The sequence below is a fragment of the Octopus sinensis genome, linkage group LG14 (assembly GCF_006345805.1).
Source record: "Octopus sinensis linkage group LG14, ASM634580v1, whole genome shotgun sequence".
Lineage (NCBI taxonomy): Eukaryota > Metazoa > Mollusca > Cephalopoda > Octopoda > Octopodidae > Octopus > Octopus sinensis.
In genome coordinates, this window is record NC_043010.1 from 17,340,817 (window position 1) to 17,397,380 (window position 56,564).

The following is a 56,564-nucleotide window of genomic DNA, read 5'->3' on the forward strand; positions in this document are numbered from 1 at the left end:
GAAAATATCCCTCTGCAAAATTTTGTCAAAAGATATGCCTTTTTCAGAAAATTATGAAGAAATAAATTTAGAGGCACTAAATTGCAGATTTGGCAACAAGTAATCGCTGTAGACTGGTAACCCTGATCGAGATGATAAATCGGCAAAGGCAGTCCATCCGTAACCACCCCAGATTTTCCCATATTCTTTCGTTTCTGCCTTGCACACTTTAGTCGTACAAATCGATCGCAGTACAAGGTTTGGTACTTATTCTATCGGAAGGTTTCTTGTTTTTTTCTGGGGTTTTTTTTTTTACCGAACCGATATATTACGCGGACGTAAGCACACTAGTGTTGACTGTTAAGCTGTGTTGGGGGGGGGGGTAATAACTAAGATACGCACGCGCGCACACACTCATATATCGTCCTTGTTTTAACATTCACTTTTTCCAGCTTGCATGGGTCAGACGGAATTCGCCGAGGCAGATTTTCGAGATTTGGATACCTTTTCTGTCACGAAGCATCACCTGTAATCAAGCGAGTTAATAGTTTTCCCGCTGGCTAGACATGGTTTTGCAGGATACTGGAAATGAACGACAACGCTTGTATGACAGTAGCACTCATTTACAACCAAAGCACAATGTCAAGTCAAGGCAACACGAACACACACATGTGTATTTATATGTGTGTATGTATGACAGTCTTCTTTCAGTTTTTGTCTACCAAATGTACTACCATGGCGTTGGTCGTGTTAAAGGGGAAGACATTTATCTAAGGGGCTATACTAACCGAACCCTAGACCATATGGTTGCAATTTGAATATATCTGTAGGGTTCAATAAAATGTATGCTCAAGGATTGTCAAGACACGAAATACTTACCCCCCCAAAAAAATTTGTTGTTATTCAAGATTATTTAGCTTACTTTCAGTTTCTCTACATCTTGACTCTGGTTCTACAAGTGTTTACCACTCAGCTGGCACACACAAATAACAAACTGCTTGTTCAAGTTTTTGATACTCAATAACAGTAATAACACAAACAGAGTTGATTTTAGACACAAGATACCAATTAAATGCTGAGTGGAAATTCATACAAATCATCCCAAACTATTTTTCACCCAACTATTTGTCTTCATATTCTCACTCATCCATTCCAGTAAATATACATTATGGAATTGTCAAATGAAATTACCAGAAGTTTCTTTATAAATTCTCAGACATTATTTGCATTTGACGGATATTTGTTCTCATCTTGTTTGTTGTTAACACAACATTTTGGCTGATATACCCTCCAGCCTTCATCATGTGTCTTGGGGAAATTTCGAACCTGGGTTCTCATTACTAAAGTATTTTTCAATGTTGTTGTTATTATTATTATTATTATTCAAGTCACTGCCTGGACTCAAACTTGGAATAACTCCTCATCTCTCAAATATAGAACTGTATTCTAACAGATATTTTTTTTTCTTTTTGAAAACAGCTTACTGACAAATATAGAAACAGATGAAAGAATAAGAAATGCACAGCAGAAAATCCTACTTACTCTTCTTAAAAAGTTCCCATATATTTGACATGTAAGAAAAGAATTTCAAGATGCTACAGAGCCTATGACATAATCCCATGTAATTCAGCTTTGATTGAAAATAATCCCTGACAATGATAACAGCCAAAGCATTTCAGAGTTCTGTTAAATACACTTTCTTAAAGGCTGCTGATACATTTGTGTCCTATTAAAGCAAGTCATGTAACAATCTCCTGCGTGTGGCTGTGGAACAAACTTCTTAACAATAACAGTGAAGCTTGCACCCATTTATTTGCCAAACTTACACAATCATCATCATGATCTTCATTTAAGATATGATTTTCTTGAGTGGCTGTGTGGTAAGTAGCTTGCTTACCAACCACATGGTTCTGGGTTCAGTCCCACTGCATGGCACCTTGGGCAAGTGTCTTCTACTATAGCCTCGGGCCGATCAAAGCCTTGTGAGTGGATTTGGTAGACGGAAACTGAAAGAAGCCCGTTGTATATATGTATATATATATGTGTGTGTATATGTTTGTGTGTCAGTGTTTGTCCTCCCAACATCGCTTGACAACTGATGCTGGTGTGATTACGTCCCCGCAACTTAGCGGTTCAGCAAAAGAGACCGATAGAATAAGTACTAGGCTTACAAAGAATAAGTCCTGGGGTCGATTTGCTCGATTAAAGGCGGTGCTCCAGCATGGCCAGTCAAATAACTGAATGGGTTGGAAGGTTTGACAGGAGCTGGCAAGCCTGGGGTTGCATCAAGCCCTGCTGTCTCCTTTGGCATGGTTTTTAGGGCTGGATGCCCTTACTAATGCCGACCACTACACAGAGGGGACTGGGTGCTTTTTACATGGCACCGACATCAGTAAGGTCAGCAGGTGCCTTGCAAGGAAAATTCCTCTCAACTGAGAGGGTGGGGAGTAGTATTGAGGGAGGTGGCTTTGTGCCGGGGTGAGTGAGGGGGAAGAGAAACAGGTGTCTTGCTGTAGAAGAGATACATGGTTGCCCCAGTTGGGAAAAGATAGGAGCAGTGGGGAAAGACAAAGAAAGGGATGGTGTAGATGTGTTGGGAGAAACACATTCAAGTTAGAGAGAGGGGCGAGTAAGTGAGTGGGTGATGAAGGACAGTGGGAGTTAGAGGGGAGGGGAATGCAGTGAATGAACATAGGTGGAAGGAAGGGGTGTGAGGGAAGCCATGTAGTCGAGGAGAGATTCATCAGGAACGGTTTGTGAGAGTGCAAAAGGACACATTATGAATTCCAGACATGGATGGGAATAGAATTTGGAGGAGCATCTAACAAAATAATGGAATTGGTTACATCTGTCTCAGTTGACTTTAATTTCATCCTTCATTCATAAAATAGTTACCAGTGAATCACCAGGGTCCTGAAGGTATTGCTCCAGCATGGCTACACTCCGAAGTCTATAATTAGTGAAATCATATGCTAATTTTTTCAATCAAAACTTAGTTACATAAAATCATTTCCTAGTTTCTCTGGCAGGTTTTCTAAATTCTTCTCAGAGCAAATGTTGAATATATGAGAACTGTAAAGCATTTGTAATTAATTTATTGAAAGCCCTTCATCATTAAGGGGGGCAAATATGATTATTTTGTGTTGCTCAGCTCCATAAGCATATTTGCCATTAAACTGTTTCCATAACAATAACACCAACAACAGAAATATTACCCTTTAAATTCCATTGCTAAAAGGTCTGTTAGAATTCGAAAAGAAGCTACTGGTACCTCATAATTATATGTATCTGTTGGTATGGGTATGGGAGAACTTAAAGACAGATAATTGAGTGGAAAAGTGTAAAATGGTGCAAGCCGAAGGAATATGAGGGAAAACAGCAATGAAGGAAATAAGGGGAAAAGTGGTGGGGCTTGAGATCAACTTGCTGAGCCCCACAAAGATGAATGATTGCAATAAATGGCAGGATGCTGTGTTGAAACTGAACCATCCACAAATTATGCCGGCAGACATAAAAAAACTAATATACATAGGCGTAGGAGTGGCTGTGTGGTAAGTAGCTTGCTTACCAACCACATAGTTCTGGGTTCAGTCCCAATGTGTGGCATCTTGGGCAAGTGTCTTCTAACATAGCCTCGGGCCGACCAAAGCCTTGTGAGTGGATTTGGTAGACGGAATCAGAAAGAAGCCCATCGTATATATGTATATATATATATATATATGTATGTGTGCGTATATATTTGTGTGTCTGTGTTTGTCCACCGATGCTGGTGTGATTACGTCCCCGTAACTTAGCGGTTCAGCTAACGAGACCGATAGAATAAGTACTAGGCTTACAAAGAATAAGTCCCGGGGTCGATTTGCTCGACTAAAGGCGGTGCTCCAACATGGCCGCAGTCAAATGATTGAAACAAGTAAAAGAATAAAAGAATACTATCCACAAGAGAATTATGAATGGGAAGTCACACATCTTGTATTCAAGTCGAAGCAACTATATCCAACTTCTTTAGTCAACACGTATCAATCATTTTCCATTATCAGTTCACAGCCTTACCTTGTTGGGGTTTTATTTTTAGAATCCAATACCATTTCTTTGCATTACATGTTATACAAACATGTAACATGGAGTATATAAGGTCATAAAATGTTGCCATGAGTCAAAGATGAGTCAGTGTAGTCATAGTAACCAGTATACTCAGTGTAAAAATGTAGACGTCAGAAGATCTGAGAAGTACTGAAATGAGTATTTAGAGAAATGTTGAGTTTCACAGATGTATGACAAGACATCATGTCGTCTCAAGTAACAGAAAAAAAACCCCATTCTCTCAACATTACACTCTGAATCTCCTTATTTCGTTTGGTATTACTTTTAAACATGGTTCTATAAGCGTGTTTTACATATATTTGTAGCAAAAGAAGGAATTCCAAACTTTTATTGTATAATGTCTAATATTTGAGTATACCATAACGTTTCTCTCTCTACACACACACACATACATATATATATTTATATATATACATACATGTCCTTGTTTATCACTGATCTGGGATATCATGGTACACTGTGAACTTTTGTTATGCTAGACAATCAGCCAGAAATTCTTCTTGGACCTTAAAAGTGGACGCCAACGGCCATCCACAAGTTGGGGTCTCGGAATGAAATGTGTTCTTTTGTTCATTCAGCAGGGATTCAACACAATGTTTTTTCTTTCTTTTTAGCCTAACATCCATGATATACGAAAAAAGATGTATATATATATAGACATACATATACATACAGAGCAATATGAAAGGACGAAATTATGTGAGAGAACAGTTCTGCTTACACAATGCAAATAGAGTAAGGTTCCTCATACAGCAAGTTGAAAAACTTTAATCAGCTGACATTATCTAAGCAATTAATAAACAAAATCTCTTAGGTCTGTTTAATCCATTAACTGCCAATTTTTTTTATTCATATTTTTTGGCTTTTCCAGGTGTCTTAGGAGTTAAAATAATATATAGTATTTAAATTTTCTTCATATGTGAATTATTTTGGAAATTATAAATTTTTCAAAAAGTTCCAAATGGAGATCGCTGGAAAAAAAAGCGTATTTATCGTTTTCTATTCAATTGCAATAAAAAATCGTTTTAGTTCTTTTGAAACTATAGTATCGAATGCGTATGAAATATCGATGAGTGATCTAGATGGTGGTGGGCGTTTTCAAAAAAGTCAATATTTTTGTAGTTTAAAAATTGCAAGTTATGACATAAAATGTCCTTTAGAATTAGCCAGAGCTAATAATGACAAGCTTTAACTACTAAATATTGTTAAACACACCTCTGCAAATGAAATGTTCATAAGCAATTCACTCTAAATACAACGAACAACCGGCAGTGAGTCTGTTTTTAGCAGATACCCAAATGGGGCTCATGGCAGGCAATGGATTAAGAACCTTGAAACATCTCAAGAGAGATAACTCTAATACGACTAATTTTAGTGAAGTTATCCTCCCCTGTTTTAGAGATTTGTTTTTTTTCTTTTCTTTTCGTAAATACATTATCTACATTGCACAATCAATTAACTGTTTTCTCGCCCCCCTCCTGTTTGCAGTGTACCAACGACTGTGCCACCTCATCTGTGAGCCCAATATGAGATCAATCCACTTCTATGTTATTCTCTTCTCTGGGACCTTCCACTGTCAGCACGTGGCACAAGCTGCCTCACCTCTTCCACATCAGGTGATGCTTTGACTGTAAACCAAGCTACTTTCTCAGCTCATTTATTTCTTGCTTTATCAATAAAAACCCATCCAACAGATCATAATCAACCCGTTTCTTCCCAGTCTCAGACCCTTCACATTCAATACTTACACTGTCGAAGATTTTTGCATGTCGCCAGCTCTTCCTCCAGATTTCCTTAATGTCTGTACCCTACTGACAATCCAACCACAGCAACACCAATTAGATCACCTAGGTAACAGAAATTACCTACCAACTTTATCATGACACTGGAGTAGTAATCCATGGGGTTTGCTTGATACGTGACTCTACAGCTAATTACTTCTGTACTAGGGCACTGGTTACCTGTTGGTCTGCCAGAGAGCTCTTTGCACCTTTTCTGCTTCTATCTAGTACGCATGATGGAGTTCTTAGCAATTTTCTTCTGATATACTCAGTGAAGGTATTTTCTGTGGCGAGCTGGCAGAAACGTTAGCACGCCGGCGAAATGCTTAGTGGTATTTCGTCTGCCACTACATTCTGAGTTCAAATTCCGCCGAGGTCAGCTTTGCCTTTCATCCTTTTGGGGTTGATAAATTAAATACCAGTTACGCACTGGGGTTGATGTAATCGACTTAATCCATTTGTCCCCCCTGTGTTTAGCCCCTTGTGGGTAGTAAAGTAATAGGTATTTTCCAGCTCCTTTATTTCTTAACTGGGGTATCTATTCTACAGCAAGACACCTATATCAGTCCCCTCTGTCTTAAATCTCTAGACTGGCACACAACCACACCCACTCAAAAATACTTCTCCCTCACTCTCAGCTGAGGTGTCTTGCAAAGTACTCAACGACCCTGTTTCTGCTGATGTCACCTAAAAAGCACTCAATACACTCTGGAAAGTAGTTGTCTTTTAGGAAGGGCATCCAGCTGTAGAAACTATGCCAAAGCAGACTATAGAACCGAGTGCCGATCCTGTTCAACCTTCCAACCCATGCCAGCTTGGAAAACTAACATTAAATGATGATGATGTTGATGATATATAGCACTGCTACTAATTAGTAATCTTATGTCTGCCATTTGGAACTTTAGGCCTTTTTACTTAAAACTATTTCCAAATGTTTCTGCCGGTCACTGCTTGTCTTCTTTTCTCTTTGAACATCAATATGCAACATAAACTACATACACCCATATACATCACTATCATTTAATGTCCACTTTAAACAATGATGATGATGATGATGCATATAACAAAACAGAGGATTAAAAAAGAAAGAAAAACTCATAACTGGAATGTTGGTTTAATAAATAGAAATGTTTTGAAAAAAAAAAATTCCAAAAAGCCAAAGGTTGCTGGTGAAATACATAACCAATACCTGACTGCATTTGTTATGAAAGACATGTAAAAAAATAATATTAAATACTTTGCTGTCATCTCAACTTCACAATTCATTAACTCAGAGATGTTGCTGGTAGAATATTGTTATTGTTGACAGGATTAACGAGGCTGGTATCAAATGCATAACAGGAAGTCGTTAATGATATCCGAAACTGTTTAATAAGTGGAGCCTCGTTAGACTGTAGGGTAATGATTTGAGTAATGATATAGGCAATGATACAAAGTAATGACAATGTAATGATAGAGGGAAATGATGAGGTAATGATTTAACTAACTGTCAGAGATACTCTGGCAGGAACAAGTGTATCTTTCAATTTAGGATTTACAAGAACATTGGAATGTTGTAGTATGTGTGAGGTCTTATCACAGTGAGGGTTCTCTTCTTTGTGTCTTCATTTGTGACTCAATAAATTTTTTTCATAAAAAATGTTTTATCACACATTTCACAAGATTATAGTCTATCCTTTGAATGAATCAATTTGTGTTCAATTAACGAACTGTTTCGAGAGAAGGTTTTACTACAGATTTCACATTCGTATAACTTGTCGCCGGTATGAACTCTTTTATGCTGAACTAAGATACTACTTTGGGAAAAAGCTTTGCCACAAATTTCACATTGATAAGGATTTTCTCCTGTATGCACTCTCATGTGCTGAACTAAGCTGCTATTAACTGAAAAGGCTTTACCACAAATTTCACACTGGAACGGTTTCTCCCCTGTGTGTATTCGTGTATGACGAGACAAAGCTACTTTTTCAGAGAACTTCTTCCCACAGTTGTCACATTGGTGCATTCTCTCTCCAGAGTGAATACGTTTGTGTCGAGATAAAGCAAAATTACGAGGAAACGTTTTGCCACAAATATCACAAGAGTATGGTTTATCGTTAGAGTGAATCCATTTATGTTCTGTTAAAGTACCATTTCGTGAGAAAGTTTTGCAACAAATTTCACACTTGTAACGTTTTTCACTCAAATGAATTTGTTTGTGAAGAATTAAAGAGTGATTCTGAGTATATATCTTACCACAGATTCCACATTTGTAAGGTTTCTCTCCAGAATGACTTTGATCATGCTCAACTAGTTTGCTTTTCTCAGAGAATATTTCACCACAAATCTTGCAATCATAGGATTTCTCCGATACATGTGACTGTGCATGAAGTGTTAATTCTGTATTTAAAGAAAAGGTTTTGCCACAGATGTTACACGAGTAGGTATTCTCTTGCGTATGAACGAGCATATGTTGTGTTAGAAAACTATTGGCAGAAAAGGACTTGCCACACACTTCACAGGGATAGAATTTTTTCTTGGCATGAATCCATTTATGTTCATTTAAGATGCCAACTCTTTCAAATGTCTTATCACAAATCCCACACCGATATGGTTTCTCACCAGAATGGATCCGTTTATGATGTATTAAACTACGATTCAAAGAGAATATTTTCCCACAAATATCACAAATATACGGGTTTTCCCCTGAGTGTAAACGTTTATGTTGAATTAGTATACTGTTTTGAGAAAATGATTTGCCACAAATATCACAATTGTAAGGACTCTCACCAGAATGGATTCTTTTATGCTGAACCAAGCTACTATTGACAGAAAACATTTTACCACAAATTTCACAATGGAATGGCTTTTCCCCAGTGTGGATTCGTTTGTGACGTGATAAATCTTTATTTTCAGCGAATGCTTTTCCACAAGTTTCACACTGGTGCGGTTTCTCTCCTGTGTGAATTCGTGTGTGTCGAGATAAATAACTATTTCGAGAGAAAGTTTTACCGCATATTTCACAAGTGTAAGGTCTGTCTTCAGTGTGGACCCATTTGTGTTCAATTAAGGCACTATTGCGAGAGAACGATTTACCACAAATTCCACATTTGTAGGGTTTTTCTCCGGTGTGGATACGTCTATGATGGACTAAAACACTGTTTTGTGTAAATGTCTTACCGCAGATTTCACAGTGGTATGGGTTTTCACCAGTATGAATTCGTTTGTGTTGAACTAGGCTGCTACTCACAGAAAAGGCTTTACCACAAACTTCACACTGATATGGTTTTTCCCCTGTGTGTATGCGTCCATGGCGAGATAAATCACTTTTAATAGAGAATCTTTTACCACAGATATCACAGTGGTGTGGTTTTTCACCAGTGTGTGTACGAGCATGTCTAGACAGGTAATTACGTTGTGAAAATATCTTACCACAACTTTCACAGCGGTAGGTCTTGTTGCCAGTATGGATAAGTCGATGATGAGATAAGCCACTGCTATGAGAGAAGGTTTTACCACAAAATTCACAACTGTATGGTTTATTCTTGGTATGAGTCCATTTATGCTCAATTAAGATATTCTTCCTAGAAAATGTTTTGCCACAAATTTCACAGTGAAATGGTTTCCCTTCTAATTTTACATTAGATAAAGTCCTGCTTTGAGAAGTCGGCAGACAAGTTATAGTGCAAAATGATTTCTCTGTGGCATCAACTTCCTTATCTTCTGTCAAATGGTTGTTTATTGTTGTTTCACAAGATTTCAAGTCACAGATAATCTCTGTTTCATTAGGAAAGTTATCACAAGGAAGAAATTTTGCCTCAATACTTTCTTCATCAGTATTCCTACATTTGTGCATTGACAGCTCATCATTTTCAGAAAAACCTTGTTTGCATATCTCACACTGAAGCAGTTTATACTCCATGTCTTCAAACATTGAAATTAAACCCAGTTAACTTGGTGCGATGAACAAACTGCAACCTTGGAAACTGAATGTCTCACAATCAAACCGATTGCAAAGTTGACAATCTTAGAAACAGGAACTTCCTGATTTGAATCATCTTCACAAAAATACAAAACCATTTTTTAGGTTAATAGCTTCACTTCCTAAGGTTTCCAAATAAGAAAACTTATTTTTTCTACTTGGGAAGGTGGAACTTCCTGAAAAAAGAAGACAAAAAAAGAAAGTGAAATGAGTGAGAATTTAATAAAATTTAAAAACTAAAATAAGAAAACTCATTGGTTAAAGATAAACTTGATGTTTAACAAAATACGAAAATTGCTTGACTGGGTTTTGTGAAAGATCACAAAGTCCCATATTAGAAGAAAATGGAGGAAATAGTAGTTAAGACATGTTTAGTTAGTAAATTATCTAGAAATGAGTAGCTAAAGATTTTTGTCTGAATCTGCAATGCCTAACAAACCAAATATGCTGGTTTTTGCTATGTTCCGTTTATCACTTTATTCACATGTTGATGTTAATAAATATTTTCTGTTTGGTTAAGGATTTTAACAGAATCACATCAACTTTATGATGATATTTTTCAACAAACCTGTGAGCCTGTGCTTTTGTTAGATTTATTATCAGTTTGGAGTAGCTTTGACAGACAAGACACACAATAAAGTTGAAACAGCACACTGTCTCAAAGATTCCTTACACCAGTGTTATGAAAATACACCATTTAAAGGGAGGAGGTGTTTTCTGATTAGGGAAAACAACAGGGATCAGTTATTCATGGCTGAATCTATTCGAATCTATTGGGAATAACATAATAATGAAATTATTGTATACAGTGCTCAGGTGCACCACAACTTGTCAAAAGTGCGTATAAAGCATATGCAGTAATGTACAAATGTCTGGAAAGCGAACAGTGTATGAGACAGATACATGCTTGCGTGTGTATGGAGGGTAGAAGATCAGGTATAGTGTTGGCGAATCTCAGGAAGCATGGAAGTTTTGAAGGATGCAGTGCTCCGACAACTAACAGCTGATGCCGGCAGTTTGTTCCATGCTTCAGCAACTCTTAGCATGAAAAAATGTTTCCGAAAGTCATGGGAGCTGTGCTGTTTTCTGACTTTGTAAACATGAATCAATGTTATTGAAATGTTTGAAAATTAAGTCTTTAAAACCAAAATTTTTAGAGATTAATTTTTCATAATTAATAATAAATAAGCTGGCAGAAAAGTTACTGCTTAGGGGAAAATGCTTCACAGCATTTCTTCTGACCTTACATTTGAGTTCAAATGCCATCAGAGTCAACTTTGCCTTTCATTCTTTCACAGTCAATGAAATAAGAACCAATTGAGCACTGGGGAGGTCAATGTAATCGACTTACATTAAAGGTATGCATATCTGTGGAGTATTCAGCCACTTGCTCATTAATTTCATGAGCAGGTGGTTCTGTTGATTGGATCAGCTGGAACTCTCGTCATTGCAACCAATGGAGTGTAAGTGTAACAAAAATTATAGCCAAGAATCTGGCTTTAAAGAATTATTTCAATAATTGTTCATTTCAGGAATTAGTTCTTCACTTTTGAGAGAGAGAGAGAGAGAGTGTGTGTGTGTGTGTTGGAGATGACCAAGATGAGGTATCAAAAAGACAATGGCTCACATCCTATCTTTGACAGAAAAACAATGTTCATGGCCCAGAGACTTAATTCTTCCTGGTGCAGTCCTCCGAGCAGTAAATATGGTTTGTGAGAATATATGTACAGCACTGCATATTTAATGAGTGTTCTGTTAGATTGCACTGGAAAGTTCAGCTTGTGCTAAAAACCCAGGGACTGTAGTAGGAACCCACCCAAAAGACGACAATGATGACTTACTTTCAGTTTTGACCATGAGCAAGCAGTTATTTAATCAACTGATTAATGTTTAAGTGGCTGAGTATTCCACAGGCCTTGTCAGTACAATACATAACGAAGCTGAACATTTAATTACAGATACAATCCATTCAAAAGGCTTCTATGCAGTTTCCCCCTAACCCAATTTCACTTCCAAGGTTTGAGTTGACCTGAAGTTAAGATAAAAGGTGTTTGCCAAAGATGCAATGCAGGGAGATGGCACTTGGAACTTTAAAGCTTACAAAAACAATGTTCCTAATGACTCAGTCATGTTGGCATCCATAAATAAATAAGCTGCCTTGGAAATGGTGTCAGTGAAATAGCAACCAAAACACAGGGGTGGCTATGTGGTAAGAAGTTTGTTTCCCTGTATTTTTGCTTTTTTGAACTCTGAACTTTTGGTTTTCTGTGATCTTTTTTCAAAAAAGAAACACAGCAAAGAAGATAAATAACACTGTGTTGGAGTGGGAGAGTGTCCCACCCAAACAGTGGATAAAAGACTTTGAAGAGAGGACGGTGGTGCTGTGAACGTACTCCAAGTCACTTGACACTATCGCCCTCTTTCAAAAGAGTGGAATTGAGAAAGAGTTGGCAGAATATTTGCCAACTATTAAATTCATCTCCAACGGTGTGGTTGCTGTTTGACACCCCTGAGGAGGCTTGCAAATTTGTGAGCCAGCCCTTGAAGGGCAAAGAGATCTTGTTTCTTCCCACGTATTATAGGAAGAAGTAGACAAGAGCTTGGGTCTATGGGTTGCCACCCGGGATAGAACCCAAGTGGATAGAGAAAAACTATCTGCCGGGGTCTGGGTGGCAGTGGAGCCAAGCTCCTCAATATGAAGATTTTTCCTGTGGCTGATTGGGTTAGGTCTAAAGCTGTTTTAACCCTGTGGACCCTATCAGCCAAGAATTTGGTTTTTCCAAATTTTTTGAAAATTGCCTGGTGCAGGTACCCAGTGAGTCTTGAGGGACGCCCCCCACCCCCAAGTGTCACCAGTGCCTGGAACTGGACCACTTCAAAAAGAACTGTCCCCAGGGCTACAGTAGGGTCCTGGAGCAGTTGGTTGTGGAAAAGCACCCCCTCTCCTCCTCTGGAAGGAGAGATGGAGGTAGGCGAGGAAGGAGAGACCTCCCCCAGAAAAATGGGGTAAAAAAGGAAGAAGGGGAGCAACAATGGTTGCTCACCAAAGGATCCAAAAGCTGTGGGAGGAAGCTATGTTCTTCCGGTTAAAGCGAAGGAACCAAACCCTCCCGTACCAAAGGCAAAAAAAAAAGAAAAAATGGAACGGGACAGTGCTGGCAGTTTACAGTGCACTACCAGCATATCCCAAAACCTCGTCGGTGGGAATTGTGCCACCGACAGAGAAAACTATGGCCCCTCCCAGTGAAAATTATGAGGAATTTGTGATCTTCTTTCTCAAGGGAGGGGCAGTAGAGAACTTTGTAAGAAGTTTTGAAGGTCGGGAACTGGCGGTTCCGACCTGCATTGATGGCCCACATTGGCCTCCGCAGGTGGCTGTGGGGGTCATGGAAGAGAGTAACTTTTATAAGATAATGCATGCCTTTTCTAAGGAGGAATTCAATTATCTTTTCTGGGTCCCCGACTTGCTACTGTGGGATTGCCTGCAGGCAGCGAGAGATTTGATCGGGGAGGTGGAGTGAGAGGTCTTGGCACCTTGATTAACTTGGAACTTTTTGACTACTGTAAGAGGTTTATTACCTCATTAGTGTTTAAATAAAAAAAAGAGAAAAAAAGAACAGTGTTCTTGAGGGGCATCGATTGGCAGGGGTCATTTGCTTCCTTCATCAATATCATTATTTTGTTCATCATTCATCTCATTTTTGTGTTGTTGTCCAGCCCGCAATTGCTTCTATCTTTGTAATGCCTTTATGGCAAATTTGATGAAATAAAGAAGCTTGTTTCCCAACCACAGGGTTCTAGGTTCACTTCCAATGTGCAGCACCTTGAGCAAGTGTCTTCTACAACAGCTCTGGGCCAACTGAAGCCTTGTGAGTGGATTTGGCAAATGGTTTTTTTCAGACAAATAGTCAGATTGAATTCCTGGCAGGTCCTCACAGTGCTCTGTCAATGCTGCATCATCTGCAAACAGTATTTCTCTGATGAGTATTTGACGAACCCTTGATTTCAAGTTCAGCTTTGACAGACTAAGTGGTTCTCTGTCTGATCTGGTGTTGGGGTAGACACCATCAGCTGATGTTCCAAATGCATGTTTCAATATGACTGTGAAGATGAAGCCAAATGGGGCAGGGTGCAAGCGCACCGCCCCACTTCACACTGCTGCCTATGATGAATGCTTCTAAAGAAGAGCCCCCTAACTGAATGATGCTTTTCATACCTGCATGAAACAACTGGACATGCTCCACCCCCACCATCAACAACTATCAGCTGGAGGTAGTCCATGAATTCACCTACCTCAGCTCTACCATCACTGATAGCCCCTTCTTGGAGCCTGAGATCAGCAGGTGAGCTGTATGAGCATCCTCCACATTTGCCAAGCTGATGAAGAGAGTCTGGGAAAACAGAAAACTGACCACAAACACCAAGATTGCTGTCTACAAGGTGTGCGTCCTCAACACACTACTTCATGGCAGTGAAGACATGGAGCCTCTACTCCAGACAGGAGCAGTGTTCCAATGTCTTCCACCTTCACTGCATCTTGGATATGAAGCGGACCGACTGAGTCAACCAGCAACAAAGTCCTCAACCATGCCAAGACAACTTGCTCCAATTGCACTGGCTCAGTCATGCATGTTGTATGCTGGATGGGAGGATTGCAAAAGACCTCCTGTATGGGAAATTGGCCACTGGCACAAGAGCATGAGGATGGCCTCATCTTTGTTTCAAGGACATATCCGAGAGATATGAAGTCAATAGATCTGGACGTCCTGAGATGGGAGGAGGTAACAAATGGTTGCCCACACTGGAGACCAGTACTATGCAAGGAGATGGAGCGAGGGAAAGAGAAAATGAAACTTGCCACTGAAGGAAAGGAAAACTGTGTTGTGCTGGTGGAGAGGTTCTTCCAATGCAGTCGCTGCATGTGAGACTGCCATTCCCATGTGGGCCTGTACAGCCACGGCAGACATTGCACCACCATCAGCAGCTGACACAAAATTCTCCAGGTACAGATCCACGGTTTTTCAAGACCAATGGATGGCTATCTATCCATATGTGTGTGTGTGCTTGTTCCCTACCATCATTGGACAACCAATGTTGGTTTGTTTGCTTCCATGTAATTTAATGGCCTCAGCCAAAGAGACTAAAGAAATAAACTCCAGGTTTAAAAGAAATTAGTACTGGGACAGATTCCTTCGATTAAAACTCAAGGTGGGGCCCCAGCATGGCCATGGTCTAATGGCTAAAAACAAGTAAAAGATAAAAGAACATGAAAAAACAGAAAGGGCTCCACATGGTCAGCTGGTTTGCTAGAAGTAGCAGCCAGCCAAATCGGCCTAAAATCCCACTCTACTGTCTTCCACACATCATTTAATTGTCATCCTAGATATACTATGAAAAAATATGGAGTGGTCATGGCTAGAACACCCTTGATCATGTGTCTGCATGATAAGAATTAATTCCGGAGTTAAACAACAAATTTTACATTTCAGAGGAAATATAAAAAAGAAGTTTTAGTCAAACACCCCCACCACTTCTTAAGTCAATTACTCCACTTTTATGATCTGAGATATCCATCAATTGGTTAACCTTATTGCCATCTAACTTGTCTTCTGAACTTAGGATCATAAGCTAACAAAACACTCACCAATGTTAAAGAGCTGCCACTGGTTACTGCGGCGAATTGTTCATAATGTACAATATCTTTCTTCATCCAGGTGGACTGAGAGTTAAATTGCTTCACCACAAATGTAACATATCACAGGATATGTTACACATGTTTGACCTTGGACCTGGTTATCAGTGCCTTGAACTAGTGTTTGGTCCTAAGTCAAACAGAAATATAATTGACAGTGTTACAGCAAAAGCCATTTCAGTTACCATCATCATTTAACGTCTGTTTTCCATGATATATATATATATGCCACGTAAAAAGCACTAAGTCCACTCCACTGAGTGGTTGGTGTCAGGAAGGGCATCCAGCTGTAAAACCTTGCTGAAACTGACCTCACCTGTGCTTGGGCCACATAAAATGCACTAAGTCCACTCTGCCAAATGGCTGGTGTTAGGAAGGGCATCCAACTGTAAAAATCCTGCCAAAACAGTTACAGAAGTCAGGTTTCTGCCTGGCCAGCTCCTGTCAAACCATCCCACCCATGCCAGCATGGTAGACAGAAGTTAAACAATGATGAAATAAAGTGTGGCTGTGTAGTAAGAAGTTTGCTTCCCAACCACATCATTCTGGGTTCAGTCCCACTGCATGGCACCTTAGGCAAGTGTCTTCTACTATAGCCTCAGGAAGATTCAAAGCCTTGTCAATGGATTTGGTAAACGGAAACTGAAAGTAGCCTGTCGTATGTGTGTGTGTCCCACCACCACTCGACAATCAATGTTGGTGTGTTTACATCCTCATACATTAGCAGTCCGGCAAAAGGGACTGATGTAATGAGTACCAGGCTTAACAAAAGATTAAGTCCTGAGGTCAACTCATTTGACCAAAAATCCAAGGCGGTGCCCCAGCATGGCCAGTCTAATGACTGAGGCAAGCAAAAGATAAAAAGATATATAAGGACTTTTGCACATTAACCAGGTCCCAGCTTGAAAACTTTCTTTTTGTGGCAAGGTCGTAACTTTTATTAGAATATGGCACATGTTTAAGACACATATATAAAACAAAACCACACTAAAAATACAAATCTAAAACTGGGAGAATGAAATGGAAGAAGAGGAACAAAGGAAGAAGAAAACACCCATCAATTCAACACCAATGTGTTTCAACTGGCTGCACGCCACAAGGTTCAGTGGAACCTACTGAAGCAAGCCAACACACTCATGACATTACCGTGGGTGATGGCGAAGCTAAGGCACCAGAACAGTCAAGCACCTTCATGGGCATCACCTGCCTCCTTGGTAAGGTGCACTAGCATAGCTGGAGGGGGGGCACTTTTAAAGGGGCACCACTTTGGGGTCTGCTGTAGGCAATGTGTTTTTTGTGGGGTCCAAGGGTGGCACACACTCTATCTATGCTAGTGGTAAGGTGAGCTGCCAACAATGACAAGAACTTTGCTGTCTGCAGCCCAGCCCCTCTAAATATCTCAAGCGCCACAGGCTGGAAGAAATATGGTTCACTGACTGGTCCTGATAATTAAGAATTTTGTTCCATTTGGCTATGGGAGCAGTGACCTCCCGTTTACCACAGTATCCAGGATGTGGGAGGGAACAAAGGAGTCACAGACGGTGGCATCCCAGATGAGGTACCTACATCTTACCTTAAGGACAAAGGGTAAGAACACCTGGTTTTTTTCCCCATTGCTTCTAGATAAACCCACCAGCTCTAGAACTGAGGGGATACTAACCCAAACCAGAGCCCACTTAATGATTAAGTTTATCTTGGTGTGACGAGCAGAATGACCAGCATTTAGGCAGCAAAGCAAACAGTGGAGTTGAGGGGCCTGCCACAGCGACATCTCAGGACCCCACAAACGTTGGCTCCATTCTGAGAGCAATGGAGATGAGGAACTTATCTAAACTAAGTAGACCACCAATATTGGCCACAGGCAGGGTATCAATTCAGCCCCCTATTTGCCAGATCCTTGACTCAGAAGGCAATACTATCTGTCGTACCATTGATAATAGCGGAGAGAAGTGACTAAACTGAATTAACCAGACTTAAAACAGGTGATTTCTATCCACGGTATAGCTGTCTAGTTATAAACAAAATTTCCTTCTAAGATAAAGAGTCATCTTAGAAAGGCTGCCATTTTAACATGAGTGATAAAGGAACGGAGACCTCAATGGATGGTTTTCATTTAATACAAAATGGGATTTTTTAAAACTCAGATATTTACACCTCATTCACTTGAAAATTCATCGTAGTAAAGTTAGGTTACTTTCATTTTTCTATTCACCTTATTGTGTTTGATTGATCGATCATTTCTATTTTGATTGTATAACATATTTCGCCTTCCATCCTTCTGAGATCGATGTAATAGGGAACCAGCTGTGCACTGGGACCGATGTCATCGACTAACCCCTTCTCCAAAACGTCAGGCCTTGAGCCTCAAGTAAAAAGCATTACACACGTGTGTGTGTGTGTGTGTGAGGGGGAGGAATGTTCCAGTGTGTCAACAAAATAAATTACCAGTTGGACAGTTTTAAATGAACAAAACAAGGAAATCGAGTGAGAAAATTATACGGAATAAAAAAACTTAATAACCGTTTGTAGTTTAGAGTGAAGAAAGCTGGTAGTTCTGAGGGGAGGGAAAAGTCGATTACATCGACCTCAGTACTTGACTGGTATTTTATTTTATCGACCCTTGAGAGTGTTAAAGGTAAAGTTCACCTTGGCCAGATTTGAACTCGTAATGCACAAAGCCGGAACAAATATGTAAGATAACTTTTCCGATTAGTCCATAATATTCCCAAGTTATCAGGAAGAGAGGAGGAAAAGTATGGATATATTATTTGGATGATGTTCGGTTGTGATCAGCAGCCACTGGCTGTTGACAGTTTGTGGTCGAACTAAACACAGCAACACCATCATTTTCTTGTTTGTGTTAGAAGTTGTCCACGAACATGGATGTCAACAGGTACCTGCCCCATCATTGGGGACAGGCTACACTAAGAAAGTCGAGGCAGTTAGGGTAATAACACACACACACACATATATATCTGTATATATATATATATATAAGAATACCTTTATATGTCAGAGCAAAATTAACAGGGACCATACATCAATTAATTAGTACCAATTATTTATATATATAGGAATATCATGTATATCGTGTGTCTGTGTTTATGCATGTAAGGCTGATATATATATATATAAGCTGTATCGTAGGCCAACAACACCGTTAATACAGACAACAGGGCGATTAAAGGGTCAACAGCAACATTCGACTTGGGACACACACACAACCACATTGTAAATAAACTCATCAACCGAAACGCACCTTCTGCTTTCTTCCAAGTAGTTTCTCTCTCTTCTTAAGCGACACACGTACAAATGTCCCCAGTAACACATCACTCGAGCAGCGTCGACCAACTTTCAGTTAGATTATTTGCTATTTATTATTTAACAAGTCTCCAACATTCTAGACTCTTAATTAAAGCACGTGTTATGGCGGACGCTGTTGTCAGCACTAACTAATCTATCATAGAGAGACGGTGTTGAAGGATAAATTACACACACCGACACACACGGATAATTAATCATCTCTCTATCTATTTATCTATCGATAAACATGTTTATGGTTATTATTACAGTCTTTTCCTGCTGACACCGAGCTAAGATTTTCCTAGATTCTAAATTGCAGATTAAAATAATATTGCTAAGCCATAAGTCAACGGTGACACCAATGATCAGAGACATTCCAAGCATGACCTGTTTGTCTTTTTATGATTATGTCAGACTGCATTATTCCCAAGACAGTGGCGTGGGCTTTGAAACGGGGCTGCTATTTCTAGCAGACTATGTCGATTGAAGGCACAGATACCCCCACCACGTCTCTTTGGCTCGTGGAGATTAGGGTTGTTGCTGTAGCTTAATAACATCGGGTCAGCCTTGATCCAACTAACAAATAATTAAAATATGTTCCAGCTGAGACCATCCTGTGTTTTTCTTTCTTTCTCAAATATAGTATTCACACTATCCATTGTCTTGCCTCTTTTCTTTTTTAATAATAATGGTCAATTATTATTTGAGGGAGATTTCACTGCTATCTAACGGCATTGTACAATGATTTTGCAGCAGTCGAAGGTCTGATATTTAAAGAAGGAGGCACCCGCACAAGACAGCCGAAGCCCACTCTGCACCGCTGTTGTTATCTTTAGGTTCAGTCACGGCACAGAAGTTACTTAATTATGGTGTGGTACAACTTTTACTTGATGTTATTTCCACCGAATTAACCCCTCTGCTTCCATACCTGCTTAACTATCCACTTTTCATCACTGGTCAGTGGACAGTTTTTTTAAAAAGGGAGATTTTTTTTCTCTCACGTGAATAAAGGGCAGTGCAGATAGTGACACGGGTTTTGTTTGTTTTTTATTTTTGGTGTGGAACCCACTTGCCAAGCTTAGGCAAGATTCCAAGTTCTTGCAAATGGCGATGAATTAACCTCTTCTGCTAACTCTTCAAGAGTTGCATATGGATTTCTTCCAGTAGCAGCTTTCTGTACATCATTATCAAAAGTGACCGGGCGACCAGAGCGGCGGACATCTTCCAAGTTAAAGTCCCCTTGTTGAAATTTATGGAACCATCGTTGACACTTCCGAATATTCAAAACACCTTCGCCATACAGTTCTTGCACATTTCTAGCATTGTTGCCTTTTTTATACTCGTAAAACATGATGTGGCTAATGTGCTCCTCCGTGAGCTCCATTTTCATGAGGGGCTATTAAAACCAACAAATGATTGGGTTAGGGTTAGCCAAAATCTATCTAACTAAAGCTTTCCTTGCTCTGTGGCATTTATGCCCCCGTGAAAAAAATCTTGTTCAAACGTGTTAGAGCATGTTTTAACAAGTACGGCCTGAAAAACAAAAATTACGGGATGATCTGATATTAAATATTTACGTATGAGTTGTGTGTCTTAAGGCCAGTTGTTTCGGGGGCCCAATTCTGATCTATGTATGTTATAGCTTGCTGTCAATAAATATATACCATAGGGGCCAGTACATTGATTTGTCTGGAGGAAGGGGCGGGCTATAATGTTATTTTATTCTTTATTATCCACGAAGGGACTAAAAGAGAGGACATTACAAGTGGGGTAAAAAAAAATCGAATGAAAATGAATGATTATAAAAATGAGAAAGATGAAATGATGGTTATTTGGGCTCCACGACCCAGGTAACATCACTGAACAATTTTTAAACGTACATAAATTTTCAAGTTTTTTTTTTTAAACTTTGCTTGGTGTTGCTAGTTTTTTTCTGTCTTTTCTTTGAGTGTTTTCAATTGTCTCTGATGTTTTGTGATCTTGTTTGAATGTTCGTTTTTAAACACCATCACTTACCTCAGTAGATGCTGAAGTCAACGGTCCTCCCTCGTCACGATATATCTTCCCTTGTCGAGACCATCTCCATCACCTCTTCTCCTTGTCCCCTGGGACTTCCTCTTCCATTCTCTCCTGTTGCACACTAACCTTCCTCTGCCTTTCTCCCTGTGCTTCAGGTGTAGGGCCTGGGGGCACGTTTTTCTTATGTGCCCCTTTTGTCAGCACCCGAAGCACTTTGGAATTCTGCCCTGTACGGCTACCTTCAGCTTCGTATCATCCGGAAGAATGATGAATTCAGGTATATTGTCCATGTCTGCTGGAGTGGCTTGACTCGTTGCTCTTACAGCCCTCCGCACCAGTTCAGGACACTTCTCTCGCGCGTCTCCGTAAATGTCACCTCCTCTTTTATATTCCTGTGCGAAACCTTCTATAAATATTTTAGTTGCAGAGTCGACCTTGGTATCACTCTACACCATGAACTGAGCCTCCACTGTATCATATCGCTTTCCACGTTTTACAAAAGCAATTTTATACATAATAGGCTTCAATGCCTTCTCTATATTTCAATGCACAATCGAAGTAGGGTGCATGCCAATTTGTTTATTTATTTATTTATTTACTGGGCATTCCTGTAGAATAGACTCGGAAATTATCGAGTGCAGGGAAAAAATTCTTTCGATCTGTATAATTTAAGAATCGTAGATGAATCTGCACACAGAAAGTACCCTCGCCTCACTCTATAATTTATAAATTTTGACTTTCGAATTTTTTTTTTTTAGCTTTAACATCATACGTATCATAAAGCCCCCCCCCCCACACACACACACATAACGAAGTGTGTCATGGAAGATAATAAATGCTGTTGTGAATTTTTAGCCTTAATAGGAGCTGAATTCGTGGATCGCTTCGTTAAACCTAGCACTGAACTGCATGTTAAAAATTGTAATCACCAATACAGGGTGTCTCCAAAAAAATCGACATTATTTGAAATGTGAATATCTGAGCAACTATATATCCTAGGCAAACGAAATTAAATAGGCTTCATGTTGAACAATAAAGGATTTATTTATCAAAATTCGAACAGGGAATTCAGAGGGATGTAGATTTTATAACCGATTTCACAAAGCTTTACAAATATTCTGTATGCGCACCGCCTGTGACATGAAACACGTCAAGTCGGTAGTCGAGCTTCTGCCAAACACGCTTGTTTTGAATAACATTCTCCAGTGCCTCAGTGATACTCTGCTTGAGTTCTTCTAGGCTTGTCATTTCATATAACCCCATAGAAAAAAACATCACAAGGTGTCAAGTCAGGTGAACGTGGTGGCCATTTCAACAGCCCATTGTCCTTATAACTGGCATGCCCTATCCATCTCCCTGGCAGATTCTCATGGAGATAAGCCTTCACAGAAAGCTTCTAGTGAGGTGGAGCCTCATGCTGTTGATAAGTGAAGTGTTCATGCTCATTTGCAATGAGCTCATCAAATAACCATTTATGAAGCATTTGCAGATAAACACTCATGAGAGAAGCTGCAGGAAGAAGAATATGAGTAAAGATATTTTTGCACCTCAACTTTAAAACTGTTTGACTTATACATGAGTTCATTGATCTGAAGTCTATGAAATTAATAACAGAAACAATAAAATTGAGATCCTGCAGCACAGATTTCTGTGTCCTTTTTTTCAATGGAAAGACAATAAAATCTAACCATGGTCAAAAGTCATTGTAAATCATTAAAGACGAACATTTCAGAACAAAATCAATAATACATACCTGAGATTTTTTTTGTAAGTATTTTTTCCCCAAAAATTTATTATCCAGAGATATGTCTGAGGTGGTCTTTGGTCACTGCTCATTGACTGAATTGGTGAGATTCTTTCGCTTGCATCCCCAAATTCTTGATGTTTCCAGTGTAAATTCACAATGAAAACCACAAAAGGAGAGAGAGGATTGGACAAGGGAAGAGGACAGTGGAAAACTAGGGGCTGGCTGAAGATGGGAAAGATGGAGAAAGAAAAGGGTTTTGTCTCTTTCTGTGAATGTACGGCCTCTCTGGGTTGTGGACATTGATTGATTGACTGGATAAAAAGAGTTACTTCGATGAGTTTTATAAAATGTTATTTTTACTTCCAGGAATCATATCCATTGCTATGACAACAAACCGTCACATGAATAACCTACTCAATCGGTTGCTCAGTCTACTAGAAATAGCAGCATAACCTCCCTCAAATCACACCCTAATGTTATATATAAAGATAGGATACATTAAAGCAGCCCTATACGTTCTTAATACAATGAAGGTGGCATTATCTTCGATCATTCAACACCGACTTGAACTCAGTGTCACATTTATATTAGCCCTACACCTTTGCCTCTTGTAACCCATCGAGAGCAATTTTATTGTTATCTTCATAAAAATTTATGCCCCACATTAGAGAAATGGGATACAACAAGACATTGGTTCAATTTCATATTTTTGAGAGTTTATCCAGAAAATCAGCTTCCATCTGGTTGTAGAGTGAGCGTTAATATTCTTTTAATGTAATAAGAAATTTTAATCAATTCAAATTGCAACTGAAATGAGGTGAAAAAACATTAATTAATGATTAATTATCAGGAAAGTGAGAGGAGACAATTTTAGAATTTTTAAATTGATTAAAATGAATTAGTTATTAAATATATGAGGAGTGAATCTGAAGCATGGTGTAAGGATAACTCTAGACATGCTTCTGCTTTGATAGACCTCATCAGCAACACTGTCTAACTGTTAAAGAAAAAATCTTACAAAGGTTTGAGATGTACAGAATTTTACAGAATAAACAATGATTTGTGCAGGAACTTGAAAGAACAACTGAAAAATAACTAAAATTGGTAATTATTTTGTGATGACCAGGAAGCATTAGAATATGCATTATATCTCTCCTTCCCTCTCTCTCTCACATATACAGCCATCCATTCATAAGTGCTAGTCCTTAACGGGTTAATTCATTCAACTAACAATTCTTCAAGGCGATGCCCCAGCATGGCTGCAATCTAATAACTGAAACACACACACACACACCTTATATGAAGGTATGTAGCCTGGTGGTTAGGCTGTTTGGCTCTTGGCTATAAAGAAACGGGTTCAATATCTGGATTCGGTGGCTTGTTGTGTCCTGGAATAAGATGCTTCATTTCATGTTGTTTTACTCTGCTCAGCTGGGGTAACCTTCTCTCCCTACCTCCAACTTTCACATCCACAATGATCTGTTGGGTGAAAGGTGGGAAGATCAAGACGGCATCCGTGTCTGTAGATACTTCAAATAGCGAAAGCATGAGGTAAGTGTCCAGGGTGAGGCTCACTTGTGATGGCTAATCTTTTCTTTTCCCCAAGTATTATTTTGTTCCATAGGGGTGAAGATATTTGGTGAAGAGCATAAAGTTAGAAACAATTATAGTTAGAATTAACCATAACAATTAAAGAATTAACATAACAATTAAAGTTAGAAACTATTATAGGGTGGGGATGAGCTGGCAGAATTGTAAGGATGTTGGTGGCTGTGTGAGAAGAAGTTTGCTCCCCAGCCATGTGGGTCCATGTTCAATCCCATTGTGTCGTCCACTTTTGCCTTGGGCCAAACAAAGTCTTGTGAGTGGATTTCGTTAATGGAAACTGAAAGCCCGTCGTCTACACATGCGTGTATATGTTTTTATGTCTGTGCTTGTTCCCCACCACCATTTGACAACCGGTGTTGGCGTGTTTACATCCACGTAACTTAACAGTTCAGCTCCATCCAATCCTTGCAAGAATGGGAAACCAATGTTAAATGTTGATGATGATGAAAAATGTCAAATTAAGAACGAGAAACTAAAATCTCCAACATTTAACAAAACTTTGGTAATCCCAATAAATTCAAGTTAGAGTTTGAATGAAAAGAAGAAAGAAAAAAAAAAAACTAAAAATATGAAACAGAACACTTTAATAAAATTGACGTTCATGGTTGTTTGATTGTATTTCAATAATAAAGATGACATCACATCAATCTGTACAATTCTTAATCTACAAAAAAATCTTTTTTTGTTATTTAAGTTCCTCTTTATCATTTAATTCCTGCCATTTTTATAGTTTCGTTTAAACAGTTGCTTTTTCACATATGTATCAATATATATATATATATATATATATTTAGTTTACTGTTCCATTGAGGTAGGATCAACGAAAAATATGTATTCCATCCAGTGAGAGATAAATATCACTTAATGTCCACAGTAATTAACCATGTGCTCTGAGCCTAGAGATTGCTTGGAGGCACAAGACATTATCAATCTGCCTAATTTCTGTGTCTTTATGGCAAGAAGCTATCACTAGCTCTTAATTCAAATACTGACTACAGTAAATAATATATTGGTATTTATATATTAATATTTCATATAATCAGTATTAGCAAAGGAGTAGGGGAGGTTCTGAAATTTGGATAAATATGTAAATGCTTTATAGAAGAGTATTTTTAACCATCAAGTATTCTGAAGCATTTTGAAACCTGCTTGAGACTACTCACCTCTGGTCCTATGATACAAACTTCTCTTTTAAGATCATCTCAATTAGAACCTGCCAAAAGTACGTTAACTTAGGTTTCAAACACCAGCTTAATAACGACAAATTTATTTTACTAAATTCATTTTTTCAAATTTAATGGACACAAATACCGTATTGCAAGGGTTAACTAGAAAACAGTAGAGGCTTTCTGCTTACATAGATGACCAGTTTCTCAAGGAGATTGACTAATTTCACTGAATCAACTTCAGCATATCACCACTTCTTATTTTATTAACTCTAAACTTATTGAAATATAATGAAATTAAGCAGCATTTGAACTCAGAACCTAGAGGGATGAAACCAAATACTGTTTCACCATCTTCACTGCCATTTAAACTCAAAATATTAAATACATGTTGCTGTTTATAAACTCAACCTTGGTACTCAGGTTAGATAAATTATTGAATATTGATCAATCACACCTCATTTACAGGTGTTCTTCAACATGGTGACTGATAAGGCTGATCATTTGTATGACAAGTATAGTCAGTCTGATGGGCTTTCTCAGTTTCTGGCAACCCCAAAGATGTGAGTTAAAGACTTCCTGGCTACAACTGTCTCCATACAGGTTTCCAAATATTTTCAGCCATTTAAAGTCTGTGGCAGCAACACTTTCCTGGAATTTACAGGAATACTTTGAAAGCTGAATGAATATTTAGAACAGATGTTAACCAGTGAAGATGTAGTATTTATTTTCCAATTAGGTTTAATTAAACCCCATGGACTGTGCTTGAAGTGCAACCTGCTCTAATATCTGAACACAAGTAAATAATAATCGGAACTCTAAAATACCAGGCAGTCCAGTGTCGAACCTCAGGGAAAGAAATCAATCCCTCTTATTTTGCAATGAAATATTATTTTGAACTATTTTTCAGAAAATGTAAGTAAATGATACTAGATAAAAACAAAAAATCTCTTTCATTAAAATAAATCATCTCTAAGAGAGAATGAGCTGAAATTTAGGTAAGGTTATGTTTTTTGTGTCTTCTTTTGTGGCGAGACAGATAGACAGCTAAGCAGAAGCTTTTACCACAGATATCACAGCAATGCGGTTTTATTTCAGCATGTAAATGGCTGTGGGTGGACAATGAACTGCGTTGGGTGAATTTCTTGCCACAGATGGTACAAACATGCATTTTCTCACCTGTATGAAGAAGTCTATGATTACGTAAGGTAGAACCCTGAGCAAATGTCTTACCACAGAATTCACAAGGATAGGGTCTTTCTCCTGTGTGGGACCGTTTGTGAATGGTTAAGTAACCATTTTGAGTGAATTTTTTGCCACAAATTTCACAGTGGAATGGTTTTTCCTTAGCATGTATTTGTTTGTGATTGAACAGGATACTGCGTTGAGTGAATGCTTTTCCACACGTTTCACAATGATAGAGTTTCTCACCTGTATGAATTCGTCTGTGGTTAGTGAGAGTGGCACTTTGAGCAAATGACTTGCCACAAATTTCACAGGGAAACGGTTTCTCACCTGTGTGAATTCGTCTGTGAGTATTTAACTGACTTTTGAGAGAGAACTTTTTATCACAGATTTCACATGGATACGGTTTTTCTCCAGTGTGAATTCGTTTGTGAACAGGTAAATAACATCTTTGGGTAAATTTTTTGCCACAAATGTCACAGCTGTAAGGTTTTTCCCCAGTATGGGTCCTTTTGTGATAATATAAGTTGATTTTTTTACCAAAAGCCTTACCACATATTTCGCAAGAGTATGGTTTTTCACCTGTGTGTATGCGATTGTGACTAGATAGTTGACTGTTATGAGGGAATTCTTTACCACAAATTTCACACTGAAATAATTTTTTTCCTGCATGAGTCTGTTTATGAGTAGAAAAGCTATTATAATGACAGAAACTTTCACCACAAATATCACAATTATAAGGTTTTTCTCCAGTGTGAAGTAGTTTGTGTCGTGCTAAATTTCCACGTTCGGAAAATTTTCGATTGCAAAAATCACAGTGATATGGCTTATCTCCAGTATGGGTCCGCTTGTGACTAGCTAAAATGCCATTTTGGGAGAACATTTTGCCACAGACTTCACATCGATAAGGCTTTTCCCCAGTGTGGGTTCGTTTATGGCTTACCAAATTCCAATTGTCAATGAATTTCCTTCCACAAACATCACAGGTAAACGGTCTCTCACCTGTGTGAGTTCGTTTATGAGTGGATAACGTACTATTGTGAGCAAATGATTTATCACAGAAGTCACATTTGTAAGGTTTCTCCCCAGTATGGGTCCGTATATGACGAGACAACTGAAATCTTTTGGGAAATCTTTTTCCACAAACTTCACAATGGTGTGTTTTCTCCATTGACAATTGTGTTTTAACATCAGAAAATAGAAAAATAAATTTAGATTTTGCTTTCTGGTTTAAGATGATAATCCCTACTTAATATCAAATTTTTAAGTGAAACTGCTTTTCCAAAATTTTTCAAATTTTAAAACATTTTCTGTAAAAGGCCACTTTGTGCAGATTCTAAGAATGGTAAATAACATTTTCATAACTGTCTTGGTAAAAAGAGACTACAATAATATTTTCAGTAGAAAAGTCTCATTCAACACAACAGTTGTTCTGGTAGAATATAGACCTTATAGAAATTGATTGTTGAGAAATAATTTGCAGGCATAATCTTCATGTATGAGACAAAAACAAGATCAGGATTAATTTGAAGGAGAAAAAATATAAACTTGTATTTTATCGCAAAGTCACAATTCGGATTAAAATTCTTCTCGGTTTCATCATCGTCTAACATCCAGCTTCCATGCTGGCACGGGGGTTTGCTTCAAGTAAAATATAATTCCAGTATAAATTCTTTTCAGTTCTTCAAGGAATTCTTCAACCCGGCAAGAAAACCTTAAAATAGAAAAACGTAAAAAGTGTTTCAAATTTAGACAGCTGATATTTCAAAGAATATGTAAAACTTGTGAAGAAATCTGAACATACCCATCACCTTGAACCAACCTCAGTAAGGGTTTCTTCATAAACAAAATGTTAGATGTTAAGTGTCATAAACAATATTGGTAATACTTGATGGAAGTTATCTATACACATTATTATTTTTTATTTTAGAAAGTTATTTAACCCTTGGTCAGCTCTGATGGAGTAAACATATGATCAGAAACATTCCAAGTGGCACTGGATTAACCATTAAGCAAAATAAGCACATGCTTCAGGTATGAAGGGAAGGGGTGGTGCCACAGAAATGGTAAATGGTCTACAGCACAAAAGAAATCACTTTAAACTTACTAAAATAATATTTGAAGTGGTTTATATAATCGGAAATATAATTTCAAAGTGTTTATGGTATCATAGTGAGGATCTGATCAAAAACTTTGCAATTAATAAAATAGGAGAAAACCTTTCGTATATAAATAAAGATGGTAAATAAATATTATTTTCCATCTTACAGTTAATTTTGTTTCATTTTGAAAAATAAAATTAATTTTATGTTTATTATTGTTTATATTTTGAATTACATACATACAGGGTCACTAAAATCTTTTAAGTGCCTAGGGTCTCTATGGATCTTAATCCAGCCCTGATTCCAACCATGACTGTCCTGTCATTTTTCAGATATAGTGTATCTGATATTACATTTACACACGCGCCCTTGTGGGCAATAAAGAAATATATAAATAAGAGGACATGTTAAACCTTGTAGTCCCCTAAAAAAGGACGGGGTGCTGATGATGTATGCCTTTTAATCATAAAGTCTACTCGATAAGGACTGACCGAGGGTTAAACAAGTACAAGTCTACGAAACAATATATTTAGGGAATCCTAAACGAACTGACGAGATACAAACAACAAATATCTGACACTAAAACACCATTAATTAATGTATTGCTCATTGCTAGTGATGTTATTAACGAATGACAGTTTATTAAAATATCTAACCCATTTATTAGTTAATTAAATTAATTCATTTATTTTCGAAGCGAAGGAGGCGGGGACAGGGCATTTAATAACGATGGGAAAAGCGATTTAAACGTTGCAAGGTCACTATGTCAAGTTATGGGAAGAGGAACAGAGGGAAAAGATATCAAATGGCTTATTTGTTTAGATCCAGCTTTTTTTTCAAAACGAAGTCCATCACAGAAACAAACTAATAAATGTAAATGGTCTTTGCTCATTTCTGATGAACGAACAATAAAAACATCCCATTAATTCGGCCCAACAACACGGCATACGCACATAGAGACCTATAGATATACTATTAAATTAGTATCTAATTCTCTCACCCTTATTAATTAATTATATATATATATATATATATATATATATATATATATATATATATATAAAATGTACATTATTATATAAACAATATATGTAAAATATATATATTATATATATATATATATATAAAACGTACATTATATAAACAATATATGTAAAATATATATATTTATGATTGATTGATTGATTCTAGTTTCAGCTCATGAGTTGTGGCCATGCTGGGGCACCGCCATTTGGTGTTGCTATATATATATATATATATTATATATATATAAAACGTACATTATATAAACAATATATGTAATATATATATAAATAATAAAAAGATCCTATATAAATATTAATAATATATAATATATATAATAATAATATAATATATAATAATAATATATAATAATATATAATAATAATAATAATAATATAATAATAATAATAATAATAATAAAATATAAATATATATAATTGAATACACACACACATATATATAAAGATGTATTCAACAGGCCGACATTATAACGACTGTTTTCTCTTTGCTATTAGCTTGCCTCAACATCAACAACCCGTAATAACAGAGCAAACATTTGTCAATAAATGTCCCACGAGGAAGTCTTCGAACAACAACGTAAAGGTTTATTTATTGCGATCCTAACCAAACAAAGTAACCGTAGACTTTCTATGAGGTCACCGTTCCTGCTAGAAATAGCAGCCAAACTTCCCTTAAGTCATTCTGTGCTGTCTTAAAATATTTAAGACTGCACTGAATAATGTCGTGTTAAAAATATGATACATTGAAAACAAAAATAGAAGGAAAGGGAAAAAAAAAGTGAATGGGAGTGTCATTAGCGAAATAGTTTTGATCAGAGATTTTGTTAACCAGGGCCGACCTGGGACCAAACAACAAAAACAACAGATATCTTTGTATTAAATTGAAAATTTTGAAATAATGGATCGAATAACATACTTTATTTTTTTTTAGAAAAAGAAAACGAAACAAAATATTATTAATACTTTCTTACCATTAAGAAGAACAGTTTTTTTTTCTGTAGACGACATTGAAGGCAAAAAAGTTGGGTCGGTGGCCCCCGAGAGAAATTGATTTCCCCGAAACCAGGGAAGTTCCAACACACGTGATAGTCAATGCCAAGCACCGACTAATCGCCAATACTAGTGGCACTAACACCACAGATTCCATATAAAAACAACCGTCCAGAATGTTGGACCTAAATCTAGACTTTTAAACCCCAACATTTTTTATTATTACTATTTCTTAGCAATGAATTATAATTTCAACGTCTCTTACAAGTGCCCGATGGCGCCACCACTACTTCTGGCTTCGGTGAACATAGTCACAGTTTCTCAGCCGCGTTAGATATTGTTTTGCTTCTTTTCTATTTTTTTTCTTTTGTGCTTCTTCGGTTTCCTAGAATTTCAAAACTTATACGACACTGTTTTTCAGCACAATCCGTACACACCATACAACTCATCTAATAATATTCCGTGCGATATACACCAATCCTATCTTTCCAAATTCTTCATTTCTTTCTTCGTCTTCTCCAAATTATGTACGTCACAACTTGCAACTTAACTAAGATTGCTTACGCACACACACACAGCACAAATATCTACACACATATTTAGAGCTTATGTATCACACACACACACATATATAACCTATGTATTAACCATACACACGTATTTGTAGGTAGATTAACACAGACACGCATACAAAAATACCGGATTAACCGAGATAAGGCAAGACTTCCATAGGAAGTTGTCGACAAAAGAACCTCTACATGGTCGAGCAATCTGCAAGAAATGGCAGCCAAATCCTATTGAACCGCATTCAAAACTATTGTGTGTGTGTATACACACACACACATATATATATATAATCATTACAGATATAGGGTGAAAGATAATTAATTTAATAAAATCAACAAATTTCACCTAGTAGTTTTTCGGTATGGAAAAGGACCATATTCGGTAAAAACTTATACAAAAAGTTTTTTTTATATATAATTATAACAATAAGGGTTTTGCAACAAGTTGCCTGACCACATACCGAAAATTTTAGAAATAGCAGCCAAAAGACTACTATTTCCTTTTTCTACAAAAATAAGTCTCCACAGACAACAATATTTGTAACTCACACATGGCAAAAAAAAGAAGAAAAATAATAAAATCAAACAGTCTTCAATTAATTATGGACTGCTATCATTGGCTGCTATTTCTAAAATTTTCGGTATGTGGTCAAGCAACTTGTTGCAAAAGCCTTATTGCTATATATATGTGTATATATATATATATATATATGTATATATAATAAAATATTAGAGAATAAATCCAAACTTACAGGGAAAAATCAGATTTAGGATTGAATCCAATTTTATAGTAAAATATTATATTATATTAAATTAGAGATAAAACCACTATTAGGCAAATCATACAATGAAAAACTTAAGCCAATACATAAGATTAATTAATTTATATTATTTTAAATATATATCAAAATTATTAAAAATTATACTAATTATACTATTATATTAAAAATATATACTATTATATTGAAAATTATACTAATTATACTAATGATCTTTTTTTAATAATTTTGATATATATTTAAAATAATATAAATTAATTAATCTTATGTATTGGCTTAAGTTTTTCATTGTATGATTTGCCTAATAGTGGTTTTATCTCTAATTTAATATAATATATGTATATATATATATATATATGTATATATATATACTAGCACTAGTGAATGCATATACAGCTGCGTACGTGCGCACATACACGCGAGTGCTGTCCAAATCTCTGACCAATCACATACAGCTAGCTGACATTCAATTGGCGTATCAAGTTTCGGGCATTTTGATTGGGTTTTGGATAGAACATTCACAAAAAGTCACTTCTATTGATTTTTTAATGGCTTTGCGGGGTGACTGGGGAAATGTAAAGATGTGCCCGACCACTCTTGGACGGTTTTGAATGACCATAGAAAGTGCGAGCCCTCTAACTGAAAAATTGTGGATTTGTATAAAGGACACACACACAGACATTTTGCCGTTTATATATATGTGTATATATATATATACACATACATATACATATATATATAATATACTTTTATATTTACATACATACATAAACATATATATATATATATATATATATATAACTTATCATGAGATACCGGAACAGACTTCAGCCCCGACATCCGAAACTCTGAGTTTTATTATGACAACCAACTAATTGTCACATATTTATAGATAAATTCCTCTTTCATAATATCGAGTTCTCATTCATTCTTTTGTTGTCATATTATTATTATTATTATTATTATTATTATTAATATATATATATATATATATTATATATATATATATATTATATATAAGGGCTTAGTAAAATAAATTACTTTGCCACATACTGAACTCATTAGAAATAGCAGCTAAAGAAATTTCTTCAGCTATTTCTAATACTTAAAGAAGATCTCTCTCAGATAGTGTTTGCCTAAACTAACTCACGAAAGTATGGGGGAAAAACATTAAAAAATCAAGTGCAAAGGTTATTTGAGAACGTACGTTTCTAGATTAGTCAATTCGACATTTCTTTCTTCAGCTCAGAATTCCTTGAATCGGATTTGGGAACACTGAAAGTCGGGAGCATACCCTTTCGGCCTCTAATCACCTCTAGAATTCTGCTCGAACTAAAAGTGCTATCAAATTCGAATATTCGAATTTGATAGCACTTTTAGTTCGAGCAGAATTCTAGAGGTGATTAGAAGCCGAAAGGGTATGCTCCCGACTTTCAGTGTTCCCAAATCCGATTCAAGGAATTCTGAGCTGAAGAAAGAAATGTCGAATTGACTAATCTAGAAACGTACGTTCTCAAATAACCTTTGCACTTGATTTTTTAATGTTTTTCCCCCATACTTTTGTGAGTTAGTTTAGGCAAACACTATCTGAGAGAGATCTTCTTTAAGTATTAGAAATAGCTGAAGAAATTTCTTTAGCTGCTATTTCTAATGAGTTCAGTATGTGGCAAAGTAATTTATTTTACTAAGCCCTTATATATAATGTAATATTTTGAATTCGCCTATAATGGTCCCTTTACATACTGAACACTTGGTGAAACTGATTAATAATTAATTAATTTTACCCTCAATTGTTGAAATTATATATATATATATATATATATATATATATAAGCGCAGACATGGCTCTGTGGTTAAGAAGTTCGCTTGCAAGATGTGGTTTTGGGTTCCGGTTTCAGTTTTCCTGGACGGCACTTTGGCCAAGTGTATTCTACTACAATCCTGGATCGGCAAAAAGAGCCGGATATAATAAATACCGGACTTACAAGGAGACGGTGCCTCAGCATGGCCGCAATCCAGAGATCGAAATAAGTAGAATTATACACACACACATACTTATTGTATGCACGTGTGTGTGTGTACGTATGTATGTATATAAAGAGAGAAAGAAAGAAAGAGAGAGAGGAAAACCGAAGCCCAGACAACAGGCAAAAAATACACAGGACATGACACAAACATGAATATCATTCTTCACTCATCAACTGTTGACTGAAGATCGATGCACATCATAATCCTCATCATCATTTTCCTATACTTGATATGGGCTGGACACCATTTGTTGTAGTCCTTTGTCACCTTTTTTGTGACAGACAGTCTCCTGGGATCAGCTCCTACCATATCCTCAGACTTCGTCTTTGGCAAGTTTCTTCCATTTCTATCACTCGGCAATTCTTGTATCCATCTGTCATTTTTCATATATATTTCATGTCAATCTAACTCAGTCTTCTCTCTTGCATACTTCATCGGATTCCTTTACCCCTCAGCTTCTCTCTCGTCTCCTTTGTGCTCCATCGCTGATGCAGCCGAGAGAGCAGGTTTTTTTTTTTTTTTTCGTAAAGATTCCGTATTCAAAACCCTTGTCTCGCTTCCATACAACCACCCCTTTCGGGTACAGGCATCATACAATTAGCTCGTCGCTTGGAAACAAAATCCCTATATTGACCACAACTTCAGGAGAGTCCTTGCAGCATTTGAAAGAATTTATTTTAGGGGCACTCCTGCTACTAACTATTCCTCTAGTTATATGCAAAACTTTCTCTGTTAGCTTTCATGTGATTCCATTACCCCTCTTGTGCACACCGAACCCTTTTCGCATATCAAGTACGGCTACTTCCCAAATGACAGCAGATGTCTACCTTTTTCTGTTTCTGATAATTAAAACATTTGGTTTTGATATGTTTATTTTAAAACCTTTTTTATCTAGGATTTGGTATTCCTGCTTCAATTCCTCGGTAGACTCAGCTACGAGAATTAGGTCGTCGTCATAGAAAAGTTCATAGGGACTATAATAAACCAGAGAAGTGAGAACGTACCCCTGACACACACCTGCCTGTTAAATTCTTCGTTGAATTAGTTGTTAACTCTCACCTTGTCGGGACATGGCTTGCATGGCTCTCATTTATCTACAGTCTAGTGATAGCTGTTTCTGATAGAACCTTATGGAAGAGGTACCTGGAGACTCCTACGACCTTTCCAAGAAAAGTGGGTGAATAAGATGGATGGTTTTCGTAACGACTACCAGTTTACAAAGTGTGAATTACTGGCAAAGGCCTTCATTGAATGCTGAGTACAATGGCTTCGAACTTCTGTATTTGTCTCCCTTTGATGGGTACAATTGCTGCTCCATCCTAGCACAAAGCCTAACTCAGTGCTTTTCAAACTTTTTGCTGGAGTGGAACCCCAAGGAAACATTCCACTGGCTCGAGGAACCCCTGTGCAATAATTTAATAGTCTTATGTACACATATCTGCACAGGGGAATTAAAAATTACTGCCGATTTTAGCAGTTTTGTAACTTCTTGCGGAACCCCTGGACTGTACTGGCGGAACCCTGGTTGAAAACCACTGGCCTAACTAGTCCCACCCCTAATTAATTGTTATGAATCTTTGTTTCCTTCATAATTTGGCCTCATCTATTTGATTCCTCTGTACTTTCCTAGCAATCTTCTTTGCTCATGATGAAGTCGACGACAACACTGCTATTTCAATCATTGGGATTGACTCCCTTTTGTCCTGACTGACTGATAATGTGGCCGGAGTATCTATTACTTCACCAGATGATTTCATCCTCTCAACAACTTACCCAGGTCGTCTGGCTGTTTTCTTTGCCTTCAAACACTTAAGAACAATTTCTACTGTAAAGTTATCAATTTCAGTCGTCGGTCCCTTAGTTGAGTCTACTTAGGAAACTCCATCTCTCTCTCTCCCTCTCTCTCTCATGCCCTCGCTTCATTCAGTAACTCCTCATAGCTGCATTTCTCTACCTCCTTCTCGACATCAGCGAAAGCGAGTGCACCGTATTGTCATTTTGCCGAAACACCTTGTGCATTCTGCCACGCTGCCTTGCTGTCCGTAATACCTCACCTCTCTGGTCTTCATGTCACAGAATACTGGTAAACCTCTTACAGTATCTCTCCTTGTTAAGTTAACCTATTTCTTTACTGCCCACAAGGTGCTACACACAGAGGGGACAAACAGATTAAGTCAATTATAGTGACCCAGTGCGTAACTGGTGCTTATTTAATCGACCCCGAGAGGATGAAAGGCAAAGTCGACCTCGGCGGAATTTGAACTCAGAACGTAGCGGCAGGCGAAATACCTATTTCTTTACTACCCACAAGGGGCTAAACACAGAGGGGCCAAACAAGGACAGACAAACGGATTAAGTCGATTACATCGACCCCAGTGTGTAACTGGTACTTAATTTATCGACCCTGAAAGGATGAAAGGCAAAGTCGACCTCAGCGGAATTTGAACTCAGAACGTAACGGCAGACGAAATACCGCTAAGCATTTCGCCCGGCGCGCTAACGTTTCTGCCAGCTCGCTGCCTCGTTAAGTTTACCTGATGTATAATTCCTTGTTCCCGCCCTTTTATTCTTTCCTGGCTTTTGTAGCTCTGTCTACCGTATTTCACCACTATTTCAGCCCCCGCCTGGCGGAGCACCTACTTCATCCAGAGATTTGATCTATGAACTCACTGTAGGATGTTTGTAGAAACTTGCAATTATTATAGGTAACTCTCTCTCTCTCTCTCTCTCTCTCTCTCTCTCTCTCTCTCCTCTCTCTCTCTCTCTCTCCCTTCATGCCAGCTACTACTTTCTTGAATTTAAAACTGAATAAAGGATATTTCAACTTCCATGCCTTCTTTCTTCAGACGGCCGTGTCCATCGACAATTTACTCTCATATCATTCATCTATGTTTAGATGTACAAACTTTATAGAGGACGAGCAAAACGCCCCCCATCCAATGGACGGTGTTGAGTTGTCGAACATTTAAACCAAATTTTCTCAAAACAACTTGTCCGACCGTCCCATAGGCCTCCCCTTTGAGAAACACTTATTTAACCTAAATTTCAGACGCCAGCAAAAGAAGAAATAAAGATAGACTTTTTTCTATTGCAAAGAAAAACGATTTTATTCACACAAATATGCAACCAAAGAGTTTAAAGTACCAATAATGATAAGGCTGTTGACTGGGAGAACTCAAACATGCTTTAAATAGTAAGTAAATACACAGCATTTTGAGGTATTATTTCAACAGCTGATGTACTTGCACGTTCCCACGACTTTATCGATCGCATTCTCACCTGGAATCGATTTTTGTAATTTTTTCAAGACTTATACATGCCCTGATACCGTCGGTATCTACATATCAAATTTGAGCGCAATCGGATGGAGGATGCCCGAGATCCTAGAAGACACACACACACACACACAGACAGAACGGATTTTATATAATAGATAACCTTCACATCCGTCCGTCCATCTATCTATCTATCTATCTATCTATCTATCTATCTATCTAGCAGTATCGCCCGGCGTTGCTCGGGTTTGTAAGGGAAATAACTATATAAGCATTTTTAGAGATGTAAAGTATAATAGCCATCTCAATATGGCTAACCACAAGGGGAGGGGTGTTACTGTAGCTTTTTACGTTCTGAGATTTAATAATAAATTTTTAGAGAGTTACTTCCCTTATATATGCCAAAAATGCATTAAAATATGGGAAAAATTGATAGTAATTTTTTTTTTAAATCGTAGACTCATCGTAGACGCGCGCTAATACCCAGAAGGGCTCGATATGAATCACGACTATAAGATACCCGAATTTGGTTAAACTGCACCGCAAAATGTGGGAGTAGTTAGGAATCTAAATCGTAGGAGACAGACAGCACACACCCTCTCTTTTATATATAAAGATTTATGCCAAAAATTAATTTCTTTTCCATATTTAACATAAAGATTACATCTATGCACCAACTTTGAATTCAATTAAAACAAAATTAAAGGAATTGGAAAGTGAAAGCCAAACAGAATAGATCTGCCATCACTTTTGCAACAGAGTGAAGACTACTGTACATGTGTGTGTGTGTTGTGTGTGTGTGTGTATATATATATATATAAATTAAAATAATAATAATAATGATAATAATAATATATAGGCGCAGGAGTGGCTGTGTGGTAAGTAGCTTGCTAACCAACCACACGGTTGCGGGTTCAGTCCCACTGCGTGGCATCTTGGGCAAGTGTCTTCTGCTATAGCCCCGGGCCGACCAATGCCTTGTGAGTGGATTTGGTAGACGGAAACTGAAAGAAGCCTGTCGTATATATGTATATATATGTATATGTGTGTGTGTTTGTGTGTCTGTGTTTGTCCCCCTAGCATTGCTTGACAACCGATGCTGGTGTGTTTACGTCCCCGTCACTTAGCGGTTCGGCAAAAAGAGACCGATAGAATAAGTACTAAAAGGTGGTGTTCCAGCATGGCCGCAGTCAAATGACTGAAACAAGTAAAAGAGTAAAAGAGAGTATATATACAGTTCTGTTTCTACTTCACAGATTTTCCCCTATCGCAGGGGTTTTTGGTATGTAATACCAGCAATAATCGAGGGATTGCTGTATATCCTTTCTACCATAGGCATTTGTGGGGAGGGGCAATCGAACACATGCATCCCAGTACTTGACTGGTACTTAATTTATCAACCCCGAAAGGATGAAAGGCAAAGTCGACTTCATCGGAATTTGAACTCCAAACGTAAAGATGGGAGAAATACCACTAAGCATTTCGCCTGGTGTGTTAACGATTCTGCCAACTCACCCAGTGTTTTGTTGCGTCCATAAAGCGATCAGCTTTACAACGCCTGGTCAGAAATCTAATGGCCGTGGGAGGAGAAAAGGCCTCGTGGCCAGTTATTGAACACACAGATAAAGGAGAAAGGTCAAGCGCACGGGATTGTCTCCCTTAGACTACTATCCAGAATCCACCCAGTCAGCGTTCAAGTCCCAAGATTTCAGTAGGAATGGCCTGAAATGTAAGCAGGGTCTGAGGACTTCCGTCCTGGAATTTAAGATGTTACCCGAGTTGAGGGCATTATTTAATATCCTTACTCGTTGTGCTATGTATAGCTTGCAACGCTTTCTCCCGTTGATGTAGGGATCTGGTTTTTCTAGGGTCTTCTATGTGATTACAACTTGAGTAGTTTCGTCATTCAGGCATCACACGAGGCATAACATCTGTCCGGGATCCTAAACGAGGATTTGTGGTTGGAGAGGCGCTGCTTGAAGGTGTTCCCGGTACAACCAATATATTTTTGAATGCTGCTGTTGGTGTTGGCGTTAACGCTGTTACTTCCGCTGTTGTTGGTGCTGGTGTCATTAATCCTGGCTTGGCGGAGTTGATGTTGGTGCTGTCGTCGTTTTTGGGGTCTCTGTTGGTGCTGCTGTAGACATCGTCGTTGTTGTTGGAACTGTTGTCGGCGTTCTAGTGGTGGTGGTGGTTATTATTGTTATCATTATTAGCATTATCATTAGCCATTTGCTATTTCTGCTAAAATTGCTGCCATTGCCATCATTACTGCCATTCCTGCTGCTGCCGTAGTTGCTGGAAAAGGGTCAGATACCATCTCAGTCTCGTTAACAACTTCCTTGGTTTCGCATTGGCTTCCCACTGGGCATCTACTGCAGTCCCTGCATAAGCATCCCGCCTCCGCTCTTGGTCTGGGGGTTTTAACTAAAATACTCATAATATTGGGGGCGCATCTAAAAGAAACTCTTAGGCTGAGACTATTGAATAGGCGTCTGTATCTATGTGATTGTGTAAAGTGCTTATCTACTGACCTATGGAATGTCCTACCTACGTTTTTACGTTGAGGGTAGACTAAATATTTCGGCGGCACTTCCTTCAGCGGGTTTTAGGGCCCGGCATGTATGAGATGCAGTCCTTTAACCCACTAGCAGCTAGGGCCGGGTTATTGTAGGGGGCTGCTACGTCGAAAATTTCTTGGCTAGAGGACAGATTCGAGATCCTCTTGCTGTCACCCTTCACCAGGTTTTGGAACATGATGGGTGGGTGACAGGAGGCTGTGTTGGTATATGCCAGCCTCGTTTGGCTTGCGGTAGGGCTTGTATACACCAGAGCCCAAGTGATGTCTAAGAAGTCTGCGGTGGTGAAGTTGGTCGCGATTGTAATTTTCAGTCCCATGTAGTTAAGGGTGCTAGTCAGGTCTTTCATAAGACTGTCTAGGGCGTACCCGCTAGCCCCTCTAGGGCGTCATCTCTGTAGAGATCAAAAAGGAGAGGAGAATTTCTACCTTAGGGTATCCAGGATATACAACCGAGCGAGGTCGCACTCAGCACTATCGTAAGCCCCATTGCCATGCCAAAAGAGCCTACGGAAATGGTTAGCTCGACCAAGGTTGAACCTTTTTTTAAACAGCACCGTTTTCCTGGTGTGCATAGTGACATCTATGTCTCCAGCGCTAAAAATCCACTACGTTGAACTAGGTGAACACTGCTCTGCCCCTCCCCTTGTTGGTATTAAACCCTATATATAGGGAGAGTTTACGAAAAAAACAAAAGACGAAGACAGGTAGTGTACAAAACAAACAGATGTATTAGTATAACGCTCGGGAATAGAAAAAGTATTTTACGTTTCGAGCCTACGCTCTTCTACAGAAAGGGACACAGAAAAAACAAGGAGAGAAAAAATGTGTGTAGTGGCTAATATATATATATATATATATATATATATATATATATCGATCTATCATTCGCCATGATAGATCGCTAGCCACTACACACTTTTTCTCTCCTTGTTTCTTTCTGTGTTCCTTTCTGTGGAAGAGCGTAGGCTCGAAACGTAAAAGACATTTTCAATTCCCGAGCGTTATACTAATACATCTATATATATATATATATATAATGATATGTTGAAAAGATGCTTATACGATTACAAAATATTTGCGTTTTTAAAGAATAAAAAATATCGGTAAAATCTCCAAACCCGACCTCCTAGGGACGGCTACTTTTAAACTGGTTGTCCATATCTGTGTGTGCCAACGAGCTACCATTAATAAAGCTGTATGTCACACAAATCGCTTCTGTTGAACCAACAAATGTTTACATAATAACTTGCAGAGAATGTCACACATTCTGATAAGCAAATATTTCAGTATCGCGTCGTCCCGCTCGACATCGTCGTCGCCATCGCCATCCTCCTCTTCACCACCACCACCGCCGCCGCCGCCGTCATCGTCATCTTTCTGTCGGCGAGTTTGCATGTTTGACGAGTTCTTTTCAGCATAAAGGCGTCAATGTGTGAAAATATATCAAAGTGAAATAGTTAACTCTGAAGAGATTAGTGGTCGTCTGCATCAGTGAAAAGTAAATGCAAACAGCTCACAAAATGAAATAAATTAGTTTGCCGCGATGAAGGGAAGTCACGGCCAAACTAATGCACCTCATTTTTGTGAACTGGTTGTATTTAAAATATACACTCACCATTCTTGGTGGTGAATGTATATTACGTCACCCACACGCCACCAAGGAACAACAAGCCAGACGTGTTTTCTTTTTACGATAAACTGTTATCTCAAAGACTACGACTGAGACTTGACAAGTTTCTTTCAACAAATCCAAGACATAATCACTAAATATGGCAACGAGCGCTATACCCACCCGAGCGCTATACCCACCCGAACGCTACACCCACCCGACCCATCAGCTAAGACCCACATGCTCGCTGCAAATGTCTTGTTCAGTTCCTGACTCTTTGCAAAACTTTACATTTATGTTGAGGTTTCATATATAACGAGATACTACAAACAAGCATCTCAGAACACATCGAGTTCATTTAAAGAGTTAGTAAAATGATTTAATTCTCAACACGTTATAACCAATGGCGGCTCACTAACATACCTATTTCTTTACTACCCACAAGGGGCTAAACACAGAGGGGACAAACTAGAACAGACATAGTTATTAAGTCGATTATATCGACCCCAGTGCGTAACTGGTACTTATTTTATCGACCCCGAAAGGATGAAAGGCAAAGTCGACTTCGGCGGAATTTGAACTCAGAACGTAACGGCAGACGAAATACGGCTACGCATTTCGCTCGGCGTGCTGACGCTTCTGTCAGCTCGCCGCCTCACTAACATACCATTCGTTTGTCTGTCTCTGGTTTGTTACGACGACAATGATTGCTGCTACTTTGAAAGGATATTTCCGGTTTGAACGGCAGTTTTTTCAAGCGGTGTCATATGAAATTGTCACCCATAATTATGACCCTAGTATCGATCTGTTGCATTTCAATCTGTTTTAGGGTTAGGGTGGGGAGAAGGGTATCTTTTTTTCTTCACAAATGTAAATAAACCCAATCTGTTTCTTAAATGGAGGACATATTCATACGGCACAGAATGCCTTTTTTTACCTCAATGGTTGGTTGAAGTTGCAGAAATTGAAGAAGAAAAAACAACAAATATCTTACAAACTATAGAATTTTCTCAATAAAGCCAAGAGAAAAAGATGTTTTATAAACACATTCTATCAGTATACGAAGTTAAAAATTTTTTAGTTACCTAGAAATTATGATAAAAACTGCCGTTCAAACCGAAAAGATCCCCTTGAAACAGCAACGTGCCGACCACTAAATCAGTACAAATTAAGTAGTGCCTGGGTTTCAAACTCACCTATTTCCTAATAAAAGTCTCCCTTCAGACATCGATCTGCAGAATTTAAAACTACATTAACCTCATCGAGCGAGGAAAAGGGAGTAACCTATAACTATCTGGGCCCCAAACATATTTGATGTTGTGTTCAAGAGATCTTTATTAATTAAAATCACGGGCATATGGCGTAGTGGTTAAGAGCGCAGACTACTAACCCCAAGATTCCGAGTTCGATTTCAGGCAGTGACCTGAATAATAATAATAATAATAATAATAATAATAACAACAATAACATCGAAAAATACCTTAAGAATGAGAACCCAGGTTCGAAATTTCCACCAAGACACCTGATGAAGGCTGGAGGGTATATCAGCCGATATGTTGTGTTAACAACAAAGAAGATGAGGACAAAAGAATACCCTCCATCAGGCATTTGCCATATCCTGAACGCCTTACTTCCCTGGGCATGGACACATTGAAACTCCGACGTCTGGCAGCTGACTTGGCAGACACCCATAAAATTATCAACCATCGCACAAACAATAACTCTGAGCACCTCTTCAAACTCCACCCATCTAACACCCGTGGACATATTTACAAAGTAAGAAAACAGCACAGCTCCCATGACTTCAGGAAACATTTTTTCACGCTGAGAGTTGCTGAAGCATGGAACAAACTGCCGGCATCGGTTGTTAGTTGTCGGAGCACTGCATCCTTCAAAACTTCCATGCTTCCTGAGATTCGCCAACACTACACTTGATTTTCTCCCCTCCATACACACACAAGCATGTATCTGACTCATACACTGTTCACTTTCCAGACATTTCTACATTACTGCATGTACTTTATATGCACTTTCTGACAAGTTGTGGTGCACCTGAGCACTGTAAACAATAATTTCATTATTATTATTAAATATCCGTCAAATGTAAATAAAGTAAATAATGTAAAATCACACCTGAAGAGGCAGGGGAGACAACTCCGTAATTAAATATTGACTACAGTGGGGGATGACTGACCTTGGGCAAGTATTGAGTGAATTCTTCATTAAATCTCATCAGCGTGAAGGCGCATCGCTTAGTGGTTAAGATTTTAGTCTTACGATCGTATGGTCGGGAGTTGAATCCTTGGCGGCGTGTTGTGTCATTGAGCAAGACACTTTATTTCACGTTGCTTCGATCGACTGAGCTGGAAAGCAATGAGTAGTACCTGTATTTCAAAGGGCCAGCCTTGTCACACACTGTGTCATGTTGAATCTCTCCCAAGAACTACGTTAGGGGTGGGCGTGTGTGTGTGGAGTGCTCAGCCATTTGAACGTTAATTTCATGAACAGGCAGTTCCGTTCATCAGATCAGCTGGAACACTTATCGTCACAAGCGACCGAGGACCAGTTAAACCACACCGGCGCAGTTTAGGGTTCGTTCAGTCGTCCAGAAAAGGTTGGCCAAAGTCCGTGGATCGCGGACGCAGTCATCGCTGAGAGAATTCAAAATCTCAGCAACCTTCATTTTTTAAAGATATTATTCAAATGTTATTAAGGTTTAGATTTTTATTTAAAAAATTATAAATGATTATATTTTAAATGCAAAAGCAAATCATTCAGAAGGTAATTTAGTGAAAAATCAAAACAATTAGTGCAAACAATTTTATTGTTTCAAGGTTAACTTTTGTTAAGGGACATAACTCTAGCTGTACACTAACTTTGCTCTCAACTCGTTTATTGTAACGGCAAGGTCGAGAAACACCTTCCAGTCACAATTCTCTGGTTCACTCTAGCAACGACAACAACAACAACAACAGCAGTAGTAGTAGTAGTAGTAGTAGTAGTAGTATAAATAACCGCTTCATTCAAGTTTTAGGGAAAACTCATCTATTTTGAGAAGAAAGGGTAAGTCAATTACATCCACTGGTTATATTGACTGGTACTTATATCAACTTCGAGACGGCGAAAGACAAAATCCACCTCGGCGGAACCTGTACTCTGAATGTAAAGAGCCGGAAGAAAACGCCGCTAAGCATTTTGTCCGACGCGCTAATGATTCTACCAGAATAATAAGCACACGTTAAGGAGGTGATAAAGGAAGGACTATTTAGGGAAGGTGTTGAATCCAAAAAGAGAAATAGGGAGAATGTGGAAATGAGGACATCAAGCTTTGAAAGAAACGAGTAGCTTCTCTCAGCATTTTTCAAGAACACCAGAAGATAAAGAACGACAAGTACAGCTGGCAACAGGAAATGATACGTTAACTGTTGTGTGAGTTGTTCTCCCCAGGACGCGTTGTGTTCTTGCAAGACACCAAAATCCGAATTGTGTATTCTAAATATTATCATGGATAAAAGGGAACGAATAAGTCTTTATATATAAAAGTGAGGTTGTGTGCTGTCTGTCTCCTACGATTTAGATTCCTAACCACTCCCACATTTTGCGTTGCAGTTTAACCAAAACCGGGTATCTTATAGTCGTGATTCATATCGAGCCATTCTGGGTATTAGCGCGCGTCTACGATGAGTCTACGATTTAAAAAAAAATTTACCATCAATTTTTCCCATTTTAATGCATTTTTGGCATATATAAGGGAAGTAACTCTCTAAAAATTTATTATTAAATCTCAGAACGTAAAAAGCTACAGTAACACCCCCCTCTCTTTGTGGTTAACCATATTGAGATGGCTATTATACTTTACATCTCTAAAAATGCTTATATAGTTATTTCCCTTACAAACCCGAGCAACGCCGGGCGATACTGCTAGTTAATAAATAAACAAGAAAAATCCAACCACAAGCTGCTTTACTGTTAACGTATTAAAGGTGTGAAATGTTGTTAGCAAATTGATTCTGATTCCAAAGAAAACCATTTTAGGAATCTTTATGAGAATAACACAGACTTTAAGATCAACATCGAAGAATAAGATTTCATTGAAAAAATTTTTTTTAATGCAAAAAACAATCAGCGCTTAATCTTTCAGACAAACAATAATGTGATTTGCATTATGTACAATTGGCGGATATTTGTCCTCATCTTGTTTGTTGTTAACACGATGTTTTGGCTGATATTCCCTCCAGCCTTCATCAGGTGTCTTGGGGAAATTTCGAACCTGGGTTCTCATTCCTAAGGTATTTTTCGATGTTGTTATTATTACTCGGAAAAACTGGCAAGCCTTATAAGTGATGTTAGTTACAGCAAAGTAAAGAAAGACCCTACTTTGAAAACAGAGAGGAAGTTGTCACAGCTCTCGATCAAAAACAAGGATCACTTTACACAAATGAAGTACAGACAACTGACTCAACACTACAGTAAATTACCACACATGTACGGTCTTCCTAAGATTCACAAGGATGGTATTCCATTAAGACCTATAGTGAGCTGTAGAGTTTCAACATGCCATCCACAGATCCGCTTCTTTGTGGATATAATCAATCCATTAGCAGGAAAGCAACATCGTACGTGAAGAATTTCACCCACTTTACAGAATTGATCAAGGACACCCCCATTGAATCCAACCAGTCGGTGAGTCTAGATGTGATAAGTCTGTTCACCAAAGTCCTAACAGGTGAAACACTATCGGTGATTCAAGAAAAACTAGTGACAGACACCCATCTAAAAGAACGCACTAGTATACCAATAAGAAATTTGATGGAAATGTTGACCTTCTGTATAGAAACTACCTACTTCAGTATGAACACTGATATATATCGACAAGAAGAGGGTTTAGCTATGGATTCGCCATTATCACCAATAATAGCCAATATATACATGGAATACTTTGAGAATTTGGCTTTAGGATCAACACCACTAAATCCAACCCTATGGCTGCGATATGTTGATGACACCTTTATACTCTGGCCCCACCAGGAAGATGTCCAAGTGCTGTTAGATCATGTGAACTCAATAAAGCCACCCACACAGTTCACAATGGAAAAAGGTAGTGATACTATAACGGTGCGCGCGCGCGCACCGTCCATTTTCTATTTCGCGCGTGCGAGTGTTGGTGCCTTCACCAAGGCACAGAAAGGAAGGGCCCTCTCGCGCATGCGCGAACCACCGGAAGAACCCTTTTGCCTACGTGGCAGTTAGCGAGGCAAGGGAGCGTGAGCCTTAACAAAGAGGCAAGGGGGTCGTAGAACGTTTGACCACTAGCAGCAGTCAGGGGTGACTTTGAGACATGGCTATCGAAGGCAACGGTCACGTATATTCTCTCTCCGTCAGGACTTGATTCTAGCAGCAGTCGGCCGAATGCCTTTAACCAAATTGTTGCCGACCACATTCAACTTCCCTGTTCGACGCCATCTTGAACCCGTTCTGGTTTTAGCGGCTGAATATTGTAAATATTACAATCGATTAACTTTCAGCCTTGCGCGCCCCGAACCAAAGACATCAGATAACACACTTATTGTTATTGTTACCAAGAAAGAGAATAAAGTAGTATATATATATTTTACGTCTGCGTCTTGTTGTTTCTGACTGGTAGAATTCTGGATTATTAAAGCAACGGATAGTGATTGCTTTCTTGTACCCCGAAAGTACAAGAGAAGATATTCACTCACGAAGTTCGTTACACTGGTGACCCCGACGTGATTCTGGTCTAAAACCAGAGATCACTTATCAACAAAGAAATCCAGTTTTTCTGCGAAGTCGGAACACGATTTAACTCTACGCATTCATCTTTCGACGATTTGTTTCCGGCCACCACAAAAAGTTGTAGAAGGAGCCTCTTTCTTATTCTACAGCCATGATGACGGACGCCATCATCTATTCGATGCCTTTTCTCCACCTTCGTCATCATCATCGTCGTCTTTCTACTTCACGTCGTCGTTATCTTCGTCGCCATCATCACTAAGAACGATGTTGTCTCAAGTCCACTACAGTCGCCTTCCACCACCAACGTCGCCTTTCAACACCGTCGACCTCCACCAAAATGTACATAGCAACTCGCGGAAGTTTGGTCCACTTGCCATTTTGTGCATTAGCACACCAAGAATTCACAGCCCAGCACTATCTACGAGATTTCTTCTGTTCCAGTTAACCTGTCACAGCATTGAAGCCACAACCGCTACACGATATGTGTTCAATCGGCATCTGCATTTGTGATCTCAACATTCTGTTACAGAACGAACTGCTATTGTGCATCAGGCTATTACAGACTGGTAAATTAACTCTTGTCTGAAATGGCACATGAGAGACATTTTTCTATGCGCTGTATTTTTTTATATTTTGCTCGCATTCACCTTGTATGTATTTTTGTCGCACACACGTACACACACATAAATGCTATCTCTCACATACATACGTCACACATGCTTTTCTCGCTTGTTTCTTTTCCATGCTAAATTTGCCTTTTGTGGACACCCCTCATTTCTATAGACCCTAGGTCGGTCACGTATACATAGAGAGGGTTGTTTGTCCATTGTAACGCGCCAGCATGCCATACCTTTGTTCCTGTACGAACGAGGCATATAATCGCCCAACCACTGGCATATTCTTGCTGTTTTTTCGGTCTGGCAGCACTATTGCATTTCATGCGCCTTTTGCTTCGCACGTGTACTTGCCTTGTTTTTTTTGCAACACGTTTGCGGTAGCTTAGTTTTTTCCCGACTCATAGGACGTCGGATGTTCACATGCGCTGCGCCATGTTTAGGCGTAATTATTTTTCCCTGTTAGACCACTGTTGGTCACGTAATTAACAGAAAATTATCTGTGTCGCGCATCACACCAGCATGTTTGCACTTTTGCCTTTTGTGTTACTAGCGAGCTTCTGTCAATTCCATTTCCTCTCCTGCAGCAATTGATTTAACTGCTATTTTTCAGGATTAACCACCTTTAGAGAAGTTGGATTTAATTTCGCCTAGGTTCATTAACTGTGAGTTTTGCTTTCCCTCCGCTCCTTTCAGCGGAAGGGTTTATACTTTGTGACGTATACACTTTCATGCATGCACTCTTGATTTTTGCTCATTGAGTATTTTTTCTCTTTTTCCTTTAGTAAATTTCTTGTGTATGTTATAAATTTTGCCATTATATTATTGTGTGCTATTTGGTTATCTGGTGTCCACCTTGAGTTTTGCAGTCACTACAATAAGTTTCCTTTCGTGCGTACGCACTGGAGGGGAGCCTTGTAGTGATACTATAACGGTGCGCGCGCGCGCACCGTCCATTTTCTATTTCGCGCGTGCGAGTGTTGGTGCCTTCACCAAGGCACAGAAAGGAAGGGCCCTCTCGCGCATGCGCGAACCACCGGAAGAACCCTTTTGCCTACGTGGCAGTTAGCGAGGCAAGGGAGCGTGAGCCTTAACAAAGAGGCAAGGGGGTCGTAGAACGTTTGACCACTAGCAGCAGTCAGGGGTGACTTTGAGACATGGCTATCGAAGGCAACGGGCACGTATATTCTCTCTCCGTCAGGACTTGATTCTAGCAGCAGTCGGCCGAATGCCTTTAACCAAATTGTTGCCGACCACATTCAACTTCCCTATTCGACGCCATCTTGAACCCGTTCTGGTTTTAGCGGCTGAATATTGTAAATATTACAATCGATTAACTTTCAGCCTTGCGCGCCCCGAACCAAGGACATCAGATAACACACTTATTGTTATTGTTACCAAGAAAGAGAATAAAGTAGTATATATATATTTTACGTCTGCGTCTTGTTGTTTCTGACTGGTAGAATTCTGGATTATTAAAGCAACGGATAGTGATTGCTTTCTTGTACCCCGAAAGTACAAGAGAAGATATTCACTCACGAAGTTCGTTACAACCAATAATAGCCAATATATACATGGAATACTTTGAGAATTTGGCTTTAGGATCAACACCACTAAATCCAACCCTATGGCTGCGATATGTTGATGACACCTTTATACTCTGGCCCCACCAGGAAGATGTCCAAGTGCTGTTAGATCATGTGAACTCAATAAAGCCACCCACACAGTTCACAATGGAAAAAGAAAAAGACAATCAGTTGGCATTCCTGAACGTATTAATAACACGCACCAAGTATGGATTCAGGACATCCGTGTACCGTAAGCCGACCTTCACTGGATGATACCTCAACTTCAACTCCCACCATCTATACAGTGTAAAGAGAGGGATTGCTCAGTGCCTAAAACATCGAGCAATTAATATAAGTAGCGATCGTGATACCCACCACAAAGAAATGATCAAGCTCAGTAACAATCTATTAAGCAACAACTACCCGAAAAGCATACTCTCCACTCTAATTAGGAAGAAAAGAGATGATGAAACCGATAAACTGTCCACAGTCTGTCTACCCTATGTGAAAGGCCTTTCCGAAAAGATACAAAAGATATGCGGCCTATATGACATCAGGACAGTATTCAAAAGTAATACAGCACTTCGCAAACATTGACAAATGCCAAGTTCTTAATTTTGTAAAGTGCTGAAACTAAAAATAACCAACCCGGATCACAACGCATGCTTAAAGTGCTTGTCCTCATCTTTTACTTGTTTCAGTCTTTAGACTGCGGCCATGCTGGGGCATCATCTTGAAGACTTTTTCGTCGAATGAATCGAACCCAGCACTTTTTTTAAGACCTAGTACTTATTCTATCGACTCTCTTTTGCCGAACTGTTATGTTACGGGGGATTTAAACACACCAACACCGGTTGTCAAGCGGTGGGGGGGGGGCATAAGCACACACAACATATATATATATATTATATATATATATATATATATATATATATATTAGAAGGTTTGGAGGCAACGTTTCGGTTGTCGTAGCACAAGTTTCCGTCGATTTCCGTAAAAAACTTTTATTTTTTTACATAAGTAATGAGAGCGAAAGAGACTAAGAGGAAGCGATTTTATGACGAGGAAGTTTCTCTTTGAAGTGCGCGTGTGTGTGTTTGATGGGGTGTGGGAGACAGACAGTATGTTGTGTAAGTGAAGTGCTTCTGTTAGTGTGTGCGAAGAGACAGAGAGAGTAATGCGTGAAAGGGAGAGATAACTGATTTTTTACTCGGTGTATGTGTATATGTATGTCTGCATGTATGTGTGTGTGTATGTATCTATGTGTGTGTGTGTATGTATGTGTGTGTGTACGTATCTATGTATGTGTGTGTGTGTATGTATGTATCTATGTGTGTGTGTGTAAGTATGTGTGTGTATGTATGTATGTATGGCCGATTCATCGTAATTACGATAAATCGGCCATACATACATACATACACACACACATACTTACACACACACACATACATAGATACATACATACATACATACATACACACACATACATGCATACATACATATACACATACACCGAGTAAAAAATCAGTTATCTCTCTCTTTCACACATTACTCTCTCTGTCTCTTCGCACACACTAACAGAAGCACTTCACTTACACAACATACTGTCTGTCTCCCACACCCCATCAAACACACACACGCGCACTTCAAAGAGAAACTTCCTCGTCATAAAATCGCTTCCTCTTAGTCTCTTTCGCTCTCATTACTTATGTAAAAAAATAAAAGTTTTTTTACGGAAATCGACGGAAACTTGTGCTACGACAACCGAAACATCGCCGGTTTGGAGATGATGTACAGGTATTTTATATTAGAAGAAATGAGGTACTCAGAAATTCGGATGGTTTTATATTTACAGATATTTATTTGTATATTACATGTTTTTATACATCATATATTTTATACATCATATATATCATATATCATATATATTCTAGTGGAGTTGTCAAATTGAATTAAGTTCTTGGAGAAAATTTGACTATTTTTCAAAATGCCGATTTTTGCCAACTTTTTGGCAGATTCGTATTCTCCGTAGCCGAAAACGGGGTTTTGTGTAGAAAAAAAGGGCGTGTTTTGGGTTGGGAGGTGGGGTGGACAAAAGGAAGTCTTGCCAATAAAATTACAGAAGCTGCGTTTCGAGGTGAATTCAATTGCAATGTGACTTTCCGAGGTAGAAGGATAAAAGCCAAGGCTTATGTGCTAAACAATACCAATAATCATTTTGTTACGAGCTAGATGGACAAATTCCATCTCTGGGATTAACCCATTAACCTCTATTGCAAAAACGAACAACTTTCTCACCTAGTCATCCCATCAACACCTTTGAACATGTCACCAATTTCTCTTCCCAGGCACATCTTTTCTCTTCTAAGCTTAAATCCTTTTGTTCCAACAACTTCTTTCCTCAAACAACTGCTCTCTGGAACTCACAATCATTATCTGGTTTCTTTCCGGCGTTTTTTGAATTTGTGAGTTCCTTTTCGTTATAATCCCTTGCGCCCCACGGTGGTTTCAGACAAAACCATATCGAAAAAAAGAAAAAAATTCTCACTTCATAATGGTAAAATAAGATCCTGATTTTCTATTTCGAAGACCTTCAAAGCTTTCTGAAATTCTCTGTAATTTCAATGACATTTAAATAGATTATTATTTTTACTCTTTTACTTGTTTCAGTCATTTGATTGCGGCCATGCTGGAGCACCGCCTTTAATTGAGCAAATAGACCCCAGGAGTTATTCTTTGTAAGCCTAGTACTTATTCTATCGGTCTCTTTTGCCGAACCTCTAAATTACGGGGTCGTAAAAACACCACCATCGGTTGTCAAATGACGTTGGGGAGACAATCACACACAAACATATACACGCATATATACATATACATATATACGACAGGCTTCTTTCAGTTTCCGTCTACCAAATCCACTCACAAGGCTTTGGTCGGTCCGAGGCTATAGTAGAAGGCACTTGCCCACGGTGCCACGCAGTGGGACTGAACCCGGATACATGTGGTTGGTAAGCAAGCTACTTACCACACAGCCATTCCTGCGCCTATGATAATTTTTTTATTTAAAAAAATTTTTTCGACTTTCTTCACATTCTCTGAGGGTATCCACATATATATATCAATATTTTGGTGAATAAGAAAATGATATATTAAGATATATTTGAATCTTTAGTTGTTTTTTGATAGAAGCAACAAATCTTTCTTGAAATTCTACCATAGACCCTCCCGCCATTCACCCACAGCCTGTACAAATATCGAGCCTCGGACATTAACACCCCGAAAGACAATTACCCCTGAGGACAGCAGATGATTATTTAAAACTTCTGAATATTTTGGAGAGGGGGTAATTAACCAAAGGAGTAATTATCCTAGGGGGTAGTTGTCGTGGTGGGAGGAACGTGGGGGTAATATATCACATGCTTTGTGGTATTTCGTCTGGTCGACTTTGCCTTTCATCCTTTCGGGGTCGAAAAATTTAGGACCAGTTACGCACTGAGGTCGATATAATCGACTTAATCAGTTTGTCTCTCCTTGTTTGTCCTCTCTGTGTTTAGCCCCTTGTGGGTAGTAAAGAAATGGGTAATATATCACAGGTGTCACTAATGTGGCCTGCTAGAAATAGCAGTCAGATTTCCTTAAAACCTCACTACAGCCATACAAATAATGTGAGACTAATTTGTGCAACGTACTATTTACATGCATGATACCCGAGAAAAAGATGAGACGAGCAACGCTGGAATGTTTTTGATCATAGGTTTGTTCAAACAGGACTGACCTAGGGCTATAAATAAAAAGAACTATCGACTACTACTACGACGACGACGACGGTTATCACGACGGCAGCGGTGGTGGCGGCGATGACGACGGCGACAAAGACGCTTAGTTTTTCGTGGAGAAAATCGCAATCCCTGCTTTGATATCGGACAAAATATCTTTCCTCTGGTTAAAACAAACTCGGCAAGTGGACCTTTATTCCAACGAATCAACTGTAACCAACTGCGCTGCCGTATCTATTATATATGTTGTTGCCTCTCATCTCTCCAACGAAATCCCTAGTCTTCTGGTCAATGTTTCAACGAGGCTGACATTATTTTAGCCATGTTTGTTTATACGGTAAGAAAATGCTTTACTTTATAAATCAAAAATTCTCAAACAATCCTTTTCTTTTGTTTTTGGTGGTGTTAACAACAACAACAGCCGTTCTTCACTGTTGAAACAACACGGCTTCGGGATATGGTTCTATTTTGCAATTATCTAACTCGTTGCTGGCGTATTAGAAGCATTTCAAGCAACGGTTTTCGAGGGCAGGGCCCCGGCAGAATCGTTAGGGGTGTCGGACGACATCGCTAGAGGAATTTCTGTGGGTCAGAGTTCAAACTGCGCCAAGATCAGCGCAATTTCCCGGGATCGATAAAATAAAGTACGAATCAAGTTCTGGGGTTGATTTGTGCCTATTGAGGACCGACTAAGATGTCCTTTGGAAAACCGATTGATATTTACTTAAAGATTCTTTTATAAGACATCTTTATGCAAATAAATATGTTTAGCTTTACATCAATGCCAGATCCTGTATTCCTTGTGTTTGGTCAAACAGTGGCGTTCAACATTTTTTTAATATATAAACTGTTACCTAATATTTTTAAATAAGAACGAAAACAACTATTTGTCCATTGTTCACGGAATAAAGAAATCTCACCGGAAACTTTTTTTTTCCTCCAAGTGCCGGCCACTGGGTATTACTTTTATAATTTTGATTTTAAAATCTTTAATGAAAACGGGCAAACACCGATTTTTCGTTTTTAACTTTTCCCGAAAATTCTTTTGAGATTTCACGTTTAAAAAATACAAAGATTTCGATTTTTACGATTCTGAATTTTTCTTGGCGTGTTCAGACTGTGGTAGAGGAGAAAGTCACTCCCAGGCCGAGATGTAAAAGGGGTGGACAATTTACTCTGGCCTATTATGTCTATTAATGAAAGGGGGGAGGATTCCAAGAGTGCCTTTGTTCCTGAGTACTGTGAACTCTTGCTATGACATTGCCATATGATTAACACATTTGATTTATCCTCACATTGTTCTTAATTCAATCTCATTTAACCTTTTTATACCAAACCACCCGAGACCACCCCTCCTGGTCCTATGTTACAAACCCCTGTTTTAAAGTGAGCTAAATTAAGATCTTCAATCGAAATTTCATGTTAATTTATGTTCCAAACAACAGATTAATAATGGTTTCATATTTTGACTTGCGTCCAGCAGTTTTAAGGGGAGGGGCTAAGTTGATTAATTAACCCCTGTCCTCAACTGGAACTTATTCTATTGACCTCAAAAGACGAAAGGCAAAGTTGACGTTGGTGGCATTTAAAGTCAGAACACAAGATGGATAAAATGCTGCCAAGCATTTTGCCTGGCATGGTAACAATTCTGCCAGCTCACCACAACAGCAGATTAATAATAACAATGTTATATAACTAAATTCTTCATTATTTCAAAATAACTGAAACAATAGCAGTGTATTCCAACAGAAATATGGTAACAGAAGGGTAAATGGTTCTTTGAGTTAGATTTGGCAGACACCATGTGGAAACACTTCCAATGGATTGTCCCTGTTAATGGGTGGCGGGCATAATCTGTACATGATTTAACACAATCACAGTCCATGGCAGAGTTCACAGTGTTGGGACCATTCAGGCCAGGTACCCACCCTGATTCAATATCTTGGTACATTGTTTTCTAAACCAGTAGCATGCACGTTGTGCTTTCACAAACCCCAGTTTTAGACGTTGGGCAAAAAGATTTGGGCTGTTGCTCTTCTTCCTCAGCTTACCACTTAAAAACAAAATGGTTTCAGCTCAATTCAGTGCATTTTTGATGGTGACTCAGACTGTTGTTTATCTATCTCTTCTGTAATATTATGGAGATATACATAAACCTATACATGATATATATATTATCATCATCATCATCGCTTAACATCGATTTTCCATGCTGGCTAGGGGTTGGACGGTTCGACTGGGGTATGGGAAGCCAGGAGGCTGCACCAGGCCCCTATCTGATCTGGCAGTGTTTCTACACCTGGATGCCCTTCCTAATGCCAACCACTCCAAGAATGTTGTGGGTGTTTTTTACATGCCACCAGCACAGGGGCCAGAGGAGCTGGCATCAACCATGATCGGATGGTGATTTTTATGTGCCACTGGCACAGAAGCCAGTCAAAGTGGCACTGGCATTGGCTGGCACTCCGTTGATTATGATGACGAAGGTTCCAGTTGATCCAATCAACGGAACAGCCTGTTCATGAAATTAACGTGCAAGTGGCTGAGCACTCCACAGACACATGTACCCTTAACATAGTTCTTGGGGAGATTCAGCATGACACAGAGTATGACAAGGCTGGCCCTTTGAAATAGAGGTACAAGAGAAACAGGAAGAAAGAGTGAGAGAAAGTTGTGGTGAAGGAGTACAGCAGGGTTTGCCACCCCTGCTTGCCGGGGCTTCGTGGAGCTTTAGGTGTTTTCACTCAATAAAAACTCACCATGCCTGGTCTGGGAATCAAAACCGCAATCCTACGACCACGAGTCCGCTGCCCTAACCACTGATCCATTGCATCTTCATACACACACACACACACACACACACATATAAAATGAGACAGCAAAGCCAAGGCTGTGTGGAATTTTCAGGACATTTATGAAGAGAAAGTTAGTCTTACAGCCATTTCTGGGATATTAGGAATATTCCTTCATCAGAGACGATGTGAGATGGTTAAATAGAGGGAAATATTAGGGTTCAATATGAGGAGTTATTTTGGAAAAGGAAGCAAGACCCCTTTGAATGATCAGCACATGGAATTTACGTCTCCACCCTTTCCATTTATGATGGCAAATATGAACTCCTATTGGAATTTACACACCACGGACAGGAAGCATTTCTACCACTTCTACACACCACTTTCCTTGGATAATGGAACTGCAATTATAACATTTTTATTTTCATTTCTACATTCATTCTCATATTTCCTTATATACTCCTTATTTGCTTCCTTTTCCGAAATAACTCCTCATATTGAACCCTAATATTTCCCCTATTTAACCATCTCACATTGTCTAT

At 38.7% G+C, this 56,564-nt stretch overlaps 2 protein-coding genes across 2 annotated transcripts in view; one reads left to right on the plus strand and one right to left on the minus strand.

Moving 5' to 3' along the window:
- Nucleotides 1-6,960: 6,960 nt before the first annotated feature.
- Nucleotides 6,961-31,448, minus strand: LOC115219070 (zinc finger protein 721-like). Its single transcript, XM_029789131.2, has 4 exons — nt 30,662-31,448; nt 26,358-28,259; nt 19,941-20,216; nt 6,961-9,780 (listed from the first exon to the last, which is right to left on the minus strand). Exons 2-4 carry the CDS (start codon nt 27,714-27,716, stop codon nt 7,528-7,530), a joined length of 3,888 nt encoding a protein of 1,295 aa, XP_029644991.2. The 5' UTR covers nt 27,717-28,259; nt 30,662-31,448; the 3' UTR covers nt 6,961-7,527.
- Nucleotides 31,449-53,347: 21,899 nt separating this feature from the next.
- LOC115218807 (hexokinase-2) overlaps nt 53,348-56,564 on the plus strand; it is a 93,497-nt gene continuing 90,280 nt past the window's right edge. Inside the window, exon 1 of the mRNA XM_036508695.1 lies at nt 53,348-53,567. The gene's annotated coding sequence lies outside the window, so the exon portion shown is untranslated. The remainder of the gene's footprint in view (nt 53,568-56,564) is intronic.

Bases quoted from the DNA above. Each gene is read 5' to 3' on its own strand.
- LOC115219070 (XM_029789131.2), bottom strand. From the start codon at position 27,716: ATGGAGAAAACACACCATTGTGAAGTTTGTGGAAAAAGATTTCCCAAA. The intron at 20,217-26,357 runs TAAATTTCAGCT...TGGTTTTAATAG, and splicing joins ACAAAAAACATAACCTTACC to CCCCTCATGAAAATGGAGCT. The intron at 9,781-19,940 runs GTTAATTCATCG...CTGGGTTTAATT, and splicing joins TTGAAGAGTTAGCAGAAGAG to TCAATGTTTGAAGACATGGA.